The sequence below is a fragment of the Triplophysa dalaica genome, chromosome 2 (genome assembly GCF_015846415.1).
Source record: "Triplophysa dalaica isolate WHDGS20190420 chromosome 2, ASM1584641v1, whole genome shotgun sequence".
Lineage (NCBI taxonomy): Eukaryota > Metazoa > Chordata > Actinopteri > Cypriniformes > Nemacheilidae > Triplophysa > Triplophysa dalaica.
In genome coordinates, this window is record NC_079543.1 from 12,518,875 (window position 1) to 12,590,963 (window position 72,089).

The following is a 72,089-nucleotide window of genomic DNA, read 5'->3' on the forward strand; positions in this document are numbered from 1 at the left end:
ACTGAAGATTCACCAGTTGATAAAAAGGTGCAAGTACTATGACCTAAAACATGTCTCTATTAAGTGCACTGATATACTGTGATATTTTCCACATCCCTGAGCTGAAAACAACGTACAGGCAACATCAAACATTTGCTCATATATTTAGGAGCCAGGAAATTACAGGTAACTGCATTAACATGAACGTCGAGCCGAGGTTCCATGCATGTCTACGTCTGGAGGATGTCGCCTTCGAGGAGATTTCAGTCCTCTGGAAGACAGCCGCCATGCTGGTGCTTTGTGCCGCTAGATTGGCTCTGGCTTTAATGAATCCTCTCCATGTTCTGTCGCATCTTAATTAACATCAAAGCAGGGCTGGAGGCAGGGCGGCGAGAGCCTCTGCTCAGCTTGACCTCTGCTGGAAAGGGAAAGTTGATTAAGTGGATCTCCTGGGTGATGAGGTCACCCACTGTATCGCTCTGCCAGATACTGGCTAATTTAGTCATATAGACGCTCTCATACAGCAATCACTTTATTTTAAGGCTGTATCCATGTCTCTTGATGCGCCGAGTTGGTAAAATGCAGCACGCGAACAAATGTAAGCAAAATTGTATAATCCTCTCGAATAACTGCGTAATAGGGTCAAGGATTAATATCTTTCAAATGTACCGTTGGAACTGCAGATGTATCTAGTTTGGAACACTAGAGGGTTTTTTCAACTCTTTTTCGCTTGGAGCCTGTCTATGCTGAGGCGACCTCTCGACACAGGCGTGTGAAAGTTGGCGGCAGGCAATCAATAGGCTGTTGGCTTTTTTGTTTGTAGGTTCAAGCCAGCCTTGGCTTTATTACAGCCGGGTTCGAGTCACAGGGGAGTCGCAGACTTTGGATGCTGCAAAAGTCGGAGTGAGAGGAGCTCCCGCCTGTTTGCCAAAAGTGTAATCCCACTGTGACCTCACACAACCCTGCCTCCAGAGGAAAAGCTGCTTAGAGGAGTGCCTGTCTACAGGAAGACCCCCCCTTCCACCGCCTCTTTTTTTCTTCCTCGATTCCACTGCCTCACTCTTTCTCTCTCACCTCTTCTACCTTCTCTCCCAGAGTTGTTTCAGCTTCAATATTTCCCAGGCTCCCTCTCTTCACCTCTGTCAAATGACTGGATCCTAAGGCGTTAGGGAGCCTGCAGGAAGCGAAGTGGGATTCCTGTGCAACCCGGGGATGAGAAAACGAACAGTGAAAGCATAGGGTGTGGAAAGACATGACTGTGCTAAGGCAAAACTGGTCAAAGGAAAAAATCTCCAGCTCTGAATTTCATTAACATGACTTTGATTTTGCAGATATGGGAAGATTGATCCAAGATTGAACGTGAAGATGAAAAATGTTGCAGCTGATATCAATTATAGAAAACAGGCTTCATTCCAGGGACAGTGCTTTGTACCCAGTTTATTTATGAAACGCAAAAGGTTACAATGTTTTATTACTTGTTCTCTATTGGTGACCACAGAGACCGAAGTATGATCCCACTCCTCAGATAAGACCGGGAGCCACACGAGAGCTCAGCAGGAAGCCTGACAATCTGGAGCTGCGACAGGGGACGCTCACTAGGATGAGGGATTACACAAGAGTCATTGGCAAGCCGGCCTCTCCAGACGAGGGTGGTTTACCAGAGGGGAGTGTTTGTCTAGTGACTGGAAAACGATTAAACTTCATCTGGCTGATAGTGTAAAGTTTTTTTTTAAATAATGCTTCTGTTAGATGGTTGGTTACCATGGCAGCAGATAAGCATACAAATACAGGATCTCTAAAGGTTTGTCAAAATGTGTATGCAACATGAAAACTTATATCAAACAATGAAAATGAATGTGGCATTTTTCACACAACCCATACAGACTGTAAACTCAATTAATTGTACTGATTTAAATGAATATTTTGAAGATAAGTGGTGTAAACATTTCAAGAACAATAGGTGGCAGCACTTAAACACTAAAAACATACTCTAAAATTACTTGGTTATTTTAAACCCAGCGTTGGGTCAAAATGGGATGAACCCAACCTACGGGGTTTAAATTATCTACATTGTAAAAAACTTACGTTAAACAGCTTCATTAAATTTTTAAGGTTAATCAAAATTAGCTTTATGAGACAATTAAACTTAAATATATTGAACTGTGTAATTCACAACTTTAAGGCAGCTGAAATTGGTGAATTGTTTCAACCCAAAACGCTGGTTTGTTTTAACCCATTGTTGTGTCAAATACTCATATTTTCTGGGTTAATTTAAAGTCTGAGTAAACCAATATTTAATATGTGATCTGAGTGTTTCATACCATTAAACATGTGTTAACCAAATGTGAATGTGAAAAAACCTGCCATGTAAATAAAGTTACCAAAATCTTGAAAAACTATGTAGTACTCTCTGCTCTCAAACGCTGGGTTCGTCTCTTTTTGACCCAGCGCTGGGCAGAAAATAACCCAGCATTATTCAGAGAGATGTCACTTCATTAGAATAACAGGAATTGACTACTTCCGCTCTTTAAACTGCACATTACAATTACACTTACATCTTACTGTAAGATATGAACGTAGGTAGAGTACACACAATTTAAAGTTTCTACAGATATGAGAAACTATACAACCGTGCTCCAAAATATGTTGGATTGATGCCTGAAGACCATTTTTATCACACATTTGTCCATATAGCAGATAATACCAGGCCAGTAGTTTTAAGTGAGGCAATTAACTTTGTGACACTGGTTTATCTCACTCAGCAGGCTGCAAGCTAGCAGCTGGGTTTTGGAGAAAGCAAGAAATCTTTGAAATTGCTACTTTATTTTGCTTTACTATTGGTTTTGCTTTATTTTATGATCCTATGTGCTGGAAGTTAGCAGGATCTTGTCCACATTCCGTTTGAAATGTTTTCCTATATAAAGTCACACTGTCACCTAAAGTCACCTATCACACTGTCTGGAACACAAGAACATAACATTTTTCTCGCCACTTTCACAAGCTGCGTCATATGAATGGGGACTCATTTTATTGATTCAAAGCTTATTAACCTAAAGATGAGTTTTCGAGGAATGCAACATAGTTTAGAACCGATTTTTTTTTCTTGAGCTATTCAATTAGCCCATCTGAATTCCTGTATTCAGTCAATTTGCATGTTTTCACTTGGCCATTTGTCTTAAAATTAAGACACTGGGTGCAAAGTCATTCATTTTGTTTGGAAGGAAGACCTGGTCAAGCAAACTACAAGATAAATCTTAATGTCTACTCTCTCTAAATTCCAGTCATATTTTAAATCCACCAGGATTCGTACTGTAATTTTGGTTATAAGTTGAAATAAAAAAGAATCCGTCACAGCATTATTGCATTGATTGCACATCGTACAAAATTTTCTTTAAACGAACCATCAATCTGCACGCAAACAGATTTTCCTACATTACCGGCTGGAACGACGTAGCATCTGGTTCCTTTCTCTATGTGCCAAGAGCAGTGTGTTCATCTGGCTGATGGTACAGTAGTCCAATGCTGACGCTCAGGCATTCCCATCAGCCAGTTGGGCCCCGCACACACAACTTGTACAGCACAAGCCCAAACGGGCAGAACCAGCAGCGCCCTGGCACTGGTCCCGGGCATGTCAGCCCACTGTTTCACCAGCCCTCACACTGGCTTTTCACTGCGGCCTTGGCCTTCAAACACCTGTCAAAAGAGAGCAGAATCAGACAGCAGGTGGAGCTCCACCAGGAGCCATTTAAAAGTCAATTCAGAGCAATTGTTCTCAAATCGGTTGCAAGATTCATTATCATCTGATGGAATTATGGGATTGTGATTTTGAGTCAGAATCTGAGGATTCTTTGTTCTAAGGTCAGGTCTGTAAATTCATCACGTATTAAAGAAAATGACTGCTATTGCCGTTATAAATTAGGTTATTAGGCTACTTAAGGGTACAAAGACAAGCTGAAATATTACAAATGATAATGATATATTTTTTGTAAAGCAATTCATTATGCAGTTCAATGAACTCAATCTGGTTAGAATACTCTCATCCCTTTCATCAGAGAAATCCCCTAAAATATTCAGCACCGTTTGAGTTCCATGGTCCTGATTCATGTATTCCAATCCAACCCTGACCAAAATATCTTTATTCACATTATAATAATTTAATATTTTTTCAGTTGAAGGTTATTGTTCATAACAAAATTATAAAATCACAATACACAATTTCAAAGCATCCTTACAAAAAGTTATATATTTTATTTCAAATATTTTGTTTTAACTCTAATTGAGACACCTGTAAATGCAATCATTTCATTTGTACATTAGCCTAAACAATTATGTACTCAAATTCATTTAAAGCTTTCGTTTTAATGGATTCCTGAAATTGTAAAGTCACTTTTCACCAGCTAACAAATGAGTTTATGAGATTCATGTGTTACAGATAAGCATCATAATCTTATAGGCTAAACTAAGAATACAAATTACCCATCTAATTACACATCCCCCTGGATTATTAGCCAATCAGCACTTCAGAAATTAAAGTCACATGATGCAGGTGTCTTAATGCATTTATTTTCATTTCTTTCCAGAATCCAAAAGGTGTATTTAACCCCACAGAACATTATAAGCCCAATAAATGTATTTAAATTCCCCACAAATCATTAATTTAAGGAAAACTAAACTATGGAAAAAGAGAATATGCTTTATGCTCAAAAGCAAACTATTTAAATAATTCTAATATCAACAAATACGTACAAAACAAAGCTTTCAATGCAAGCAAATAGATTAAACACTGGACACCCCATTCCCTGAGAAATTGAAGAAACAGTAACAAATTTTATTAAGCTTCACCATCTTTTCACTTTAGAATCTTCCTTCACCCTCCAAAGCATGAGCTCCATACAAGCCATGGCATCCTCACGTGTGTCATGACCCTCCACTGTGGCAAATGAGAGACGTTTGTGGGATTGTGTTGCATGTACTTTGTGTAAAACAAAATAAATTACTTCTGCCTTTTAATATTAAGTTGTGTGATGATGCACTGAAACAAACCACACAGTTGTCCAGTTAAATCTTTCAGCAGCTGCTGTTTCAGGAGAACTTGATGCAAGTCATTTTTTACAAATACATTTAATAGGACAGGACACGTACCACTCTCCTGGATAATTCTCCGGAGGTAGTCCCCGGTCAGACTATTTAGTTCCCTTTTATGTGGCGGACCCAGGCGATGGGGAAACACCATAGAGGTGTCAATCACAGAGCTGTGTATAATCTAAAGATAGCAGAACAGCCAAATGACTATTCAATTCGAAGGCAATACTCAAAGAGATAATTTAGAATTCACATTTTGGGCTAAAATTTTGATCATTTTTAAGGTTAACGATTTCATTAGATCATCTTAATTCAGTAACAAAAAGCTGTCATTGATTTCTTTACAACTCACTTTAAGTGCAGCTAAATCATTCTCCAAGCCATGGCCAATCAGAAACGTGTCCGCTTTAATAAAGTTCAAAAGCACTTTCTGAACATCATGCAACGATGAGCTGGTACCCGTCACATCATCTTTACTGATGCCTGAGAACCTGAGCGGGAGCAGCAGTTGTGTTTTTTTACCATTTTCATTAGATTACATCTAATTGATGCTAATCTTCAATTGACGGCAACATCTCACCTGGTATTATAGTCAGTGACATCATTATCAGGCTTGACAAAGGTGTCAAAGACAACTTGCAAACTGCTGTTGACTAAAGTCACTCTCACTACTTCCAAACCTTCAGTTGTGTAGCACTGGAGAAACAGGTTATGGATTGTATTATTAATAATAGAATGTTATAATAATACTCGACAATGTCACTTTGCTTATTTCCTATGCAGTTTTATCCAAAGAGATGTCAAGACGTAATCTTACTGTTTCAGTATCAACAGCAAAGACCCCCGGACATGTTTTTCCCACTGGGGATTGAGGGAGACTGCTCACAAAGCCCTGAAGGCTAACTGCATCATGGACATGGAGCTGTAAACATGTACATTTCAGAATCTGCAACAAAAAGGATTTAACCCTTCTACTCAAGCACGAGTAAAAACCTGAATACATTGAAAACTTGGCATCCAGGTGAGCCGACCACACTCTCGCAACAGCTGTATCGTGTCTCAACACCTCCTGGTACTGTAAAAGAGAGTGATAGTTAACAAGACACAAGAGCAACGTAAAACATAATTGGTTTGCTATGAATGATTGACGAAAACGCTATATGCTACCCCTAAGCAATTCCTACCTCTGTTTTCTATAACTTTTCCATAATGATAATTGCACTCCTCTCTGCGGGTGTGCTTTCCACTTCTGTCGACCGAGAAAGTAGCTCCACATCGGCAGCAGATCCTCTTTAAAGCTGTAAAGGTTTAATCTCTTAGTCACTTTAAAAATGTCAAATACTAATAGCTTTATCTATTATAAATTAACTCTTGACACTAAAATGACTTTAACACTAAAACGGCACCTTAAATTGACTACAATTTGGCAGACACTTCCATTCCAAGTGATTGCAGTGCTTTCCGATTTTGCATTTCATCTCAATGTGCCTTAGCTAGAAATCAAACTTGTGACCCTGGCATTGCTAATGCCATGCTCGACCAGATGAACTACGGGAATGTTGCAACAGTGAAGTCTAATTAAATGTCTAGGTGTGAATATCTAATTGGACTCACGATCGTTTATTCCTTTCTTGAGATCTCCGTACTGGATGGCAAAGTCAGCTTTATCTGGGTGTTTACGAGGGTAGTTGTTTACCCGCAGCATTTCCTCGGATAGAACGTGCTCCTTCAATTGCTTATAAAGCGTCCAATCATCTGCATCAAAAAACAGCGATTGAATACTCATTCCAACCAGTAACTTAATACTTAATGATCTATTAGTTTGAACAAAAAAAGATGTTTGCATAAATACCATGCTAGTAGAGCCTACTGAGATTTTTTAGGTAGTGAATCTTAAAAAGAACTTGTTTACCTCTATGACTATCATTTTAGTTTGACCCTGAAATGAGAGCCAGCGCTTACCAGGTCCCTGAAGTGCTTGAGTATTTAGTGGTACCTTGCCTCTAGACACATTCTGATCTCTCTCACTGGAAGCTGTAAGCACATATATATAGAGTGACCTAATATGACTGTACACTGCAGTAAACAAATGTAGCCGCAGCAATATGAACAATACCACATCATCCATACACAGTACAATACTTACCTTTGGCAGGCAAGACGCTTTGGTTCTTAAGCCTCTTGAGTGCGTTGACAGCTACGCTTAGATACTTGAGCTTATTGATACTGCGGTCATAAACGCTTTTCTCCTCCACCAGGGCCTAGAGCATTTGAATAAACGTAAATTTTAAAACAAACAGGGTATAAAATTATGCACATACATTTCAAATATTTCAAAGACAGACCTTCTCAAAGGCATCTTGCACCGTCACCGATGTTTTTAGGAACTCTTCCACAAAGAGGTTGACATAACGCTGGCGAACATCATGTGGAACCTTCGTTCCAACCTCATGCCGTATTTTTGCTTTTCGTTTCACCCCCATTGACTACACAATGCAATAAATGATACATCACAAGGTAGACCACAAAACCATTTTTTAACAAGCGGAACTATAAAAGCAACTTGTTTATTGATAGCTGAATTCTTTATTAAGGGTCATATGTTTTAGGGCGTACAGCTAACCTTCGCTGGTGTATAGTTGGGCGGTTGTGGATGATGTGAAGTTTGTGGAGGATGTGAAGTTTGTGGAAGCTGTGTAGGCGGGGAAGTCTGAGGCAGTCGCTGGACAGACATGGCGGTTGGAATCAGCATTAGAGGCAAGCCACAATTCCCCTCAGGCACAATGAGCTGTAGGTTTGCACCCAGCTGCAGAGTAGCACCGACTGGAAGGCCGTCTTAAAAACAAAAACAGTTTCAAGTAAAGCAACGTTCAATGCCCTGTTTTAACGAAGCAATTGTAAACAAGTAACTGAAAATGGTGCTTACGGTTTTGCACAACATTTGAATGAATGACACTATGCATGTACACTTTCTTTGGAGGATTGCTCATGACCTGAGTCTGGCATCCTTTCACTGCTGCAGTCAGTACAGCTGCTCTCCTTTGGCATGCCTGAGCTCTGTTAGGAATGACCAACTGGGAGACGCCGTCTCGAAGAGGCACGATAATCTGTCCTTTGCTTTTATTGGCCTGCTGTTGTAAAAAAAAGTCATGAGTAACAATACATAAAATAAACTATTCCAAACAGATCATAAGGTTTCATATTAAGTCGACAGAGAATGAAACACCTCAAACTTCACTGCGTGGGCAACTCTTTTTTTCAACAGAGGAGGTGGATTGGACTTCATTCCAGTTTCAGGAGTAACTAGCAAATCATTCTAAAAATTAAAATTAAGCACTTATTTGGTTATTTAGAATAACAAATGTAAAGCTAGTTGCATACTCAAGAACACTCTTAAAAAAAAGGTGCTTAAAAGGTTCTACACAACGATGCCATAGAGGAACCATTTTGGTTCCACAAAGAAGCATTGTCAAAAGTTCTTTTAAGAACCATCTCTTTCTTACCCTTTCATAATCTGAAGAACCTTTTTTGCCACAAAACACCTTTTGTGAAACAGAAAGGTTATTCAGATGTTAAAGGTTCTTTATCGACTCATTTAGGCAAAAACAGGTTCTTCTCCCCCCATAAAAAATGGGTTTCAAAAGGTTCTTTGATGCCTTAGAAGAACCTTTCGGTTGCATAAAGAACATTTAACATATGAAGGCATCACTGTGAAGAACCTTTTAAGCGTGTTTATTTTTAAGAGTGAAGCTTTAAAAAAAACACTTGCTCTTAATAATGTACTTACAGGTACATCACTTAGCATCATAGGAGCTTCAATTTGGACCACCGGAGCTTTATTTTGAACCACAGCAGCTTCAAGTTGGTTGGCTTCCATAAAGATTCTGTAGCACTCTTCCATTGGGTCAGTTTCTGAGAGATCTAGGTCGGAGTATCTAAGCTCGCTCTCAGAACTAGAGGCAATTTCTATGATTTCATTATTAGCCCCTTCAATAGCAGCAGATGCAAGTCCCTGCGAAGAAACCGTTGCTTCTCCGGGAACAAATGTTGCATCTGATGTAGATATTTTATCATCATATTCCACAGTTGTTCCTGGGTTAAGATGACTAGTGGACGGTTCGGATAGAACAATTCTGTCATCAATCCCTGAAACAGATGGGATTGTATGAATAAAAGGTTCGCTTTTTGAACTCTCTTGATCATTTGGACAAGGTGTCTCAACTAGGTTTTGAGAGCTTGGATTACATGTATGCTCTTCATCCTTATGCAAGGATGACGCAAAGGTCTGTGATGAAACCATGTTGAAGTAAGGCTCAAATAAAGAACCCTGGTCTTGTGAGATCTTTTTAATAGATATGGATTTTGGACTATATTCTGATATGTTGTTTATTTGTGGTTTGGTTCCAAAATTACAATGACCTGTCGCAGAAATAAACTTATCCTGAGGAAGATAACAAACAGGAAGCATCGTAACATCTTGAATGGATTTGATCTTCTCACTCTCACTTCTTAAATTGTCTAGACATGTGGAGATATCATCCAGGACATTCTCAATATTTTGCGATTTCTCTTCTCCTTGCATATCTAAAGTTTCCATATTGAGATTATTGGATTGTGGAGAGGCATTCAGTTCTGCAATAGGTTCAGTCGCAGGTTCCTCTGTGGTTTGTTTTTTTAAGTGCTTTACATTTGTTATCTGTTTATTTGTAGGTCCTTCCTTGGTCTCTTTGCCCTCCTCAGCAGGGGAATCAGTGATGGAGGATAATATGGGTGATTCAAGTACGTCTTTGGCTACAGTTCCATGCTGGTTTGAAAGCTTTTGCTCATCTTCTAAAGGAGATACGTCAATGATAAGTTCCCCCTCAGAGGACTCTTGTTCCTGTGTAACTGTCAGAGGATGTATTAAGGCTCCCTCTTTCTCCTGGACATCCGTATTATGAATCGGAGACCCTTTGGAACACAACTTTTTATTTTCTGCCCTTACTTTCCCTACAGGTGAATGTTGTGGTTCAATGACAGTCTTCTTTTTTGGTTTTGGCCTATGTCTTCCCTGAAGTTTCTTTGAGAGAGGGATATCAATGACTAAGGTGCCCTCATCAGAGTCATCCAAATGAAAAAGCGGAACGTTTCTTTCCGTTCCATTATTGTGCACTTTACTGGTCGACTTCAGTTTACAATCTACTGTGCTACCAGATAGCAAGTCTGCCGAGAAATTGGAACAAGGGTCATATTCCAAATCAGTCCTGGGTCTGGCACGATCGACCACATACTTGCGATCAACAGTTGAGGCAGCAACAGGTTTTGTTTGTCTCAAATGGTTACCATTCTGGTCTTTAACAGGACTGTCAGTGTTCCTCAGATATTTCTCTGAGCCATCACCAGCAGACTCCGTCTGCGTGAGGGACTGTGATGACTGATATTGAGACAACCTTTTTCGTTCTTTCTCCACCTCACTTTTCACTGCCTCTATTTCTTTGTTGATTCTCTCCAACTCCTCAAGACAATTGTCCTCTGTGGTGTGGGAGGCTCCATTGGAAGCAGAGACGTTATGTTCGCCAAGATCTAAATGCGAAGATGAAAAATATTAAGGAAACACCTTTCACTTCTGGCATATTGCTTTAAAGTGATAGTTCACCCCAAAATGAAAGTTCTATCATCATTTACTCACACTCTAGTCTTTTCGAAGACTTTCTTTCTTTTGTGGAACACAAAAGATGATATTTTGAAGAATGTTGGCAACCAAACAACGACTGTACGCATTGACATGCATTGTTTTTTTGTCCATGCTACAAAAGTGAATGGGCACCACCATTGTTTGGTTTTCCATCATTTGTCAAAATACCTTGTTTTGTGTTCTGCAGAAGAAGGGTGTATAAGTGATGATAGGATATTCATTTTGGGGTGAACACTCACTTAAAAGTTTTGCACATTTGATTATTTGCCTGCTATGCATATTCAATGACTGACTCTACAGAATCTCACGTTCAAAGGTTTGATTAAAAAAACAATTCACATAGTTACAAGATAATCATGACCATTTAAACTGTACTAACAGTTATGCAGATTTGTATAACAACATTTGTTACTGCAAGTAAAATCACGGTGTATAATTATTTCATAAGAAATTAAAACATTTAAGTGAAAAGAAAAAATAATGCAAATTCAGTCTTCATTTAATCTTAAATGCACAATAAAAAATTTTATTGTAAATCAGTGCAAATTATTTTTTATTATTAGTAGTAGTAAATAAACTGCGTAACTTAACGAATCTAGCGTAAAAACCATTGTCAAGAGTAAATATTAGTTTTCGCGTGCCGGTAGAAGAGCGTCATAACATAGATCAGAATTTCATTACCTGTTGTCACGATAGATGTTTTGTCTTCGCCATGGCTGTACAAACAGTAAGGCCGCTTGCATCGTCCCCATCGGAGAAAGGGGCAAACTATTCCACTGAAGAGAAGTGTGGAAGGGAACATGTGCAGCGCGGACCAAACACAAGTGAGTTACTCAGTGAACGGCTGCTTGGCAGTATAAAGCATTTCTGCTGACTGCGATCGTAAACTTTTACAGTGTTTAGTTCAGTGTCTGTAAGACGACAGGATTTAACGAAAGGGTCCTCTTAGAAGATGGTTAAAAGGAGGATATGATTTTCATAAGAAAGTAGTAAAGTTCTCTTGATGGCCGCTACATACAAGAATTTGCATCTGTGGAACTGGAGAGACTTTTGTTTTTGGCTACTGGTGTGGGGAGTTAATTAATGTCGCAGGTGAGACTGATGTATCTGCTTTTAATGGGTTTGCCCAACTTCCTGCGACGGTGTGCATTGCGATCGGAGTATGAATGACGTCAAAGTAACACGAGAGTGATCCGAGATGACAGGTTCTCGCGGTGCTTCGATGCCATCCATGGGTCCATCGTTCTGCGCACCGTCTTTTTTATTTTTTATACGTAGAATATGTACAGAATTCGTTCAAACTTATATAGTTTACGATTAGCAAAAAGCGATTCCAAAAAGGTAACCCATCAACTCTTTGTACCCCGTATTTCAATAATTTATTGCAGCAAATTGATTTGACAACATGCCGGTTAAAGACACAATATGTTATAATTTTGTTATGAAATATCCAAAAATCATTTGCACAGCGTAATATATTTCGTGTCCGGTTGTAGACACTACGGCAACACGCAAATTTTAACTATTATATTACTATTGTTATAGGTGTTGTTCGAGTCGCAGTATGCAGTCGTGTAATGTTAAAATGTTCTGCACATGCAGGTATTTTGCACTTCATTTGTACTGCAGTACTCTTTTTATCAAGTTTTTGAACAAGTCTATGGCAGTGAAATTATATACAGTACGTGTTGCAAAAAAATATGTAATCAGTAACGTTACTTGTTAATACTGTGGGTTCATTCAAATTTACTTTTTAAACAACGACTGTATGACTGTTTTAAACAAATCATTTGACAAAGTCAAATATCAGTGACTGGCTAAAGTAGCATTATATTCCACGTTTCTTGGAGCTAATTCATAACAATGACTTAAAATAATGTTATCAAACGTAAAAAATTATTACGCAATTATTGGCAATCTCCATATGCCACTGGGTGGTGGAAACGACATCTCCCATCCTTCCACTTTCCTGCATTACGTCATTAAAGTGATTGTTCACCCAAAAACAAAACTCCTGTTATTATTTGCTCACTCTCATGTCATTTCATACCTGTATGAATTAATAAAGATGTTTTGAAGAATGCAATTTTCAATTCTGTGACATCCTTGACTGCCATAGTTGTCAAATTCTTCAAAATATATCACTTTGTGTTCAACAGAACAAAAAAATATAATTTTCCTACTATGGTAGTGGATGATGTCACAGAACAAAAAATTGCTAACTTTCTTACAAATATCTTTCTTTGTGTTTAAAAGAACAAAGAAATTACATAGGTTTGAAACAACCTGAGGGTGAGTGAATGATGACAGAATTTTCATTTTTGAGTGAACTATCCCTTTTACGCTTCTCCTTTGATGTTGTTATTTCGAAAGTGGTCTAAATTTACAAGTGTTACAACTACCGATTTTTGTATTCTATATTGTGGTAAGTCCTTTGTGAACAAATACATTCTTTCTTCCGGAAAAAAAAACTGGAAGATTGCTCCTCCTTTTTACCAGAAGTTTATGTCGAGACCTGTTTTAGGCAAGTGCACATCAAATAAAATACATATAGGATTTCATCTAATCAACATAAACAAACGTTACTGTGAGTGTGCCCTTTTGTAACCGAAACTTAACTTCCGGATGAAGGGACAGGTGCCGTGGCTTCACCTTATTTCAAATATAAATTATTTTATGTGGTTTTGGCAAATATGAATCAATTATTATTCAGCATTATCTTATTTTATATTGATGATTTAAGCATGATTAACACCAACCTTTTTTGATACAGAGAGTAGAGAATAATTCATGGTTAAGGTCTCTAATGAATGCTTAGGCTCTCGCTTCCTGCTAGTTCAGTGTTACTGTGAAAAGGGACTTCTTATCATCATGTACGAAAAACATCTTCTGTTAGCACACACTCTACCCTTAAGGAGTTTGTGTATGTGATTGTATTGTTTCAGGAAAGTGAGAAAGAGTGAAATTCACAAGACAGACATAATGTCATGCTTTCGTATCATATAGTACATGCCTGTCATCTTTGATAATTGACTATATGTCCTTTCTCATGACTCTAGAAGTATTTGAGAGCTTTGTGTTCTTGTTTATCTATTGATAACCAATCATGTGAGCTTGATTTACCCAAGTAATGCCATAGTAAGTTGACTCTTTTAGCTTAAATACCACTGCATTTTGGATGTAAGGCGTCTTCATAATCTTTAATCAAAATCTGAAAATGCACTTCCGGCCTATAGTGGATATTCGTCTCAGATGATGTCAGTTAGACGGCTTGGGCAGGGCAGATCCATTAACTCCTTCCCTTCAACTTTTACACCGTGTCTACACCGGACAAAGAACATTAGAAACCCATTAGAACCCACTATAACTTTAAATTTTGTCCAGACTGGATACGGCGTGACGTGTCAGACACATTAAGAACAAGCCGGTTGTGCCTGTCACGTCCGATGTAGACACGGTGTCAGTCTGCTGCTTTAGTTTTAAAAATGCAATGCCTCTTCTAACACATCCAATCAGATCGCAATGAAAAACACAAGCCCTGCCAACAATTTTTCTCAGTCGATATTCCGTTGCATTTGGAAATGGATCAGAATATAGAAGTAAAAACGATTGCAACTTCCGGTTCACAGGGACTTTAAATGCGATCAAACTACAAGGACCCATTCAACAAATTTTTTATTTATAAAAATGAACATACAACAAAAAGTTTATTTAGTACATTTATTATAAAGTAAAATAGTAATACAAACTAATATTAAGATAAATAAATAATATGTAAAACGACACTAGCCTAACACAAACCAGAACTGGGGGTCAGGCGACCTCACGCCCTATGTTGCATGTTGCGCCGCCATCTTGGAAGTATCATAATCCTCTGCTATGATTGTTTTGATATGTACCATTATTTGTTTTATTTGATATATGGATAAATCGAAAGTGAAAGAACCAGGGGCTTTTCCTGATCGACTATGCGTAATGCTATTGCAGTTTTTAACAGCACGACCCACCTACCATAGTTATATTTGCTAATCAAACAAGAAAAAAAGTGAACGCACTATCAGCGATCCTCCCAAGATGGCGCAACATTCAACACAGCATGAAGTTGCTTCACATTCTCTATATTATAACACACACCCTTTTCTGATAAAAATATGCTTTAAAAACGATTTCCCACAGTGTCCAAGGCATTCTTCTTCATATCATCTACATGTCATCTTGATGGGTCTTTCTCTCATTTTAGGTTTGCAGAATCTCACTTGCCAGGTTTAAATCCTTCTTGGAAAAATAATAGCATACCTTTTCTCAATAAGCCACATGAGAAGTATAATTTGTCCATAGTACAAATGTGTGGGACGAGTGAACCACTAAAAAGTAGGGGGTGTAAAATTCAAGCTGAAATATTCAAGCTCCTCGTTCAGTCTCTCATCAAAAGGAGCAGTAACACTATTTCCAGTCTGACCTCTATAGCAAATAGTAAAAACTGCCTCCTCTAGTGGTTACAATACAGTGTACAGTACAGTCTGAAGGGACCCTTTAAGTTCATATGTACAGTGTATAAGAGAAGGAGTTTATAAATAGGGTGGGTAGGCGAGTACAGTGAAAGAGAGAACAAGACTGGGAGTTTGATCCTTTTTTTTTAAGTATACCTTTGAAGGGCTGAGGAGGAGTATGCTCGTTCACGTCCTTACACGATTCTGAAGACCCCTGGCCTCTTTGGTCACATTCTTGTCCTTTGTTTACATTATACATTTCTGTAAATTTTATATTGAATTTTATAACCAGATGCTCTAAAGGTTTAATGGTCTCATAGACAGCCAACATCTGAATTCACTTTGGCTGGCAAAGCAAGCAATTAGACCCGAGATTAAAAAGGATTGAGTTTAAAGGCCTGAGGAAAGTTTGCCTGCCATCTCAAGACACTCCATTACCATCAAGAACACAACCCATGCTGAATTACTGCTCGAGGGGAAGAAGAAAAAAGCTACACAGTGCTGCCAGGAAATATACTTGTATCTGAAGAGGGTTATTTTTGCATATACATTGCGGAGGCAAAAGTATCAGCAGTGGGACCATGGACTGATTTTGGGACAGAGACCAGATGGAATTCATTGAGTCAACACTGGCGTCAGCCTGCCTCGTGCCAATCAGAAGAATGAATCTCCATCGATCAAGTTCATATCAAAAGTCCTTTCATTTATAAAGTTAACTTAATATTGCTTAGCTTTGATTTTCATTTTTAAATGGCAGCCTAAGGGTGGGCTGTAAAATCACATGAGAGTTTGTTTTTCTATTATGGTAATACATTTACATTGACATCTATTTTTTTTTCTACACCCTACCCCTACACTGAACCATCACAGAAACCCTCCGTTTAATATAAATGCTTATGAAGTCATTTGCCCCCAAACCTGACCCACACTCACAAAACAATACCTGTAGTATATATCACCATTCACATTCAGTAAACTACCAATACCCCCAACAGAAATGCCTGCCTTTGCATAAAGGTAAACTGTAAATACAACACTTATTCTGTCACCGAAGCGAATGCCATAAGGAATGATACTGTAATTTGCAGATGTGGCCGCCGGGATTACAAAAAGGCTTTTCGCGACAGGGCTGAAATCCCTTCTGTTGCAGTTGAATGGACTGCTGCTCTTGTCTAAGTATGCCAACATGAGTTTATATTACTCCCTCCCACACTTCCAGTCTATTCCCATTACGTTGTCACTCACAGGACCGTTTTGCAGAAGCCCAGCCCTGAAAGCAAGCTTACAGCACTGAAGGAAATACCGTATGCACTCATCAGTTACCGGAGAGACCCGTGAGGCAGCCAGCTGAGCTGTCACAGACGTGCATGGACGGGCATTTAAAAAGCAAACATCAAAAACACAGCATGGAGAAACCAGTGAAACCACAAAAGAACTAGAATTGATGATAGGTTGGGGTTGCGTTTCTTTTAAACTGGCTCTCAAAGCAAAGAAATCGATATTTTTATATAAATGCTATTATCTTAGTTTAATCAGAGACGTAAGGTGGTTGTATGATCAGCCCAGAAGGGAAAACGTCCTTTGCAAGAGCTTTTCGAAAACATCTAAAACCTTTTAAGAGGCTTTGGGTCCTGTGCTTTCACACAACCAATCCCTCAAAATGTTAAACATGTGAAGGCCCTACCCAAAGCACTGTTTAGGCTACAAGGGTTTTAAATGAGATCAAGAATAGAAGAATGTTTTCTCCAGACAAACCAGTTTTGGACTCTGCGGTTAGAGTCCAGACATTCAGATCCAACGTTTCTCTGCTTATCGAGGAGGGCCAAAAGCTACTATTCGTGATTGATGGAGAGGGCGGCCCTCAGGTCTTGGGAGTTCATCAGTATTCATGAAGCATTCCAGTCTGAGTCATAAGACAGAAGCGCAAGGCATAATGACTAGAAAGCATGTCCGCAGGAGACAGAACGTGTCTGTCTGCAAACACGCACAGCTTGCGGGACACTAATGATGAGATTAGGTCATATGAATTTGGGATGTATTGAACCGGAACAATGCTAGGTTAGCGCAATATGGCACATACTCAGAGTTTGCTAATCTCGGTTGCGGTGGAACATCAGGACAGGAGTCAACAGGGCTAAAATCTCGTTCAGGGCATACAGGGAAGGCAGATGACACACTAGTGCAGGCTGAGACAAACAGCCATGGTATGCAGAGGTGCTCATTTACATAATGGACAAAGATCTTCTCAGGCCTACAGGCCCACCTAGTGTCAGCCTGAGAGAACATCACCTCTCAATATCAGATTGTGAATCAAGAAGCTGTGGATGTAAAATGAAAATTTACTTTGCATTAAATTTCATTTACAAACCAAATCTGTAAGAGACATGTTACCATACAGGACAATACATTAAAAGTAAAAGCTCATTAACAGTAAATCTTTAATTTCTTAAAATATCAAATTACACAAATATTTGCTTGTACAGACAGTATTTGTGCCAAGCGTTGTGTGAATAACTTTATTTTACAAAAGGTCCACAGACAATGTTGGTCGTTAGTTTGTTTCCCATTTACTTTAATACAGTTTTATTCACTTTGGAAAATAAAGTAACAATAAACAACAATTATATCAAAAACTGTATGGCCAAACATCTTTCACTATTAAAAACCTTTAAAACCAGGTGAGATATAATATATCAACAGTGGGATGACACTGTTTTCCTTATATTTAAATCCTAGATTGCAGTCTTATTGGATGGCTTTACATCATGGTGTGCTTGTGAAGGCTTTCAGGAGGAGGTCGGCAGCAAGGCCGGGTGAAATATCTCCACGCGTGACCCTTCGCTCCAGCTCGGGTAGCTCAGCACACACAGCTGGGTGCTGCTCGAAGTGACGGAGTGCATTCTCCTGTATGAGATTCCACAGCCACACTTTCTGCTGAGTTTGCCGTCGGACTCGGAGCTCGCCACTGCTCAGCATTGCATCCCGGAACTGGAGCACTGTATCCCACAGCTCAGAAACACCTTGCCCCGTCTGAGATGACACACTGACCACCTGACCAGGTATGAGCATGACAAAGATAAAGGATGAAGCATATCAAATAATTATAAAGGAAGATCGATTATAGAAGTTTGTAGAACCATTAAGTATATATAATATAGTCTGTAGTGGTTGTTAGATATAAACATGTTTCAGGGGATGGCTGTGAACTATATATTTTTTTCCAAAAGCTTCTTCCTACCATAGTTTTATAGCCATAGGCTAAATAAAAATACACTGCTATATACAGCTTTTCACTGTGCTCAAAATATGATGTGAAATCTAGGCTACAACATGACCTGGACACACTGGTGAAATCAATATATCCACTTCAGTGTCACAAAGAACCCCAAAAGTCCTGATAACATCAGCACATATTTGCATCAACAACAAAACGTGAAAATGAAGAATTTTCCAGATGTGTTACTTTTGTTAACAATAATATTTAACCTTTACATGTTTAATATTGAAGAAAATTCTGTAAATAAATAAATGTAAACCTTGTAAAGATTGGGGGTGGGGTTTGCGGAATGGCAAGAATTTTGTAAACAAAAATAGGTTGCAGACAAAAACGGTTGAAACCTGTGATACAGAAAAACATGAACAGACACGGTGCAGTCGCTTAACATAAGCAGCCCGAATGTTGTAATGTAAAGGCTGAATGATTCGCCCACACATCTCACTGCATCCTCAGTTTCACTAAAAGATCTACACACTGAGGAGTCTTTAGGGACGAGGAAAAATAAATCAATATGACCGTCGCATCCTCCAGTCAAAGGGATAGAGCTCGGAAACCATGCTGCTGAGAGGAGACAAAGGCTTCAGCCTTTCTCATCCACGTGGGTGGCCTCTAATCACTGAAATGCATAAGGCAGCGTTTTGCCATTCAAAGGGCCTATGTTGGATCTGTGCCCTGTGGGCAGGAGTAATACCGGGAGAGAGGGGATAAAGAGGCAAGAGTTGACAACGCAGAGCAAGATGGGAAATTTTATGATGACTAAACAATTCTCCAACAGAGAGGACATCTGTTTTATCATGAAAATGCATGTATAATATGCATTTTCTGATAGAAAGTTTAAAAAACTGCAGAATTATTTTATAGACATAAACATTAGCAAGTTGCTAATATTGGCTGGCAAAAGCAATAAATGATTCTTGATTTAATGAAAACCAAATGACGTTATTCTCCAAGACATGACCTCATTTAGGTAAATAACAAAAAACGGCATTTAATCCAACCAATTTTGACATGCTTTGTGTTAGAAGAGTTGTCTCACTCTAGTCTAAAACATTCGCAAAATTAAAATTACAGAAATTAGATTTATATTAAATTTGAAAAAGGAATTTGTTTTTTTCTCAATATGACACCCTCATGTATGTCAGCTCTTAATCTCTGAAGTCTTAATTTTCAAACTGTTAATTTTGTTCTCAGTGTTAATAAGCAAGGGATAATTTAAAAGGTTAAGTGAGTGTAAACTTAGTCAAAATATACATCTAAAAGTCTGGTAGACCCTTAAAACAATCAAGTTTTTTTAAGGAGATATTGTAAATACTACAATGGGTTCACATTAAAATGGTTAAAAGTGACTAAGTTATAATGCATGTGAAATATGGCAGTGTATAGCGTAATACCTTTGGTTTCCAGATTTTAGACTTTTTTCGAAGCAACTTGAGGGCACTTGTGTATTCTGCTTGAATTCTCCGTGCTGGAACAATCAAATCGCCATCTGATTTTGTAACTACCACAAAGTCAGCCATCTCAATGATTCCTCTTTTGATTCCCTGTTTGAAAATACAATTCAAGCAATTCAGAGTAAGATTGTGTACAAAGTACAAATGTTTATGATACAGGGTAATCCAAGGGTTTTCATTTTCATGTTGTGTTAAATGATAAATGTTTCAATATACAATATTGTTTCAAAATATTCAGCTTTTATACAAAAGATGAATAACAAAAAAATATAAAAATAAAAGTTATTTTTTCTTATTAATATTTGCGAAGCAATTTTTACAATGAATATTGTTCCATAGTCCTTTTAAAATACACCACATAACAAAATCAGAATACTAGTAACACTTAAAAAGAACCTCTAAAATCTTATGTCGACCCTTTAAAACCTTCGTGCTGACTCCCGGAAGCCCTCATAACCCAGTCTAAAAGCCCCTTGAGTATCCTTATCATAAATCCTTCTTTCCCAAAACAAGATGTCAAAAGAACTGGCTGTTTACCTGTAGTTCATCGCCCCCTGCTGGTGGGATCAGCAGCACAAACATATCCACCATATCAGCCACAGCAAACTCAGACTGCCCAACACCTTGTGCAGAGATTTTACTTTAGTGCTTTGCTTATGAATAAATTAAAAACTTAAACTTAAAAGTCTGATGTAAATTCATTTTCAAAGAATATCAACCCACTGACTACTCAATAACACTTACCTACGGTTTCAACTAACACAATGTCATAGCCTGCACCCTCACAGAGGACAATAGCTTCATTGGTGGTCCTTGTCACTCCACCGAGAGTTCCTGAGGTGGGAGATGGTCGGATGTAAGCGTTCATGTCCCTGGACAGCTCAGTCATTCGGGTTTTGTCTCCCATCAGTGATCCTGCATACAAAGTTATTTTGTTTTGTTTTGTACAAAATTATTAGGAGATATTAAGTTTCATACCTGCAAACTCGGAAAATGTGAATAACGTGGCGTCGGTTGGGGGGGCTGTTTGGAGGGGTATAAGGGGGTTGTATTTTAATTTTCTTCAGACTTTTGGCCAGCTCAAGTTATTCAAGGGGCAAAACTTGACAACAATGGAGCAGCAGCTAATCATATGACAACAATTTTTTGAGCTAAAGGAAAAATATGGATTTTGTTAGAATTTGAGATTTTCATGAAATATAAATATGTTGCCCTCGTCTTACAATCCCAATGCTCAAAGTCATGATTAACCATCTAAAATAATCTTCATTTGTTTAAATTTTCTGAGAGGTGCACCTTCCTAATACAAACCTGCTGGTGTCCATCAGAAACCAAAGCCTATGCGACTCTGGGGTTTTGGTTTTAAACATTCAGGATTGAGAAATTAAAGTGCGGGACTGATGAAGAGAGTTATTAACAGATATAAAGTGCAGGACCTGATTAATTAATAGAGTTATAAGAGCTTTGATAAAAAAGAAAGGTCAAAAAGCAGATACAACCAATCCAAAAAAAGAAATCCCAGCGGCCCTGCAAACATGTCGTTAAGAACGCGATTCTGGTTGGCCAGAGGACCAAAAAAGACGATGCGGTTAACTGTTATCTTGATTCTGGGTGGCCAAATGATTCCAGGTGCTGGACCAAAGACATTTCAGACACTCGAGAGTAAGTGCCTTAAGTCTTTTTGGAATACAAAAAATACGAAATCCTGCGTACTATCAGGTATCAGTGAATAAAGGTTGTTCTTGACATATTTGCTAGTATTCATAGTGTGAGGGATTTCTTTCATATTTTCGATTTTATGTTTGGTCTTTTATTCTGTGTCCACTTACCTCCAGTCGTACAGGAGGAAGGATCCACAGCTAATACCGACACCTTATGCCCTCTTCCTGTCAACATCTTCCCAATAACCTCAATGAAAGTAGACTTCCCGGCACCAGGCGGACCAGACAATCCTGAAGTCAAAATGTAAACAGAGAGGGATTTCAGATGTCAGACACAGCATGATATAAATTATATGAGGCTCTTTAATTTCCACCTCTAAAGGTATTTTCAGAGCAACCAGTATATTTATACTCTGAAGGTTGAGGGCATGCAAACATCTAGGGTTCACCTTCACTCTTTTTGGTCACGTCACCTTACTGACCCACTCTGAAGGCCACTGGTTTCCCTTCATTAAGTCTCTCCTGCTCCTGACGGTATGCAAGCACTCTCTGAAGAAGAACTTGGGCTAACTCCTTCTTCCTTGGATGCTGGGTCTCCACTAGCGTTATAGACTCAGCGAGAGCTGCCCTTTGGCCCCCAATAAGTCCATGGTAGAGTCTGGTCAGTAGTCTGTTTTCCTTGTCAGTCAGGTCTGCAATATGCGGACTTACGGTGGTCTCCAAAGAAACACATCTCTTCTGTTGGAGGATGAAAGCTGAAGTATAGCACAGTTTACCGGTTGCATGTTTACAAAGACAGTCTCTTAATGTTGTTCTAGTGTGCACTTGAAAGGGACCAGCAGCACGAAGAAAATGTGGAAGAACCCGAGTCACTGCCATTTTGCTTGTTCAGTTCTGCAAATATGGCGAAGAGTATTTATTTGACAAGACATCACATAACAAGTTTAATTGATAAATACGACATTTATTTGGTTTATTGACTTACTTAAATACCCACTTAATTTCAACTTCAAACAAAGAAAGGAAACCAGTCAGCATAACGTTACATGTCACTGAATCAGACAAGTCAACTTACTCTTGAATATAAGCGGCAAAACTCAAAAAATAACTGTTACCCGGTCTTGTGACAGCGTCCGTCTATGACTGTAGTTCAGGTTCTCTCTTTATTAAGACAAGAGAGTTTAATGAGACAAATATTAGATCTCACGGGTTCGTAATACTTGCTAAACATCGATACTCTGAGGTCGGAGATTCAGTAGAGGACTCCAGAGGTTTTTAAAATAAAAGTCCGCTGTTTTCAAAATTAAAGTCCCCATACAGCAAACTGTCAGCTACGAAACGTTACAAAAATGTAAATATGTCACAGCTAAAATGCATTTTAAAATCCTTAAGAAAATAATAAAAATGTATATCGTTTTTAGACTTTTCTTTTAAGTCTATATTAGGATAATTTAAATTTTGTAAAATGAAATAAATAATTACATGCATAGATATATGGACTACAGTACAATAACATAATTTAAATATTGTAAAAATACAGTATATACATTGTTGTTCAACGGTTTTGGTTCAAGGTTCAAAGTACTGCAATAACCATCGTGTCATGTGATTTAAATGTCTGTTTTTTTCATTCGAGAGAAATTGACACTAGGGGGAGCTGTTCGAACAGTTTAAAAATGACCCCTTTAACAGGAGAGTTTCAACCCACACATTTTAGAATAAAAGAAAACTCATCAAATCCATCAATACCATAAATATGGGAATTATGTTGCGACTAAAAACAAAACCCAAAATAGATAATCAAAACTTATAATTTAGTATCTTCAGTCACCCCTTTGCTTATTTTGCTGACACATTTGACAAAACAACCTCCTGATGTCTCACCATGAGATGCATTTTATTGATGAAGTTCCCAATTATGCTGGACTTTTATCTCTTTAAAACAATATTTATTAAATGAAAATACAGTTTGCACAATTTTTGTCTAACAAACTAATTTCACACATGTAAGCATCCCTTCCGATCAAAATGTACATCCACGTATTTAAGAACAGAATGATGTATCTACTTAATGACCGGTTGCATATTAAACAATATTATTAACATCATGTCATTTATCTTAATCATTGATCTTAATAACAAATGAAAAACTAAACACACTTAATCTTACACACCAAGAGACAGTGGTAATGAAACAACTTTATTGAATCTTCCAGTAGAGACTTGATATTCATGGAATAAAACGGCTTTCTGAGAGTACAAGCATGAACAGCACAAAAAGGGACAAACAGACAAGAAGCCACCTACGAAAGTGCAGATATGAAGGAACAACAACATATTTTCTTCAACAAAAAAAATACAAAAATGTTTACAACAGTTGAGGGGATTTCGATATTAATAAAAAAACGAGAGCAAGTTAATAAAAAAATCTACTTTTTACAAAACAATATCACTAGTGCCATTTCATTGCATTATTTTTCGAAGGGTATTTTTTATGAAAATTCATAGTTTTTCAAGGAAAAAATAACAGAAATGAGGACCTTCTTTCGTGCAGCACAGTGCACAACACATTGACAAAGTAAACAATGCCTGCCTCTTCTGGCATAGACTTACAATTATGCAGATCAAACCACACTTGCAAAAAAAAAACATTCTACAAATAGGTACATTTACACACTACTTTTTTAATCAGTCGGACACAACTGCCATAAAAGTAACGTTTGCATGAGTTTGCTCATGCACCCCTTCCCGCTAATATCATGCCCTAATTGTCATACGTTTTCCCATTCAAAAGTGTTGCATTTTCAAATATATGTATTTTCTTTCTAAGCTGTTATCCATTCATCCATTTTATACATTTTCATCTTCTTTCCAAGATCAATATATCATAGAAAGAGAGCTTTGAGAATTTTTGCAATATTGACCTTGTTGCATTCACAAAGCCGCATGCCATTCAGTTCATATAAAGCATAACTCTGCATGAACTTATCTAAAACCACCCACTACTCTGTATACATGTACAACTATGTACTTGCCTTTATTCTGCAATGCAGATCTTTGTTCCTCAATGGAAGACTGAGACGTAAACTGGAAAAAGGAGAAGAAATGAAAAATACAAAGAAAAACAGTTAAAAACCCAAATTCTTTCACAAGAACAAAGGTGGATACTTGCCACAAGTACGAGGGCCTCATCGTTTAACGCTTGGTCACACAAAGTTGTCAAGTATCTTCCAGATTCTCTCGAGCAGAGAACTCAAGAGTCTTCAGCCAAATTTTATGCCCTCAATAAAACTGCCTCCAAGTAGAAAACAAACCCACCCAAGCTCATTAAACCAATCAACTGCTCCATGTGAACCTAGTTTGACAGGGTTCGGTAAACCATTGCCTTATGGTAAACCCTGTCTAGGACACAGAGGAAATGGGGTTGTGAGGAGAGCCCATCTGGGTGAGGACTTTATCCAGCCATTGCAGGGGACCGTGAAGATGAATCTCAATCCAGCATGGAGTGCTTGTCACATCCTGTCGATGGTACTCCGCACCCCAACCCTGAAAAACAAGATGACAACACTTTCACATTAAAACATGTTTCTTCAGAAATCTGAATATTCAGACACTGCTGTTAATCTGGTCTAGCATACCTTTACAAAGCTCATGCGGATGGTGCACATCTTTGTGAGTTCATAAACAGCCTCAAAGCCGTGATTGACAGACTGCGCCAGGAGCTCCGCGAACTCCTGGTTGTTGAAGATCTTGAGGCTGCATCCACTGGGGATCTTGCAGACAGTGGTGGGGTGGAAACCGTGGTGATAATTGCAGTTGCGACTTTGGACAAAGATGCTGCTATCACTTAAACATTCAGCATACACCTCTCCTCCTACATAGTACAGATGGACTCCTGCAAAGTGAAGGAAAAGATGATTTTAAAGGGGCAGATCGCTCAAAAAGAAATACTCTTTCATCATTTACTCACCCTCAATTTGTTCCAAATCTTTTTAAATGTCTGTGTTCTGATGAACAGTTCTTGGCCACCATTGACTACCATAGTAGGAAAAATTACAATGGTAGTCAAAAGTGCCCAAGAACTGTTCGCTTTTCTACATTCTTCAAAATATATGTTTGTGTTCAACAGGACAAAGAAATTTATACAGAGGGTGAGTCAATCATTAGAGAATTAAAATTTGGGTGGACTGTTATTGATATTAACCTCATTACTATTTTTGCAACAAACACTATGTTTATAATAACAATATATCAGTTATTGTGTCACATATTTGATATTTTAAGCATCAAGCAGTTCAGTTTGATCATACCTTTTCCAATATGGCGTCGGGTGTTCTCAATGGTGGAGTTGCGGTTTACATTGGACAACAGACCCAGGCAGAAGCGGTTGCGGTTGTTTGAAGGGTCGGTAAAGCCGTCCACTAGCACACTGGTGGAGGAGGCCTGGAAAGCTTCTCCCACCCTATTATTCAGCTCATAGTACACAATGGAGCACCAGTGCTTGGGTTCCTGATAGGCCACAGGCTGAACATCTGCACAGAAGATGGTGGAGAATTTAATCAATGAATGCAAACAGCTCACACACACAATGGTTTGTTTTACTGTATAAAGCAGGATATAGTCTTACAGTTGTTTATATAACTCGAAATTGTCTTACCCCTAACCCCATACACATAACTGTTGACTTTAGGAATTCTTATAACACTTAGTTTTGCTTAATAACTTTTGTTTATTTTAACTAAAAAAGTTATGGATTGCATCTTTAAATAGAGAAAAACTTTTTATTGTGACTTTAAAACAGCACATAGGAATTTAGTGTAAAATTTAAATATCATTAAGTTGATTGATTTGAACAGGTTTCAAAGGGTTGGTCATATACTTATATATGTCTTATATAAGCGCTTATTTTAACACAAACAGCTTGTTCGTCACTTCAGAGAAAAGACTTGCATTTGTACGTGTCTCATCACTTACAGCAGAGGGCATATCGATTTTAGTAGCGTATTATATGAGGTCACTGTTGCTAGGCTATTAATGGTAACACTCTAGTAATAGACTGCAGTGGTTGGTCATAACACTGCACCAATCAAGGGCTGACAAAATACCGCCAAATCAGCATAATACAAGTGACCAGCTAAACAGATATCAAATCCCAGCAGAGCATGTAGAAACAAACCAGTAAAATAGCTCTGGTTCCAGCAGAGGACCTCGTTTGTGTCAACCGGGCCAATCCCAAAGAGAGTAAAATGTGTTTATCTAAGGCATATGTCTTCTCAGCTTCCTCCGACAGTGTGCCACTGGTCTGCAGGTGTTTTGTCTAGTTGTTTACCATCGCCCATGACAATGGAAGTGTGGCAACAGTTTTGCACAGGATGCAGCTTGTACTTGCTGTACACTGACATCTACAAATGCTTCATCAGCTTACCTTCTCTATGTACATTCCCCCACCTCCTGTGGGACTATGAGGGTCAATTTTCCACAGTGTTCAGTTTTTTTGTGTGTATTTAATGTGCTATGCATGGAGACAACTTGTGTTTTGTTTATTCGGGCTTGGAAAGGTTTGCAGTTTTATTATAAACTTTTTTTGGAGGATCTATTGACAGAAATGCAACGTAATATACAAAACTTTGTATTCAGAGGTGTATAAAGGCCTTACATAATGATGTTTTTATTACCATAGAATGAGCTATTTCTATCTATTCTACATACATCGCAGTTCTGCTTGCATGGAATTTGCCATGTTGTTTCTACAGAAGCCCTAAAAGGACAAACTGCCCTACAGAGCGTGTTTTATAAATACGTTATCTCCTTCGGCAAAGAAGCAAAGACGCAACAACATCTTTGTTCTGTGTCAGCCACTGTAGTGCTTTTAATGGGGGGGAGTGAGCTTAGATTCCGCTAAATTCAGCTAATAATGATTTTACAACGATTAAGAATGGAATTTGAATTTGTTGAGGCCGGCTGCTCCTAAATGCGCCCCTCCACGGACAGGGCTGCAGGTACAGCGTTGTTTTAAAGGTTGCTAAGCGATCAAGTTTATTAAAACGCTTTGTATTTTTGTGATGACTATTTTGAGTAAAGTAATTTTCAACTATAGAACTTTAGAGGCATAGATGCCGCTTTATTTTATCTTTATTTGATCTTTTTTGGGGTGTAGTTTGGGACTTATGCATACTGCATTATGTAGGTAAATGCTATCTTTTTTTTACTTTCACAAATTATAAATCACTCTCTTAACTCTTGTTTTCATTAACTTACCTAACGTATTTATCCTTTACTAAAAAAAAAGGCATAACTTTATTGGAAAAAGAAACATGTGAACATCGTGGTTGCTTCACACTGCGGTTTTATTACTAACAAAACGTAATATAATGCTGAGCTTTCTCATATATATCAGTTTATAGATCAATAGATTTTATGCTTCGGCAGAATGTCCAGTCGTGACTCAAGAGTTGTTAAATGTGTGGTGAAGTGGTCTGATGCATTCGTTAGATGTGTGCTCTTTTCTGTCTTTCAAAGACTACAATCGGTTCCAGTCACATGAAAAACTCTTTAAGTGTGTTGTGTCCAGTCTTAGTATGTTTCAGCTAGTCGTTAAGTGTGTTCCCGGCTTTAATGCTATTAACGAGACATTTTTTATTGTCACATTGAATCTATTTTTCATATGTTATTAATAAAGAGCTGCCATAAGCTAATAATTGAGTATAACATTGAAATATTTTAGTTTAAAAGGCATTATGGGTTGTTTGGTCAGTTAATTTCAAGCTTTTGCTACTCCCAACTGACTGAGATGATAATGCAAAGAACTGCAATCTGTAACTTTTGACTCGCTATCGCCATCTATTTGAAAAAAAATGCTTCTTTTACACACTTATCTTTATGTGGGTTGAAGTCAAACTGAAATGATGTCAAACTGACATTTTCCCAGCTCAAACTATAATGTATTACTATTATTAAAGTTACAAGTAATTATTAGGCTGTTGTGATTTAGGTTAAGGTATCATTTTGAACACTTATTTTAAATGTACTTTTTACAAACTCATTTCTTTTACTTAAAACTGAAAGAGTAATAAAATATTGCAGCTTTAAAGAGCTTGTAAATAATGAGTCAGGGTTGACACTAACTCTTTTATGAGACGGTAAAGATTAACTGTTTACAAATACAAAAAACATATATGCTTACAGTATATACCCTATAGATCACTTTTTATGTAATTTACATCATTCTGTGTATAATCACACCCCATTCTCGGCCGGAAGATAAACTAAATAGGCAGACTGTTTGTGACTGTATGTGTGTGTGACTGTGTGAGTATGTTTGTGTGTGGACTTCCTGCACCTGCAGTGTGGGCAGGCAGCTGCTGACAGCCCAAGTGCGGCTGTTAGGGTGGGTGATATGTTTGCTAATGCTTATGCTCAGCGTGATTGTCTGTGTTCATGTGGTCATGTGAAGCATACCTGTCCGGTTGTTAACCTCCAAAAGCAGGTTTGGAGGTATAAGATTGGTATCCATTGGTTGGGGACATTCCTGTGTCATCGGCTCCTCCGGGGGCATATAAGCAGGTGGTGGGGTTTCTGTGTGGACAATACCCAAAAAGTAACAATATTGAATAAATGCCTCTTAAAAAGCTATAAAAATCTTATTCATTTAGTACTCACAAAAGCCTATAGCCTAATTGCTTGTTAGACAACAGTCTCACCTGGCATCTGAAATGGGCTGCCTGGGTCCGAGCTGGATGGTGACTGGGGGAAGGTGGCTGTACTGCCTGTGCCGCTGTTGGGCGAGCTGGGGTAGCTGTTGGTTGGTGAGTTTGGGGTGAAGGGAAGGGGGTTTGCTGGCTGTTGGGGGAAGGAGTCAGGGTAGGTGGCATTTTGAGGCATGTGGGGCTCCGACTGGTGCAGTGCGTTGTGGAAACGTGGTAGCATGGAGAGTTTAGCATTGAACTCACTGTTTCGTGGCACCAGGACGGGCGGCAACACTGTAGAGGAGAAATATGTCAATCGTGGGTAACATAAGATTCCGCTGAACGTTACATAATGGCATTTACAATTACACAATTTGTTTAGCATCTCTAACTTTAATTTAGGATAAAACTAAACCCAATACTAAACTTCAATAACACAGTCATTTTTCACGATTTTGTATCACTGTAAAACACACAAATCTCATCCAAGGTTCTATTCATAGTTGTTGCACGCCTGCACTATCTAAAATAGCAGAGCAATAAAATGTGCTAACTGCTGTGTTTTGAAGTGGATTTTAAGCTTTAAACATCTTTCCGCTTCAACTGCCCACATGCTGTTCAATTTAGACAAGCTAACGGTTTACATTGTGACGTTTGCATTGACGCAAGCGCTAACATAAAAAATTTAGTGGGAACTTATATTTTTATGCTCTACTATTGCTAAACAATTGCTGTGGAGAATAAGCGTCCTGCCTTTCTGGAAAGGAGGGGAGATGCAGGTGTCCAGACATCCAACAATCCCACACAAAACAAGTGTCTGCGAGGCGGGCAACCACTCTTTCCTGCTATTGTCTGTGTGGGTGACAGTAGTTCCTGTAAAAAGTCTTCCTCTATACAGCCACATATTCGCCTGTTACAGCCGTCACACACACACACACACAAGCGTGCACACAGGCCCTGAACAAAGCACTTATTCTGCCCCCGCCTGGAATTTCCTGCTCTCATAATGCATCCACACACACATACTGCGGACAGCTGTTTCTGTGTTGTCAGCTGACCCTCATCTTCTGCTTAGCCAACAAAAAGGGGGCTGTGCGTTTGAAGTCCATTCTTTCACCATAAGCAGTAGTAAGGAAATGTTCTGGTTTCCTATTAAAACACACACATACATGCAAAGCGCAGAATGTTTTGGACTTGGCAGTTTCTGATGCAACCATATTGTCTCATGCCGTATCAAGATCAAACAACAAAGAAAGGCACCTGGGAGAGGCCAGAGTGAGATATGGAAAGGGAAGGACAGAAAAAGAAAGACCATCTGCAGGAACCATGGGAAACGGAAAACTCAGGAACATGCATGGAATATGGTACATATGGGCGATATATTTCATATGACACTTTGCTAACTTGTTCTCTCTTATTTTTAAAGAAACTAACAAAGTGAAAGAGAAAACAGATATGGTAATTTCCAGTAATTCTCAAGGATACAAATCACATTCAACCTCACAACACCTGCACAGCATTTCCACGTCAGGGCAATTCCATGCAGATGTCAACCCAAGTTTTTTAAGGTTTTAACCAAACAGAAGTCAACATTTGGTAGCTTAGACATCTATGTGAGGTCTCTCTAAAAGCATTTTTCATCTTAAAGTTTGATTTTCCATAGTCAGGTAGGTATGGCTTTCAGAATTGTCGAATCCATAATGGTATATATTCCTCATGAATGAGTAAATGAAAAGAATAGTATAGAAACTATATTTGTTCTATAAAGAGTCATCCATTCTCTATTTGTTGGGTACTACTGCTGCTGGTTTATGCATTTTAAATTGATAGAAATCCTACAAAGTGTTATCTTAAAAAAAACGGGGGGCTTTTTGTCACATCCATAATGCATGTTTATTTCACTTGTACATTACTTATTTAATGATAAAGTCCCCGAAATCACTACATCAATCCCATCATGTACTAGCCTTTGCTGCTTGTGAACAAAATATAATTGGCCAATAAACCCACTCACCTGGACTGTCGACCCTCTTGTAGTGGTAGGGATTGATGCAAACATCCTTCTGCTTAGATCCGAAGGGGAACTCGCAACACTCCAGGGCCTTGAGCTCATGGTGCGACTGCAGGTCAGGCCAGCGCCACACACGGCAATAAATGACGTGAGGCAGCCCCTTCCGGTGTGACACCTGGAGCCTCCCGTCCAGAGATCGAGGGATAGTGACGCAGTTGCTGGGCTGACCCGGACAGCTGAGGGCCCTCTCGAGTTCTTCCATGGCCCCCTTCTTCTTCTTTAGCTTTTTGACAAGTGCGTCCACTGCCTTCTCCGCCCACTTCTCCTCTTCGTCGCCTTGTTTCCATCCCAGCAATCGCTTGACTGCTGGGCTGGTGAAGGAGAAAAGTGAGGTGACGTTCATTGTGGCGCCACTTGCGCCCCAGTTAACTCTGTCAGTCTGTAGCCACACGAATTCAACAGTGTAAAAGAGGTAAGAACAAGGAAGAAGGGGACGCCTGCTTTGCCTCCTCCAAGAGTATTAAAACTCAAGCAGGGTGGTATGGGAACAGATTTTGAAAGGTGTGTTGTTCAAAGCGAGCCCAGATTATCCAGTGTACCTGTAGAGAGACAGACAACTCAGTCAGTGATAACCTTTGGATCCAAGCTCTGACACTAGCTCCACGAAACTAGAACAAAACAGACAACACGTCTTCTGCCCTGAGAACATTGTGGTGACATCATCTCGTTATGGCTTCTCGGAATGGCTGCCTACAGAGTCACAGAGCAGCACTTCCAATTACATCTGCTCTACCTAAGTTCTCAAAATGGGTTTCAGCATTTGGGAAGTGTAATGTGTTCAAACGGCAAATGCTTCAGCATCACTAGCGTGACACACCGCTGAGTGATGCTTTATAGCAACGAACAATGCCGTGACTCATTTCAACATATATGCTGCACACAGAGGAACATATAGAAATCTTTTTGTATGCTTCAGCTGATTGTTCACTTGGTCAGATGGCCGGAGAGAAACTAAAACAAATTAAAGAACAGCAGCCACAGAATAGAGAGGAAATGTATTTGGGATAAGGATAAAAGTGCCCATTCAGAGATCCCAAGGCAGCTATTCAGAAACAGGCATTTATGGTAATGGGAGGGGAAATAAGAGCACTTAATGTGGGAGTTCACACTTCTTTGAAGTTAGAAGATGGTGTAGCATAGCATCCTTTTTTTATGAAAAAAAAAGGTTGAAATGGTACAGTTCTTAAGGTGGGTCAGTTCTATATCTGGTGGGCGAATCTCACAAAAACAAATACAAATATTATACTAGGCACTTTTTAGACAATTATATATATAGTGTATATTTTTGGTTTCATAATAGTACCACTTACACTTAATATTTAGACCATAATGTAAAAATATATAGTTTAGTTTATATAGTATTGTTTACTATAGTATATTCTTTTGTATATAGTTTATATAGTATTGCTGTTGACTATTGTCATTGAAATCATATCAAATGTAAGCAAAATCTACATTTTATTGCTAACACAGACTAGGACCTGTATATTATCAAAACGAATGAATCCACTTTTAAAAAGACACTCTTGTTTTGGTTTTGTATCAGTGTCTGAGTGGCAGGTAAGTGTCATTCACTTACTCTGTTCTAGAGCAACAAAATGAGATTAGCACAGTGACATCATAGAGCTGCTATTTCAGCTATGCTGAGTCCTAAGAATAATGTTGTCTTCAGTGAGTGTGACTGCCCTTAGCTACTGTTTCACTTTAGAAAATTTGTCTAGTATAGATTACCGCTTGTTAAGCCTGACATCATGCACCACCATATATGGAAGGTCATATACTGTTTCCGGGTCCAAACGCTCAAACAACAAATAGTACTAATATATGCTCATGGCGAGCCATAAAACTATCGGAAAACTGCGATCCTAACCTTTATCTTCATAACGAAATCCCACATGGTCAGTCAGCAGTTTATTTTTCATAATTTATTCAAATTGATGTCGGAGATTCAGTGGGCCAGGTGACTTTAGTTTTTTTTTTTGAGTTAATACATGTTTCGCTTAAATATGCAATATGAATTAACAGTGCTCATAAAGAGCTTTTTAATCTGTAGCCCCGCTTGAAATGAATAGATGCTTGGACCTGAAAAATGTATTCCTTACGTCACCACTTAACAACCGAATAGGATAAAGACATTTTTGATCTGTAGCAACACAAAATGTTTTTCCCAAAATTTTTAATATTGCCATCATTTATTCACCCTCATGTTGTTACAATACCATAGCTTATTCTTCTATGTATTTCCTTAAAAAACAAGTCAAATTAGAAAAAAACGTGCTGGGAGCTCCTTTCTATAAATGAAAGTGAAGAAAACTAAGGGATGAGAAACTACCTTTTAGGTATGCTTCACACACAAAGCTAGCTGTCCAAAATGTTGAAAGCGGTGCACTAATATAATTTTATGACGCTTTTTGTCTAATAATAAAGTTTGACAGTTCACCCGAAAAATCTGTAATTATTTACTGACCCTCTTGTCATTTTAAACCTATATTTCTTTCTTCTGCAGAACACAAAAGAAGATATTTTGAAAAATGTTAATTGGCTCCCATTCACTTGGTTTTGACAATACAATAGAAGTGAATGGGTTCCAGTGCTGTTCGGTGACCAATTTTCTTGAAATATATTTTATGTTACATCAAAAGTCTCTTGGTAAAATACTTTATAAAAATGTCTTGAGCCTTCAGTTCTATGAACTAGCATGAGTTTGACTGAATGTTGTTTCTATAGTGGCTGTGAAAGGATACATAGGAGCCATTCAATGAAAACAGGTGCTATTTACAACTGGGAACACGAGAGTAGTAGCTGTTATCATGGACCACAGTGACAGCGAGGCTAAAAAGTTTCTCCTATATTTAGCACTTCCTCGCAGCCAAAAGCTAATATAAAAAACTGGGACTGTTGTTAGGGAGATGAGCGAGAGGAAAAAATCACATCACCAACCGACCTGCAACAAAGTGAAAAATAAAGTAATCTTCCATTCAGGCTCTAGAGTTATATGGAGCATTTATTGATCTTTGGGTTCTTTGTTCATAATAGAAGGTAAAGTTTTCATAATGCTTTAAAGAAATTTGTGACAGACTCTTTCCTCAGAGCCGTATTTTGTTAAGACTGTTACAAGTGTAGGAAGATAAATAATGGGTTAAAGAAGAATATGTGGGGAATTTCAATCTGTTTTTAAGAATATGGCACAAGCTGAGTTTGCAAAGACTTTGCAAAGATCTGTCAGTGAATCAATATAATGTGTGTATCTTAAACATGAGTGATACACCTTACTTGCCTCTATCTCAATTTATCAGTATCATAAAACAGTCATATAAAAATAGTCTACCATTTACTCCCCCTCAAGTTGTTCCAAATCTGAATAAATAACTTTGTTCTGCTGATAACAAAGGAATACATTTAGAAGAATGTTAGCAATTTTTAGTTACGGGACATCATCCACTACCATAGCAGGAAAAGTAAAATGTTAGTCAAAGGTGCCCCAGAATTGTTTCTTTTCTAAATTCGTCAAAATATCTCATTTGTGTTCAACAGAACTATGTAACATCTACTATGTAACAGAACAAAGACATTTAAACGGGTTTGGAAGAACTCGAAGGTGAGTAATTGGTGACAGAATTTATTTAAATTTTAGACATTTTAAACATAATTTTAACATGGCCCTTCCCTGCATGCAATCTAACATACTGCATGGTGTATTTCACATAAAAAATACCTGACATCATTTTGACATAGAAAAAAATACACACTGCAAACAGAATATGTGGGTCTAGGGCCTAGGCATAGCTGGGTGTGGGGCGGGTGGTAAAGTCACACCTGTGTGTGACTGTTACAAGTATCTCCTTGACACATCAAGAGCCTCTTTATCTTTGTGTATCAGAGGCAGTCTGAGCCTTTCTTTGTGAAAGGCTACAAGGCACTTCAAACTCAAATGCACATGCAGCTGTTCCCCGGGGGAATCTGTCATCCATGTTGAAAGCACCCCTTCCTAACCCAAACACAGCACAGATCGGGTATTCCCATAGCAGGTGGGCTGTTAAAATATCTGTACGTCTTGTTTGCACACCCACAACTTGGATTTGGAAAATGTTTTCATGTCTGTCTGGGTTTTAACCGTTCGATTTTTTAATAGCCACTACTGTTCTCCAAATTGTTATTCAGCAGCTTTCAGTTAAATTCCTCGATCCAAATATCCCAAAGACTGTTGATGTCATGGGAATTGATACAAATTATTGAGGATTCACTTAATCTGACCACCAGTCTGACCACACACTTGCATAAAAGGTCAATATGCCATTGTATTGATGCCTCGGACAATGATAGTTGGGTCTGTCTGGAGGCCAGTCAAAACAACAGTTCCCCACTTTGCTTAAAGGCACGAACAGATCAGTTCACTCTGTGGTCCACTAGTCACCAGACTTGGCCTAGTGCAGTGGTTTTCAAACTGTGGTACGCGTACCACTAGTGGTACTTGAAGAAACCCCGGTGGTACGTGACAAGACAAGAAAACTCTATAGGCTATATTAATTTACATTTTGTGTTTTAAATACAATTTCAAATGTTTACATCCCAGCCTATGTGGAATTTTTAAATAGTTGTATGAATTATTTTTCATTTTTCATTTGTCGATGTTACTCAGGCATGTGCAGGGCACCTCAAACACAAAGCTGGAACAGACAGGCGATTTTGAGTAAAGATAAAGAATCACAGCTCTACTATTAATTTGAGTGTTTATTTAGGTGATTTTCTCTGGCGGTCATTATGTGGTACTTGGAATGACAAATTTTATAAAAGGTGCTACTTGATCGAAAAAGTCTGAGAACCACTAGCTTAGTGCATCGCATGTTGAAGATTACACAGTCAAATTTGTGAGGCAATGCTGCCTAAAGACAGATGAGTGTAAAAGGGTCATGTCAGTTAACTCAGAGAGCCTGACATAGCACTCGCTGTTTGAAAAATTGCACCAACAGACCAAAACGTCGGCTTCGGTTCCACATTTGCGATAAAGGGCGGCCATTAAAACGCAATCATTGCGCTTTTTAGCTGGTGCTCTACAGGCCTGAGTGCATGTAAATATTAGCATTAGCTCGAGCGCTGGTGCAGCGGGCAGAGCTAATGTGGCTCTCATCACGCAACTTTGACAGCCCTGACCCCCCGCATCATCTCCATGTATCATTTTGCGCTGCTTCAGTGCCGTTAATCAATTTAGGAGGCAGTAATGATGCTCTCTCGGCTCTCCCAAGGGACTCTGCGTTATAAAGAACTTACATTATTTATCAAGGGCTGGAACTGAGGCCCTCCATTAAGCACCAGCTCAATTGCGATGTTCTTTAATAAAAAAAGGGTTGGGGGTTGGACAAATGGAAAGGGAGGGATAAAAAGGAAGAGGAGTGATGGAGACAACTACGCTTCGAGTGAGCACAAGTGCGCTTCAAACTCCTTCAAAGTGATGCTATGTTTAAATCAAACTGCCCAGAGGTTTGCGCACAGCAGTTAATGCTCTCTAAATTGATGTCTAATCGTGTGTTGCGAGTCATTGTGAAGCCTCATTGATACCAGCACTTTGAGCCAGGAAAACCAACTGGAATATTTCAAAAAGGTTATACTGGCTGCTACAGATATGGAAAACAATGCCATAGAAAGGCATTTGGGTCTTTACATTTAGAAACACAGATTTATGGCTACGTTCATACTGTCACTTTTTAGGACTGACAAGCGTATTCTGGTGCTGTATGAACGTAGCCCAAGAATGCTGAATTCTTTGTCTTTGCTCACAAGCATAATGCATAACACTTTGTCTATAAACAAAATGTTTGTCAGATGTCTTATAACAAGGTCTATTACATATACTTTTTATATACTAGCAATTGTTGTGATGTGCTAAAAATTGTCTTGTTTACTATGCACAATCTGAATAGTTGAAATGACAATAAAGCTATTCTCTGACTAGTATACGTGTATAATGTTTCATTTTTATTGCTTAAAAAGTTCTCTCATGTTGTTTAGTTTTATTTTATTTTTTTGTTAAAAACAAAACAAACTAAAAAATATTACATGAAACAAGTCCCATCCCCAGTAGTCAGATAAAAGGTAAGCCAGAATGTTTTGTTGTAATTATTCAATTTCCAATATTTCATATTTGGTTACATTCTTGGTTAGGATGTTAAGTATAATCATTTCTGTTGACATTTATTTATGTCTTAGGGCATTTGAACATACGTGTCCTCATAGACCCATCCACATGACAGTTAGCTCACATAATATATAAGATAAGTAAATGTTTTTCATAAACCAAGACAAAATCATTAAAACTTTTGTCTTCACATTAGAGCTAAATCTGGCTAATATAATACATTAAACCCATATATAAATCACACACTTACACTGTCGCATACACTGTGAAAATTAAACAATTCAAGTAAATCATGGACAAGGACAAATTCTTGTCCTTTGAGTAATCTGATATGTCATCTTCAATGATGTCAGGAAATCTGGCTGGTGTCTCTTAGGCTCTGCATGCATCATGTACTGGAGCAAATATTCACTGTCCTAACAAGTGTCGTCAATCACTTATTGTCAATTTGAGCAATCATCTCTCACAGCATATAATCCCATACATAAACATAAACCAAAATAGGTGGAATAATAGGTGGCATAGCATTAAAGGTACAATGAATGAATTATGTGGAGAATCATGTATGACCAGATTTTAAACCATTTATGGATGCAAAAAATCACACCTGGAATTAAATTGAATGCTTGTATGATAAAGTGTTTTAATAAAGACTAAAAAGAAAGACTTAGTGAATCTGAATGTTCTTATACTGGAAAACAGAAATCAGCAGAAGCAGCAAAGGATCTGCAGCATGTGACAGTCAAACAAAATTCAAATTAATCCAAAACAAACAACATAAACCATGAAACAGCAAGCTGATAAGAAGATCAACAAAGCAACGCGTAAGAAATGCTGTAGGATTTACTATCTCGTTTACTATCTCAAGTTCCATGCCTTATTACGCAAGATAAAGACTGAATAAGAACTTTCAATTTGTGTATTGGTGTAAAGATCAATCACCACGGCGCAGATATGAGATTTCACAGTTTGTTAACGCTTTTAAATATTAAAGTAAAGTTTACTGTACCTTGTGCGCTACCTCGAAGCGCTCCTTCAAAGCATTCATACAGCACGACTCGCTCTGCTCTCGCCTGGCGTCAGTGTGTCGCGAACCGCCGCACCCTCCGCACTGAACGCGTATCACACCGCAGTCTATAGTGAGGGGCGGTGCGCGCGGTAGTCCTACTTTATTTACACATTCAAAGTTTTCAAAGTACTGTAGAATGAATTATGTAACAACGTAGCCTAAACTTTCATGGGCACGAGGAGGCCAGTATGTGGCCCATCATGGCATTTGCCTGTAGGAAAACAATTTAGATCATTTTAACTATATATGTGATAGAACTTTATGATAAAATGATGTAAATTATTTATCTTTAATACAATGTGCGCTGTTTAATTGGGTATTGACAGTTGATGCATACATTTAAGTTGCCTTATTATTGCCATGACATAAGCAAATAAAACAATTTCCTGAAATTAATTTATACTTTTCCATATTTCAAAGAATAAGATAAAGGCATAAACAACTAAATAGCATACTTTTCCTGACTTTTAAAATGTGAGGGAAAATACGATCTTCTGGTATATTTTTTATCTTGTTAATATTATATTTAATCTTATTATTATATTATATTGTGTGACACATTTGTAAGTCAATGATGAACATACATTTTAATATAAAACATATTTCAGTAAATGTCTGACTGTATAACACAGACTGTCTAAATCACAAAGATGTATGTTAAGACCACATGAAGAAATGCATCATCAGCAGAAACTGCAGACATCCTGCTGATCATCACACATGATTTATTTAATTTCTCTATTATGCTGATGTTGAAATTAAATTGCTGCATTGAATGTTTTTTTAAGACATCTCTGTCCGGCAATACCATGAAAGAACATGCTGGTCAGTTCTGGATGTTTCGTATCTTTCCTCCCCACGTTATCTATATGAACACCTCGATTACATTCAATAAATTGGATTTTTGGTTGATTGGAATAACGTTTATTTGAAAGTTTAGCTTAACTTTAAAATATTATATGAAACGCATTATTTTCCTGTAAATCATTTGCACAATCCGGCTATTGTTGATTGTGTTGAAAAGTACGAGTGATGATGGAACTATTATCCTTTGGCGCGGCGGCGGAAGGAGACCATCGACAGCAGAACTGGAGTGCTGCTAGCGCGGATGACGTCACGCGTTTGGCGACAGAATGTCTGAGTGAAGCGAGTAAGCTGCACGTGAATGTGAAATCTGGGAAAACACTGCGAGCTCAGAGGCTATACAGAATTAAAGACCCTTTGAATTAAGCAATTAGTCGATTTTTATGAAGATCAATATATTTATCATGAGGTTATTTTGCTTAAATACAGCAGTGCCAGCTCTGAACATAATCATTACTAGGCATAGTCTATAGAATATTATTTATATTTGTTTTAATATAATTATTTTATCAATAGATTTGTAACTAGAAAGACATTTCCATCTCTGTTACGTGTTTTAACTTTATATGAATAGCTTTTAATCATTCGATTTTGTCCGATTAAGGACATCCCAGTGCATATCGGTAATAATATTTTTTGTAAGCCTAACCTATCGTATCTATAGAATGAGAGTCAAACACAAATGTGTGTTTCAATGACTGATTAAAAAAGAAGACTGCAAACTGAGAGTAGGCCTTACCAAAGACTAATGAGAATTTAAGAACACAATTTTACACTTAATGACATGCACCTATGTTTACAGATAAAGTCACCACCTAATGAGCAAGCAGACCAGGATGACTCCTGCTGGGCTGCTGTCAGGTGCACTTTCATTTGGAGTTCTTTTGTCTTAGTATCGCCCACTGCTGAGGAGGGAGGAGAGGTCGTATGAGGCCCTCTCACCTCTGCCATTGAGACTTCAGTCACCCTCACCACAATGGAATCGAGAGGTTGTGCCAATGGAATGTAAGGTACACTCTAAAAAAATCCGTAAAAATAGGGCACAATATACTGTATTACAGTCTTTTTCAATTGCTAACAAGCATTTACAGATACATAAAGTAATTTTTCTAAACTCTTAACGCAGTAACACACAATTAGCTAAATAGTTCATTTTCTTGCCAAAACCACACTTAGTTCAATAAATACAAACTCTTTTTTGCAAAATGCTGAATGCCTTTTTCAACTTCTGCTAAGTTGAGTCATTCTGTCAAAACATTAGCACTAGTTTTCTATCCAACAGGAACATATGGTCAATCATAGCGCATAGACTGTCAAAATGCTAAAAAATTATGAAGTAACAGAAAGGCATTACTTGTCATGTTTAAGTTTGACGTATATAGAACATACAATATGAAAATATTTTTTTATAATTCAGTCAGCTGTAGAAAAAAATCTATTATGCTATAAAATAGTCATGCCTTTTTCTTTTCTGTATCACAATTACTCTGTGTTGGTTCATAGGGAGATTGAGGGCACAATGTAACACTTTTTGGTTTTAGCTCAATCACTCAAAGAATATTTTAGCTTGATTACGTAATTTTATTTTTACACAAATAACATACACATCTCTGCTACGAATGAACACTTTAAGTTTCTTTCTAGAACCTTCGGTTACCATACAATTACAGCAAAAGTGGGTGGGCTTCATTGATACATTTTCTTTCATTAAACTTAAGGTGGATATTGTTTGTACATTTGTCTATATTAGATAGATATCCACACATCTTTCATCCAGCCATCCCTCATTTTACCATCCTTCTATTATAGTTCAATACATATGGATAGATATATGAGAAAATTATGCACAATTATAAAAAAATAACATCATAATTGTCAATTACTCTCGCTGACATTGTATTTTCTGTTTCAATATGGTGCTATTTTTTAGATGATATAAGGTTGGATTTGGTGGCTTACACACTTACAGTTACTTAGAAATTGAAAAGAAAAAAACATGATTACTGTAAGATTGGACTTTCAATTATCAGGTAGAAAATGATATTCAGGTGTTTGACTGTTAGCTGCTGTTGTTGCGGAAGGTTGCGGAAGGTTTTTTACTATATTTAGGGTTTGGAGCATTAGGTGCTGTATCATGCTGTATTTAAGCATTTGAAAAAAAGCTAAGAAAGATCTATAATTTTGGTATGGGTTAAGCTTATGTGAAAACAAAATTTGAGCATTTTAGAAACGTGTTAATCGACTGAGTATTGTGTGAAAACAACATGAATTGTGTTAATGTATCATCACAACAAAAGTATGTTGTGCTTATTGTGTTTAGAGTTTTGAAAATGTGACTAGAGATTGGTCAAAGGGATGTTAGCAATTGAAAAGAACTGTAATATGAAGGAATTTTCCGTATTAAATTTTTACAGTTGTTTTACCTGTATTTTACACTTTGCACTGCATTAAATTACATTTTAGCATTAACAGAAATGTCCGTAAAATAAAGGAAAATGTACTGTTTATTTTCTGTCAGTACTTTAACCGTATTTTCACTGAGTTTTTAAAAAAAGTGTAGCACTAAAAATTCTGCCAACATTCTGCTGATTAAAGAACCGTTTTGTAAAGCATTTGAAACTAGGCCTGAAGAAAGTCTTCTGTGTTTTTTTTTCCACATTCTTTTTTTTTTGAAGAGCCAACCTTTTTACATGTATGACTTATTTGTGCTTTGGTGCCATCAGCGGTCTTTGGCAGATCACTAGTGTTTTCAGTAATGCTAAGCATGATGGCAAAGAATCAAGCAGCTCCCATTTCAAACAGGCGCCTCTATTGACACCGCACTTTAGCTCTCCTAGAAATAATGTCTGGAGTGGTAATATTTAAATACTGTCTCCAAGGGTTTTTTAATTGATCCAGAATACCCTCATAGTCTACCACAGACAGGTAAGTCACCTGCGTGGTTCAGAAGCATTGCCAAATTTATTGCTTGACTTCTGAAGAATTGTGGATTCTTCTTGATTTGTATTTGAGTGTTTTAATCCGACTTTGGTGTTGCAAGCACCATTTGTACTACAGGAAAACTAAGTGAATCCCTGCCATTTGGAGTTTTCTAATGGATATACCGTTTAAGTTCTTTAGTCTGTCAATATTTCTAATAATGACACAGCAATAGGGTTTAGCTTAATGGTGTTCTCCTGCTCTGACTGAAGTTGTGAGTTCTTAGAGAACAGCAGTAGTTTCTGGATGTATGTGGGCTAAGAAACAATGAGTCAGAGAGATGAGAGGGCACAGTGGCCTTGACAGCTGACTGTGCCTCCTTTTTCCTCCCTGATAGGATAACAACTTGGTGACGGCATTTGTTCAAATGGACAATATGTTATTTGTAAATTGGCACACAGTCACACAAATGCACGCATGCGAACACACACCAGACTGATCAGAGTTAACTCCCCTCCCTGCCATCAGCAATCCACATGGCTGCTAGGAGGGTGGTCTCCCTTACCCCATAGTGGAGAGAGGAATAAGGGGACAATTGTGGGGCTTTGCATAGGGCTCAAGGGGCTGGAACAGCTGCTGTGGTCACTTTAGTGAAGGACTTGTATACTGAAGAACACGTTAGTGGGAAAAGCATTTGGCAGGGTCTTCCAAATAAGTCATGTATAAAAAATACCTGAAATTAGTTTTTAGGTAAGAGAAAGCATTCGTGGGGTGACAATTGCAAGTTCTATTAAATGGTAAATTGTTATGGGAAAAGTTAAATTATTTATATTTTCTGTAACAAATAAAACTATGACGTTTACATTACATTACATGTAGTCATTTAGTAGACAGATGAGGGAAACATTGGAAGCAATTGGAACAACATACTGAAAGGACAACAAAAAGCATAAGTGCAATAAAAAAACTGGTCTCATATAGCCTAAACAAAACTACTGTACAATTTATCAGATATAATATAAAGAATTTGTTTATCTCATACTGTATTAAATATTCAATTATGTTACATTGCATTATATTAGAACCAATCCTTTTTTTAGGACTTGACAGTAAACATTCAGAAGGTTTGAGAGACGATCTTATATGATCACACTGATTAATCCAAAATTTTTCAAAGATTTCCTTCAGATGTAAATTTACCATTTGCTGGTGGTAACAACCACATATGGTGTATCGATGTTTATTTTAACCTGGACATTTTTGCAGGAATAATTTTATAAAAACCAAACGTTATCAGGCACCTATATGCTGCTTTCACAGTGGGCCATGATTAAATTCTACATTTAGTCAAAATGTCAGATAATAGAGAGGTCACCATGACAAAGTATCATTAGACTGGACATGTAATGTCAACATGTCACCCCTATCTGGTGATTCGGTTTAAAATAAAACGAAGCTTTTAATGTGCCATTTAAAAGAACGGTCTTCTTAATATTTATTTTATTATGTTATTATATTATGTGTACTGATTAATTAATTAATTAATATTTTTTTCTAATGTGAACACATTCACCTTTAACTCACACCTGAAAAAATAATACACATTTGACAGGTGTTGCTGGTGCATTGCTCCCAGCCTGCATTTCATTGTAATTTAGGGTAAAAAAGACTATAGCAATCATATTTTCATTCCCATTCCACAGATGTTCCTTTAATTGACCACTGTAAGATCATTTCTTATGTGACATGAGCTCTGGTGTTGCATCCATCTGGAGATATTGTAAGCGATAGTCCTCTGACATCATCCTTTCCTGTGGTATATTCTAAACAGAGGTCTGTAAGGGGGGAAAATAGCTCAGGCTGTAAACAAAGCTTCCCATGTCTCATTTATGTCTCATTTGCATTTCTCAATAAGGATTAACTGTACATGCACCATAATGCCAAAGAAAGCAGGAGAATTTGAGAATGAAGATAATTATAATTTTTCATCGGCAAACGTTGTTAAGCACGTCAATAAAGCAAATTAGGTCAGTGTCAGCTAATGCTTAAAATAACACCAGTCTATTTATAACAAGTGGACACACCCATCCTTTTAAAGCTAAATAAAATAATACAGAAACCACTCAAATAGGGCAATTCACAACCATGTATTGGTACTGTAATTTACTATGGGGTCTTTTTTGATTCATTAACTAAGTGGGTAGGATAGCGTTTACAATGATGTCACCCCCATCGCATCATTGATCGTAGCCGCCATGGCTACCACATTGCTGTAACTGCAGCAGTGGTAGGTCAAAGTGCAGGAAGATAACCCACCTCAATTGAATTGCTTTATGGGAGGGCTTGTGGATATCAGGTTTTGCTAGACTGTTTCATCAGACACGCGCGAGCCTGACCTTCATTTTACTTCCGGTTTGTGTTTGGCTTTTTTCTAATAATATAACTATTTATATTTTATTTTATTTATGTTGATATTAATTTATATTATTATTTTATTGTATAATAATTGCATTAAATAAACGATTTGTTGAATTTTGTTGTATATTCATTTTATTAAATAAACTATTTGTTGAATGGGTCCTGTAGTTTTTGATGCATTTAAAGAAACCGTTTGGTACATAAATATTGGAGAGACAAGTTTAGGCATGTTTTTAGCAGTAATATTTGTATATGTTGTTAAGATGAAACGGTCTACACTCACCCCCATATGCTGCTGGAGCTGCCTTTCCTGTCCAATCCGAGACCCTCACCCTCCATCACGCTAATCAGTGCTAATTAGCTACAACACACTGGAAAAAAACACACAGAGACACACGCTCTCTTCAGCCCCTATCATTACAAGGCTAAAACAATGTTTAAAGCAGATCTTGTATCCCAATTACTGCCATAGTAGGGAAATAAATACTATGGGAGTCAATGGGGGACGAGATCTGCTCGGATACTGACATTCTTCCAAATATCTTCCTCTGTGTTTAGCAGAACAATACATTTATACAGGTTTGGAACAATCTGACCATGAGTTAACAGTTACAGAATTTGCCTTTTTGGGTGAACTATCCCTTTAAGTTTGGCATAGCAACTTAAATAAACCATTCAACCCAAAATTCCCTATCATGCCATCACAGATGTATGACTAAAAACACAAAGAATGTTATATAACAATGCAGTAATTTTATGTTATTATACAATAACCTACTTAATGTATTGAAAATAAATGTTGTCTGAAACAATATGGGTGTGTGGGAAACAAATATTTAATTTTTTAGATGGCAAAAACTTAGAGACCTGATCCCCCAGGCCATCAGGCTCCTAAACTCAAACTTAAACTCGGTCTCATATCATCAACATGACTCCATTAAATAATCAGTAAGACATTCACTATTCACCTGTATATACCCTGTACAACCTGTTTACACATTCTTCTTGCACATCGCCTATATTATATTATTATTTATTTATTATTTAAGTCAGTATAATGTCCTGCACTATTTATTCTGCACTATTTATTTACCATATTTATGTATATTCTCCTGTGTTGTTTACATATCATTGCACTGTCCATTTAGCGGACCTGACCTGACTCACATTTCACTGATGATTATATTCTGTATAATTGTGTATGTGACAAGTAAAACATTGAATCCTTGAAATGCTTGAATCATTGTTGATAACTTCAAATCTGTTACAATGTTACAATGTACCACTGTACAATCTGTTACAGTGGTTACAATGACATTTCATCACACATTAGTTACGCTGTATATTGCTATTTAAAAAGGTTTAGCATTGTGGAAACATATTAACCTTTATATAGTTATCTAAGATTTTTGTATTTTAAGTTAATCGTAATTCTAACCAGACGCTGAAAATGACAAAATTTGCACAAATTCTCAATGTTCCCTTCATCTGTCCAGACACAACACAATCCCTCTTGTGGCCACATACTGATATGGCAGTCACATAAGGCAAACTTCATGATGACAAGTATGACCAAATATGATTAACCCTTCTGTGAGGGCCCCCCCTCCCAAAATATAATAACGGCAGCTATAGTTGTATTATTTCTGTATAAATGGTTAGTGTGTTATAAGATTACATATTGTTTCCAATATTTTTTTTACTTTTCAATGTCAATATACTATAACACATCTTATCCTAAGCATGTTAATCTGTGTACTTCTTGATGATGCTGCTAAAGAAGATCAGGCAAGAATGGAATTTTTGTTCGGACACAAATGACGATTTAACACATAACAACGTGTAACAAGCTATGTTACAGGCACAACAACAGTTTCCTCTTCTACATTCTACATTAAAATACAATGTTTGAAAAAGGTTGATTGATACGTTTTTTGTCTACTACCATTTTATAGTGTGCATATTTGTAAATCTTACTCACATGAGCAGTGGTACATTAAATCAACTATTACACTAATGAAGACATTTTTATACATTTGCTTAGAGGCCTCATAACCCATAGGCCAATATGATAGAGTGGTAGAGGTACGCCTCAAATGTATACAGCACATGGCAGTGGTGTGTGTGTGTTAAATGTCACTGTTCAGTTAAGACTTTGCAATTCGCGAATGGCGGCACGTTTTCTCCGCATCATCTTGTGTCTGGTCCTAATTTTGTTTTTCTCACTGTCTGTTGAATGTTATATGGGTGAGTTAAAATTATTTAATTTTTTACAGGATGATACAAGCCATATATACAAGTATATATGGCATATACAAGTAATTTATGTTATTTGGTACATTAACTTTTCTTTAAACCAGGAGCTAAACTGCAGCCTGTAAGATACACAAAAATGGTCAGGTCATTCCTGGAGTGTGTTATAGCTCCTATTATCAATGAAGATAAACTGTATGGTACTTATACACAAATATAAAGAAGATTTATGTTTATACAAGTTTATACAGATGTAATGCCAAATTTACACTGAATGAATGAATGAGGCATTTATATAGCATTTATTGTGTATTGCTGTACACCCAATGTGCTTTTACAATCATATGAGGGGGGTCTGTCCCCACCAACATATTTCTGTTAATAAATCAAATTATCAGTCTGAAAAACAGTATTACAATTATATCATTTTACTTTGCTAAAGGTATTTTTTGAAGTGAATTTAATATTAATATTATTTAATATTAATATTATCTTGTCACATTATCTTGATGTGATCATATCTTACTGCCAAAACTTACAAACAGTCATTGCAATATTTTAAACCTCTTTACACTTTACTAATGAAAAGATTAGTAGGAATTTATTATTATGGCTCTAATTATTACACTGACAAAACTGTCACAGTTGTTATTTTTATACTTTTTGAGTAACATTTAACCTTTTATTAACGCAGAAATACAGAAGTAATAGCTCTTATTTTAAATATATAATCTGTTTTGTTTTGTCTAGATGCAATGGAGTTTTGGGATTATGTTTATATTTGCAGATGGACTGTAGGACTGACTATCATATTTACGGGTATAACTTTAATCATCATTATCAAAAGGTGTGTGGCACAGTTTTCATATAATGGGCTGAACTAATTACTAAATTATGCACAAATCACATTATAACATAATATGACAATTTAATTGATAAATAAAAGATTATTTGATTGTTCAATTGTATGTATAGTTGTAAAGAATGTGTGTTGGTATATATTTATATATATAATGGTTGTATTTGTTAACAATTCTTCTACAACATAGCAGCATTAAGATCATGTTAATTGCAGCATTTACTAATGATTTTTTAATCAAACTTTCTAACTGTCAACATTAGTTAATGCACTTCGAACTAACACAAAAATTGTTTTGACATAAACTAACATTAACAAGGACAAATACATGTTGAAAAATATTCTTTGCTTTTCTGCATTATAAATATATACACTTTTATAATCCAATATTCTCCAACGGGTATGTAAATGTATGACCCCAACTGATAATTGATAAACTGTCAATAATTTATACTTTCAATTTGGCAAAAAATAAATAACAAGGAATAAAACAAGGTCAATCTCTTCCTTTAGGCTTGTGAAATACCGAATAGCGTATACACAACTAGATATATAAACTAAATCTTTTCTGCATGTTGTATTTTTATCTCAATAGGACAGGATAACCGAAGCTATCACCATCTTATTTCAAATCTTCCCTTTCCAGCACCACCTCCATAATGCTGCATAATATTGTATAATGCATAATAATGCTACATAATATTGTTGCACAACATAATAATTCAGCTTTAAGACATGCTATACATTTCAACTGCAGTCATCAGGAGATCATCAGGAGACATTCTTAGCTGTTTTACTTTTCCCCATTCACAGTTCAAAGTTTTTTTATTGTCATTTTACAATAAATTCTCTTTTATGTATAAACCCATTTATCTGAATATTTACGCATTGGAATTTTAAATATGTATTGAGTGCACACAGATTATTTCTGGAAATAAACCAAAAGCCAAATATGATTATATTTTCGTTTTAAATAAAGATCATTTATTAAAAAAGTATATATATGGAACATGTCTGTGTGAAGCTTATTTCCAACAATATATAAATATACATATATTTAAATAAGTATATTTAAAATGTTATGGCTAAACTCACAAGCACTTGAAAAAATAGGCCAACAGATGTTTCCTGTATGTTGAGACAGGAAACCACGGTAGAACCCACAGCAAATATTCCGATTATTGGTCAATCAAAGCAGATTTAAAATCATCATAACTTTTACATTTACATTTGCAAAGTAGATGGACAAATAACACCTCATACAAATCACAACTCATAAGCAACAGCATCAGTGCATTTCTCCCCCAACTGTAACCTATATGGGAACGATAACGTATATGCGCTAAAATCTTTACCAGCTCTGTAACTTCCGGCACACGCATGGGCGTAAGTCTCATTTAACAGTAGGGGGGGACAATACATATAAATTTTCTCGAGAGCAATTTTGGGAGGGGACACAAATAATACAGTCAAAATTGTACTTACTACGACACTAAGCGTTAGGTTTATAGGTTTATCATGCAGACTTGCAGTCATATTATAACTGAACTGAACTGTGAACAATAAAGGTTTTTCCATTTATATATATTTTTTGTCTTTGTTGTGAAGACAGGAACTACCCATGATACTACATGTTGACATTGAGTCACTTTTTAAAACAGTTTTAAAATGTTATCCTGATTTATACTGCAACATTGTTTGACAAAGTAACCGTACATCGACATTATTGAGTGGTTGTTATTTTATATTAATGTTATATTTTATTTTAAATATAACAATGAATGCGAAACGGCTTCGGCGTGTTAGTTGCAGTGTGTGAAGTCCTATGTAACAAGCTAACGTTAACTAGCTAAGTAACGTATTAATCGCTAACATAGCAGATTCATGGAAAAATACATCGGTAATCAGCATTTTTTAAACAAGTAATTTATTAATGAATCAGCATGAACTACATTAAAGAGAATCACTTCATTTAAAGTGAATAAAATATCCTTCTTACTGGAGTTAAACAACCACGGATGAACTGAGCCGCATACCTGACTTGAATGTGTTGCGCAATGCGCAGGTGAGATTAACGTGGATAGCAGGCATTGGGCCAAACCATTGTGAGAGGCAGGGGGAACTCAACAGTTTCTAAATTTAAAACACAATCTTTGCTTTTGTATTTTCTACCAATTACACAATTAGATTAGATAAACATAAATATATTTATGGAGGGGACATGTCCCCTCCGTCCCCCCCGGGATTTACGCCCATAGGCACACGTAGCATCCATTGGGAACAATGGGGTTTTTCATTTGGTCGCAACAAGATGCACATATATTACTGTCAACGACGTGAGTTTCCAAACACTTTGTCATACATCGACAACCAAAAAGGAGAAGCGATTCAGACTATCCGTTTCAAGCTACGTTCACAAATCCAAAAAGTAAACTTTTCCATGTACTCGAGTTTGATCACAGAGGCACACAGCAATATCTGCACAGTCGGTTCTGCAAAATTTGAACGTTTTCTTACAAAACACATTATTATTACCTGGTGACAAATCCAGTCCCCTAGAGATGACGTATTTTAAGCTATTTAGGCTAACTCGGAAGAAAGCACCGCGGTGGTTCCTTCAACACGAAGCCAATGCATTTCTCCCAAAGACTTTTGGAAGATCGCAAAAAATAGGCTTAGGGATTTAGAAAGGTTTATGATGTTTACACGTTTTGTCAATCAAGATAATCTTAACAAATTAACAGTACATTTGTTACTCTTGAAGCCGAAATACAATCGGCATAAGTAAAAAGATAACACCATGCTGTAAACATACTACACTTAAGGTCACTAGATATCAACGTCAACTTTTTCAAACTTTATTAAAAATGTGTTCCCTGGTAAGTAATTACTCCATGAATGAATCCACATCTTGAGATTTGTGCCATGTTGCATTATTTGTGAGCTTTATATGCGCGAGGAAGTCTTAACATCTCCGCAAAAGGAAGTAATCACTTTTTGTAACTTGTTGGCAACCGCCGTTTTAAAGACAGAGTAAGGCTTTAAAAAAACGTAAGTGGGTTATAAATGGTGTGTTTTTATGTGATAGAATAAAACGTGAAAATATTTAGAGGTTTTGTTTTCCGACCTTATTTCAGGCGATTTACCAAAAATCCATAAAAAATACCTGTGCCTTGCGTTCCAATTCACCTATTTACACAAAGCCTAATAGGTACTGTTTTTGTATTGGAATAGTAGTTACTTTTGAGTGCATGGCAAAAGAGATTGCACACACTGACACATACTAACAGGAAACGGAAGTGGCCGTTGTTGCCTAACCAATATTGTGGCCAATAACTCTCACAAATGAAGCTCTTCTTTCCTTTACAGTTTTTTTCGCTTTGGCTAATTTCTCGAATGAGACTAAACATTCTCTAAACTGTAAGTTCAATGGTCACAACTGTTTGCTGGAACATCAAAACTCTACTGCATGTCTGCAAAATGCAAAATGTTTTTGCTTCAAAAGTTTACAATTTTTTTTAAGACAGTGGCAAGTCCCACAATAGAAAGTGTTTTTATTATCGTGTGAGCCGTACTAACCAAAATGTTTCGATTCTTTTTCACAATGGCAATCTGGGAAAGTAAATGTTTTATACATGTTACAGTAAACAACTTGCTACGCAAAATGACATCCATGAAAATCTCCGTGAGTGGCGTAAGCATCCTGGGAATCTTTGGAATACTATTTTTAACATACTACGATTTGAGGGTATAGACGTGTCGTAATTTTTGCCCCAGAGGGTGGACTACTAACATTTACATTTATGCATTTGGCAGACACTTTTATCCAAAGCGACGTAAATTGCATCGTATTATACATTTGTTTCTGACTATACGCAAGCCCCTAGGATCTTACCCTTGACCTTGGCATTGCTAGTGCAATGCTCTAACCACTGAGCCACAGGAAAGCTTTATCAGGAGAATCAGTCTACCTAATCCATAGAGTATGGAGTAATTAGGGTTCGAGCCCGTAGGGCTAGAAACCTATTGTATTTGTTGGTTTTATTATTATTTTTCTCCGGTAAAACTGATACTGCAGCCCAAACCGTAAGGCCGACAGAGCTGAGACTCAGTCAGATGGTAGTAGTCCTTGTCGCTACTCAGATACACGGACCCAGCCATATCGGCCTATAGGGGGCGCTACAGCGATGAAAACAGCCTTTTTGTTCGTAGCCCCTAAACCGTTTGTCGCACACCCAAGTGTCTTATATCAGTGTAATCATTGGGTCAAAACTTAAAAAACGTATGACTCAGATTTCATTTCCGGTATGCAAATTTTTTCGCTAATTAGCATTTTATGAAAAAAAAAAAAAATGAACTAGTCCCTGGATTTTTGCCCTATTGGAACCAAACCAACGCTGATGTGTTCTGTGGAGTGTGAATATGAATAATTATTAAAAAAAAGTTGAAATTTCGATTCAGGGTCGCTAGGGGGCTCTAAAACGTCCGTACCGGAAGTAGCAAATTTAACTAAAATGGCCATAACTCGTGAACCATTTGAGCTATCTTCACAGGGCTTAGACCATATGTGTAGACCCTCGGTCCGGGGTCACAATAAAAAAAAATCGGTGTTTGGCCACTAGGTGGCGCTATAATTGCAAATAACTCAAAAATGGCTATAATTAGGCAACAGTTTGCTCGATTGACTTATTATTTGGTATGGTGTGTCTTTGTGTCATGTCCCATGACAATCATGAAGGACATTGACGTATCTCAAAAAACATGGCCGCCATTGGCCGATGAAGTTTGAGCCCTCATTAGACCAGGTTAACAAAGGCTGATCGAAACGACACTCACTGGGCTTATTCGGCTCATGGTCCTGAAGGTCTGTAAGAAACATGAACTTATTCGGCCACCAGGGGAAGAAATAACGCTTTTGGAGTGCATAAACAACTGTGTATCACGTGACATTTGACATATACCCAAACTGTTTATATCATACAATAGCTCACTTCATTCTGAGCAACTTTGCCTCTTAAACCACTTCTGTCGATCGAATGGTTCGTGAGTTATCGCTGATGATGTCAAAAACCTACTTTTGCGAACTAGTCGTTGGTTTTTCGACCGATCGGAACCAAAACAATGCAGATGACTTCTGTGGAAAGTGATTGTAAATAATTATTGAAAAAAATTCGAAATTTCCTTTCACGGTCGCTTAGGGGCGCCAAAATAAAAAAATGGGCGGAGCCTATCACATTTAAATGGCCATAAATCCAGAACGGCTGAACAAATCATCATGGGGCTCGGGAAATATGTGAAGACCATCACTCCGAGGTAACATGCAAAAGAACGTGGAATTTAGACACTAGGTGGCGCTATAACAGTAAAAATGGCTAAATGTACATGTATTTTGGTGGCCTGGACAACTTTGTGTCATGTGACATTTGACTAATACACAAACTATTGATATCAAACGATAGATCTCCTCATTCATAACAACTTTGCCTCTTGAACCATTGATGTCTATCAAATGGTTTGTGAGTTATTGGTGATGATGTATAAAACCTACTTTTGCAAACTTGTTCAAGGATTTTCAAGCAATTACAAAATTTCCACCACAGTACATTTCTCTGGACTCTCTAGGTCAATAATCATCAAAAACATGTTGAGTTTTTTTTTTGTGACCATAACAGGGTCCTTTATTATATTAGCGTGAAACGAGTGTGGTGAAGGTCACCACTCCTTAATAATTAATCCAACTGACTTGCCATTAAGTACTATTATACATATTATGACACAAAACAAGCATGCAACATGTGATTCTTATCGGAAGAGGCATGCCTTCACAACAGTCAAAAAGGTGAAATATCATACATTTAAAATTACTATTTTAAACTTGTCTTTAATAAATACATCATTTGCTAGTCAAATTGCTAATCAGCCAGTCACATAGCATAAACTCAATCCATTTTGGCTTCTAGACGTGGTAAACACACTTGCTGAAGTTCAAACCGAGCATCAAAATGGAGAAACAATTGGATATATGGTATGGGATATATTAGATAACACATACCACCTGAGGATTGTTGCCAACCATGTCCATGTTTTGATGGCTACTTCCAGCAGTAAAAAAAATCGACCATGTCAGACAGCTCAAATGATCTCAAACTGGTTTCTTGAACATGACAATGAGCTCACTGTACTCCAATGGCCTTCAGAGTCACCAGACTCAACCAAATAAGCATCACTTAAATGGCAAGGTCTTCTGGAATATTGTTGCAGACCATGAATGTGAATCAATTATCTATTTAAATTGGTCATATTTTTTTTATCAATTCTTCAGAACACAAAATAAGCTATTTTGAAGAATGTGCATTGTATTAAAAAAAAGACCTATATATGTGCAATAGAATGTTTTAGAGACACAGGAGTTGCTTTGTTTTGCTAATGGCTTCATTCTTTATCAATTGACAGCTGCCAAGCCACGCCCTTAGCAACCAAACAGATTATTTTTTGCAATCGTCTAGCCAGACCTACATCTCTGCAGTAGAATATTATAAAGACACGGGGCTTGGTTCGTTTGACTTGTGGTTTGATGTGTTATTAATTGACAGGTATTAATTGACACCCATGGCAACCGAACAGGTTAGCTTAGCAACCGTTTAGCAAGATCTCTATCTCTGCAACAAATCATCATAGAGACATGAGAATTGGTTTATTGCACTCGTCCCTTAGGTATTATCGGTTTACGCCCGTTTTTGCATACGAGTGTACGCATGCATGGTCTGTATTAAAAGTTACCAACCATTTCTGTCATATTTCTTGGTGTGGAAGAGTGTCATTCATTGTGGATTTGTTACGGTGCCATTCCTGAGCCTAGTTGACAATGGCAAGGCCAATAGAGGCCTTAGACTGCTCGAACCCGCTAAATGCTGCTTGCAGCTTTAATTCTAAAAGCTATTTATAAATCAAACATTTACAACAGTCCAAATTTACTTTACCAATGCAAGTCACTAGTTGTGGAATTCATGTTTTAATCTCTGTACTAGTCTATAGACCCCTTTACGGCCGACGTCACATTTACGTCACGGCATGAGCTGGAGGCAAAACAAAGGGAAAACTGGAGGCGGCCAATACAAACCAGCACAGTTTCGGCTACATTAAGAGTTTAAAATATCATCTTGTTGTGTTGTTTAGTGCCACAATCGACAGAATACAGTCTCCAATTTGATATTTTAACACATAGCTGCTGTAATTGCCAAACAAAAACACTGATGACAGCTGTAGTTAAACACAATACTTAACAGAAACGATCATCGAAAATGTTCTTTTGTTGGTGTGGATTATGATTTGGGTATGTGTCTAAAAATATCTCAAGTATGCCCAAATCAGAAACTGGGGAACAAGATTATTTTTCACGCGCTTTTGAATAGGGTATGCTAGCTAACTTTTTATAGTTATACAGTTAGCAGTTAACTATTGGCCAGAAACTAAACATAATGGAAACTGTTTGTCATTTATTTTTCTTTAGTTGATACAAGTGCATTAGTATAAAGGGAGATGCAAGTGAGAAGCCTCATGTTATGCATCATGTTTGTGTTCAAGTAAATGGATTTGCTAACGGTTGCCACTGTTAGTACACGCAGGCATGTATTGATGCATACACTCTCAGATGCATACGCTCGGTTTCTCTGTCACATAGGTGTAGATGTCAGGCCACTTAAGCTATTGTGTAATGATAAAGCTAAAGTTACTGGCTACATATTTTTGAGCGACATATACTGTATTTTATAGTATTTCATGCATTCATGACTATTCAAATAATATGTGCATGAGTATTTGATTTACAATACAAACTTTTTTGCTTACCTGTCTATTAAAACACATGCGAGAGCGGAGTCTCTGTCAAGTCCAAGTTGGTCGCGAAGCTCTCTCCATTTAGGAAATGGAAAATTGGGTTTACTTTACTCGCCAAAGAGTAATCATGATCCATAATAACAGAACAACAGATGCTGCATCCCAGATGCTGTATAACCACCTCTGCATTTGCGTGTTGCTATAGTTTCTACAACCAGAAACTGAGGGTAGTGGGAACCAGCGGATATTAAGTCACTTATATGTGACAAATTCAAGGTAGACAAGGACAAGCCATTATTTTAAATAGAAATTTCTCTGGATTTACACATTCTTGGGAACATTTGAGATAATGTATGTACACAACCGCATGAACTATATCACACTGTGCAAGTGATTTTTGGATATTTCATAACAAATGTATTCCATATTGTGGCTTTAAATTGAGGTAATCCTGTCAGTTCGTTCCTGGATCCGTTTAGTGACATGTACAGGTCGCCCAGATTCCTTGTGTTAAAGTTAACTTTTTCAAAAACAATCGCGGCCCTAGACGGTCCTTTATGGCAAACAACAATTAAAATTGCTGCTGTTAGTTTGGCTGCAGTGCATAAATTCAGTCCGGCTGCTGTTTTGATCAAATAAAAATATTTTCACTAAATTGAAGTTCTAATTTTGTTATATTGTTATTTTAAGATGTAGATTTCCACATGGGGCTAATTATTCTACTCTAAGTAGAAACCAAAATACTCATCGCAAAATAAAAAACCAACTGAATATAAATAAATCACTTTTTATATTTGATTGATGACTCGACATGAAATCTATTTTTACAGATAAATAAACATAATTAGAAATGCAATATAAACATCAGTTTGTAAGTTTTAGGATAAACATATTTTCAAAACATGTTTTCAAAATATATTTTAATATATTCAGAAGTGTTCCACATATGTGTGATTATAGTACATTTCCGTATAGGTTATTACAAGTCCATAGATTATGGTCAAACCACAGACATAAATAGGCTAAAAATAGTAGTTTACACCATGAGAAAGGTCTCACTTCCAGACCCATGTGGAAATGTGTCAATTAATACTTGCAAACAGTGACACAGGCCAGCTCCTGGCAACACCTTTCAGCGTGCACATCACCATTCACCTGTCCTGAGCTACAGCTTCACCCATATAGGACATTTGCTTCAATATACCATATTCCGTCTAATAAATGTGACATCCATAAATACTCAAGTAGTTGCGACCATGACATATTGTAATACATTATAGTAATTACAGTACTCTTCGCTGTACACTTCCCTTGCTATGGTATATTTAAAAAACACTATACATCAACACTATAGCATCTAAGAATACTGCAGTTTACTTCAGTAAGTAATAAAATATAGGCTACCACAGTATTCATGTGGGCTGGCAGTTTATTACCACAATTAATTCACAATAAATTAAAATTCACTTATTAATGCTACAAGTTCAGTACATGCTTTGTTGGTTAAATGTTTCATTTTAAGCTAAGAGGTAAGGATAAATGGTTATATCAGCAGTCAAATGCCTATTTAACAATTACATTTAGTCCTACATTATTGATGGTGTCATTTTGCTCCCCTAAATCTTTTTTGTATCAGCCGGTACTGCATGTACATACAGTGTTTATGAAACCCAAAAGACAGGCTTGTTGCTATTATTTTGCTCCAAACTTCCCCCACTAGGGAGCGGTATTTAAAACGGAGCTATCATGTTATAGCATGCATTCTGTTTCTGACTTCTTTTCAGTGATGAACGTGCTGGCTTCTCATGCTTAACATGATCAACTTGTTAAAAAGTTAAAAATTTGTCTACTTCTGGATCCTGGTGTCGTCAAAAGGATCCTATTCCTTTTATTGGCCAAAAGCACAGCAAGGCGAAAGAGCCAGACCACGAGCCAACCGACGAGTGAGACCCGCTTACCATCAAGGTTATCTGCGCTGCGTCAACATAGGTTGCGCTGCAGCTCATTACGCTTGTGATAGTGAAGTTTAGGTGCGTCTGTTTGTTCACAGCATTTCAGCAATGGATGTTATATAAACGATGGATATAATGCTGGATTTGGAGATCGTTTGAAACTGATAGATGGTGGAGTCCCAGTGCTAAAAGATGGCGGATATGAACTTCACGCGGTAAGTCAAACTAAGTAATATGTCTGTGTTTTGTTTGGAGTTGGAGCGAACGTGCATAATGTACAAAACACAAGGGGATTAATATGATGATTCGTTGCTTCCTGTTCCATCCCACTCTCCCCACTAGTCCACCCTTAGTAGCTCGTGCTTTTCCAGAAATCGTACAGCTGTTTCTAGGGATGTAATGATGCACTCAGCTCATGATGCGACACGATACGATTCACGATAAAGATCTCACGATGCAATTTATTCACGATTTAGTAGCGATTTATTTTTACAAAATGAGTTGAAACAAATTAGAAATTAACAACTTTCCTTGCATTATTTCTTAAATTCTTCATGTTTCTTTGTATTGTAAAATTATGTTTTATTTAAAATAACAAAACTAAACTGCAATTTTAAAACAAAATAATAATAGAAAAATTGTCGTTAATATAAACAAACTAAGGGGGGCACGGTGGCTTAGTGGTTAGCACGTTCGCCTCACACCTCCAGGGTTGGGGGTTCGATTCCCGCTTCCGACTTGCGTGTGTGTGGAGTTGCATGTTCTCCGGTTTCCTCCGGGTACTCCGGCTTCCTCCCCTGGTCCAAAGACATGCATGGTAGGTTGATTGGCATCTCTGGAAAAATTGTCCGTAGGGTGTGAGTGCGTGAGTGAATGAGTGAGTGTGTGTGCCCTGCGATGGGTTGGCACTCCATCCAGGGTGTATCCTGCCATGATGCCCGATGACTCCCGAGATAGGCACAGGATCCCCGTGACCCGAGGTAGCTCGGATAAGCTGAGTGGTGTAGTCTACGTGATACGCAGGTATACGCCGTATACCCAGTAGGAAAGTCAAAGTATTTCCGTATACCCTCTTAAAAAGGGGAATACGTAACAACATCGTTTTGTGACAGAACTTTCATTCATAAATTCACCCCGTCTGTGTTGCGATTGCAAATCACTAACGTTTTTGGACCATTGGGGCTTCCGTGGCCTGTGACCTGGATCTGACGTCACCTACCAAGGAAAAGCAGTTGCTTGGCGGTCTTTTTCGGCGCAAGTTTTAAATTCATCTCGAGTGTCTTTACATCGCAAGATTAACGTTATTCTGAATCTTAATTAGAAGATATGAAACGAAAGCAGACTCAAAGTACACTCTTTGAGTGTTTTCGGATGCCTGCCCCTAAAGCTACAGCAGCTTCGGGTGACATTTCATCTGCAGCAGATGACACGATCGTTATAGAAACTCCAGAAAATGAGGCTGATGCTATCGTAAAGTTACCTGTTAAGTAAAGCTAGCATACAGTACATGTTATCATTAAACGTAACTGTAATAGCAGGGGATTGTTGGTATATTGAATTTTATCCAGAACTTGCTAACTTCACTACAGTTAGTGTGGTGGATCAATTAATACGGCAGAAGAGGGGAGATTGTGTGTGTGTGTGTGTGTGGTAAACAGAATAAAAATTGCAATAATTGAAATAATCTCCTTATTTCAGATGATGAGAGAAATGAGAACCCCTGGCCAGCCTTGTGGACTGAAAGTCAGGCTAGGGAATTTAAAAACAGGCATCCTTGGTTAGAGTGGAGGGACAGTAAGTTAGGTAGATATCAGCTGCTCAGCACACACGAAAATGTTCGGCCGAAAATGGCATTATTGGTTTCGGGCCGAAATAAAAAAAAACAGGCGAAAATGTAAACCGAAAATGAGTGTCACCCGCCCCTCCCTACCGTGCGCAAGCGCTTAGGTTTCACTCACGGTCGAGCTGTTGTCACGCGTCTACCTATCAAAGATTGTCATGTCAGCGCAGGACCGGCGATCTCCTGCCCCCCTTGTAGTGATCTGAATGATGATGTGACTGAGTGTTCGTGCTGTGTTATCAACATTCCAATTTATTATAAACAACAAAAGACAGTCAACTGATAAAACCTGTGCTCCAGGTACCATATTCATATAGTATCATCATTCTTAAAGGTATAGTTCACCCAAAAATGAAAATTGTTATAATTTCCTCACCCTCAAGTTGTCCCAAAACTGTATGAGTTTCTTTCTTCTGTTTAACACAAAAGAAGATATTTTGAAAAATGTTGGTAATCAGACAGTTGACAGCACCCATTGACTTCCACAGCAGGAAAAAATATAGACTGAAAGTCAATGGGTGCTGCCAACTGTCTGATTACCAACATTTTTCAAAATATCTTCTTTTGTGTTAAATTGAAACAGCTGACTGTCTTTTGTTGTTTATAATAAATTGGAATGTTGATAACACATAAGCAGTCTTTAATAATGCTCTCAATTACGTGAGTTTGGTGGTGCCATGGGGTGTCGCTCTGGGATGGGTGCGTATGAGGCTGGGAGGGGAAAAAAGCACAGTATACTCACTACAAAAAGCTAGACTACACCACTGGATAAGCGGTAGAAAATGGAATGGAATGGAATAAACAAACTAATACTGTCTGTGCTTTTCTTGGATTTCTTTCTATTTCAGAAATATCAGCATGTCCACGTATAGGTTTGCAGAGAACATGGCGGCCCCTGCTGCTCAAAAATGTATTGCGATTCAGTTCACACCTCAGCCGATTTGAATCGTCACACATTATAATCGATTTCAACCGGCTCACGGTGAATCGTTACATCCCTAGCTGTATCTCTCTTTTATAAAATTTATCAAACTTAATACTCTTCGAAGGTACGACGTATGCAATACTACTGTATAGATACTCAAAATGTATATGAGAATGGCAGAAACTGACTGTGATATGCGATCTTTAACCATTTCACTACAATGCTAGTAACTTCGTTTTATTTTAAACTACTACCATACAGATTAAGAAACCAACCGATATTAGATCACTAGTAGTCAGTGGGCACCCAGTTGTTCTTGGTGACAACTCCATAGACTTCTTCATGCTTTGTAAGTAGCCTAACATCTTTTTCAACAGGTATAATTTTGTTTACCTATCATATAAGGACAAGAGATGTAAATGTTCTGTATGCAAACATTTCTATTATTAATGGCCATCTTCTCTCATGTCTGTAAAGAAAAGAAACAGCTTTTACATGCCAACAGATTTCTTTGAAACTGGGATTACTAGTCAGTTTATGAGACTTCATCGTAGGCCCGGACCCTATAAAAATGATTTTGAAGTTAAAGCCCAGACATTATACAGTGTTTTTAGATTATATAGATTTTAGATTTATGGCGATATATAACGCGATTCACACTAATAATACTTGTCTAAATCGTTTTATGCACAGCTCTTCAATGAACTACGGCTCTTGGATCAGTAGGAAGTACTGCTCGATCTAAAATCACTCTGCTGTTACCCAATTCGCCTACCTAAATTAGGAACTAAAAGTCTGTACTGTTTTTGTTAAGGAAAGTATATACATTATAGTGTGTAGCAAAACAATATGCACGCAATAGGACATACTAACAGGAAACGGAAGTTGCCTAGACAACACTGTGGCCATTAACTGTCACACACATCAAAATTCAACTCTTCTTTCCATTTAAGTATTTATTCATTTATTGTTTCACATGTAATGTTAACTCTATATTTATATATATTAATTTAGTGATACATACGTTATTTAATTGTATTAATGCAGTGGAACGTCAGTAAACTCCGGCTATTCGCGTTGAGGAATATCAGCTTTTCAATATCATTCTGCACTGTCGCAACCCGATCCGTGCCGGAAACACGATTTGTTCCGCGCATGCGCTAAACGGATGCCACTTCCGGTTCATCGAATTTATATTACAGTGGACCTCTAGTCATTTGTATTTATTGCAGAGGTTGTCTGTGATCTTAAGCCCGTGCGAATTGGGATCTCTGTGATTTGGTGGGCTCATATATAATTTTATTTTATCAGGTTTATCCACCGTTTCGAATAATGGAGGCTGTTTTGAAGTGTTTTGGTATTATTTTGAGTGCTGGGTAATATCCATAAGTTACAGGAGTCTTCCGTTTGTTTATTTATCATGGAAACTCTCGTAATATTTGAGACCCGCGATCCCGGTGATCTTTTGTCCGGTTCGGGATCACTGGTCTCAAATGCTGACAGGTACAGTCATATATTGTGGCGAGTCAGGCAGCACCCAATCAGCGTTGCCATGGTTACAGGTGAAAATCAGCGGATCGCCAACACCTGCAGCCAATCTTCATGGGAGATAAAAAGGAGAGAGCCAAGTGGAAGGGTGAGCTACCACTCCATATTTCGCAAGACATTGATGCTCTGTCTCTTTCTCTTTTATTTAAAGAGTCAAGCCCCTGAAGATTGGCAGGATCCTCGTCCGACGGACCATTCCCTCACAAGCACCTATTTATTTGGATTGCCTGAGCGGGAACGGACACTTTTCACGGGACACTTCGAGGAGAATCAATGCACCAAGAATTCACTGTCACTTACACGTGTGCTTTTGTAATAAATCACCCTCCGGGGATTGTTTTCACCAGCAAACGTGTCCGTCTTGTGTCTTATACCCCACAATATCATTAAATGCAATACAAGTATAGGCTATACAAACTATATGCAAAGCCTTGCCATCACATCTGGGAAATAAGTCAGTAAATTTGAGTAAAATCATCCTGTGCGAATGTGTCACATGAAATACTGATCATATATAAATCACAGGAGGTCTCCAGATAATACTAATGCCGTGCGAAAACTGAATGGTGCTTATGTGTAATCTAACGTTACGTCTCTAACCAAATTCACAGAAGGCTCCAACTACGCAAACTGATTTCCAATCAAAGCGGTGGGCGTTTACCTCCAAGTGTCTTCAATGCCATAAAAACTGAGTGTTTGCAGAGCTGGCCTCAGAACCGGGGTAGAAAATAGCCTATTACTAATTTATTTTGATGTTTTTGGATGTAAAAACCATGCAAACATCATAAGTAGACCTTATATAACAGTATAAATCAATAAACAAGTCCAGTTCATCAGACCTTTAAAGAAAATCACAACAAAAACATTGTGTGTAAATCTTTCTTCTTCTGTTACCAATATTAAGAATTTATTCACCAGAGCACTCTCTGGCTTTCGGATGTGGCGGCATTTAACTGTAATTCATTGAGAAACTGAGAGCATAAGAATCGCGCAATATATCCTCCCAGCACTTCATTAAAATAATCCTAACTTTATCCCCATGAAACAGAAGTTTTTGTGTGTGTTTTTAAATCTACCTTTAGTCCTTCTTAGCTCAGAAATCAAAAAGGTAAGTAACCACTTGCACATCAATCTTGAAGGTGAATTGTAAGGTCTGTTTATTGATCTACCTCATTGTGTTTACTGCAGAATAATTACACCTCATTTTAGATGTTGTGTATTTAGAACAATAACATCTTTTTACAAGGTCCTCTTCTGTGGGGTATTCCAGAGAGCTGGCTATGTGACATTACCGGGTAAGTTTAAGGGTAGTTTAGCTGATTACCTCAATTTTCGGTTTCAAAAAACGTAGGTAACTTTCTGGGAATTGTGATGGCCGGGATTTGGGCCACACAATTCTGATACCATTATCTTTGCATTGATTGATAAATAAAAGGACGTTACTATATTGGTTTGGTTTAAGATCTTTTATTTTGTCATTGTACGGAGTCAGTGCACGGGCTTAGTTATGCGGCTTAAGATAAAAACATTAAAACCAGTTAAAATTTCTCTGTGGCTAGAATGTGATTTATAAAAACTTAGCTCAAATTGTTAAAGTTCATTTTATAGTTAAGATGACTTGAAATGTTTAATACCTGGTGCGTTGTTGGAATGGACCAGCCTAGTGACAAAGAGATTCAAACAAGAAGTTGATCTGTTTTATGGGAATTCTGAGGAAATGAGACTGCACCAAATTTCAAGTATTAGAGGGGACATTGGAAAATGTGATGTCTTGATCAATGTGAGATTGTTTAATATTTTTTTTTGCATTGACTAAAGTTATCCATGGCTCTAAGTTTAGTTAAATGTATTGTGTACATTTCAGGGTTTGTGTTGTTACTGTTGCGAAAATTTGTATTATTTTGTCTCCCCTTTTTGTTTTCATGGTGCTGGCCACCTCTTATAAATTCAGTCTATGTTTTGTCTTTCGAGTGTTACTTGTTTTACCCTGAGAAAGGCGATGCTGGATTTTTGTCCTCTGTCAGTGAGAGGCTAAAGCATAATGAGTCCTTTTTTATGTACCAGATCTTTCCTATGATCCTATTTGAATGGAATACAATTTTTTCATCTTTTTCCTCTCTGATGAGGCTTGATCACCTTTTATCTTGCGTAAGCAGGATTTAATAAAAACTGTCACACTTGAAGACTACTTTGCTTCCTGTTTTTGTGGCAATGGAATCAATATTTTGGTTGTGATTTGCTAAGTCATGGCGGATCCATCACAGGAATGTAAGTAACCATAGCAACTCACTTTCTGAAGATGACCTGCTCTTTTCATTTCAAGAAAATGTTACTAAGCTTCAGGGGTTGTCTGCGCATGCGTGCACTTTTGATGAGCTTCAAGTGGGCCTGGAAGCACATTACGTAGCTTATAATATATAATTTTTCCAGTCACACCCATTGCGATTGTTCATTCACAACTGCTTGTATGTAAATTTTATGATTTGTAACATTTTAAAAATAAAATAATCTTTAAATAAAATAATCTGAGCTGTTCTTAATAGATTTAAGGCTTTATGTGTTTACATAAAATACTGTACATACTTTAAATTATGTTTATTGTTAAATCTCCAAATATGATTGGATGCATAAATAGTATGCAAACCTTACAATTCTTGTAAATTGAGGACAATTTATAAAAAAATCGCATCTCATTACTCTTCCCCATTTACCATACTAACTGTATAATATTTAATCTGATTTAATCTAAACCTTACAACCCAAAGGTTGCACGTTTGATTCCCAATCTGGCAGACCGGATTCCCAGGATAAATTAAATTATAAATTCACCTATAGTGTTTACAGATTTAATGTCCCTTTAATGTCCACTTTAATTCAGATACATAATAATTAACATTAGAATACTTCTAAGTGTTCTCATACTATCTGTATTTCTTAATCATGTCTTTATGATCCTCAGCCTCCTTTACGGTTGTGAAAGGCCTTTCTCCAAATTACAATTTGTTATTAGTCTTTGAAGATAGGCCTTTTATACATCAAGTCCAGAGAAAAAAAAGAAAATGTATATGTAGTTAAAATGGATCTTTAGCCTCTACTCCAAATTAATTATCATACATAGTTTAGTGTACTGATAAAAATCACAGAAGTTTTTTCCAAATTATGTATTTTGCTAACACTTTACATATAGGTTCCCTTTCTAAAGCATTTGTAAATGTGTTCATTAACCATTAATAAGTCATTTACAAATGCATTATAAAGCAGTAATTACTTTAAATAAAAAGGAATTCTAACCAAATACCTGCCAAATAGTGAGCCATTTTTAACTCACATGTTATAAATGCTTAATAAATGTATTCATTCATTATTATTATTATTATTATCATCATTATTATCATTATTATTCATGTCAGTTAAAAATGGCTCACTCTTTGGCAGGTATTTAGTTATAATTCCACTTTTTATTAATGCAGTTATAAACTGCTTCATAATGCATTTATAAATTACTTATTAATAATTAATGAACACATTTATAAATGCTGTATGAAGGGAACCTTAATGTAAAGTGTTACTATAATTTAAACATTTTATGACTACATCAACAGTTGAATATAAAGTTGATACAATACAAAATCTTTTCTCAGCAAACCAAATAAAGGTGGATATTTTTAAGGAACGTAAAGGAAAGGAACAAAAAAGTGGTTTGATATGGCCTATAAAATTAGCAATGTAATTGCTAAATATACATACATTCACAACACAATTTTGGTAAAGTACAATAGACACATTAAAACAACAGTTTTATAACAGATAAACATCTCAACAAATCTACACTTTATGTAACACGGATCGTCATGATGAGTATATATTTTAAATATTTCAGTATAAAAATAGAATATATATTTAAACTATTTATATATTTAGTTAAATAATCAATTTAAGGCATTTAACATACAGTCCAGCCCGAAATTATTCATACCCCTGGCAAATTCTGACTTAAAGTTACTTTTATTCAACCAGCAAGTTTTTTTTGGACCGGAAATAACACAGGCTTCTCCCAAAAGATAATAAGACGATGTACAAGAAGCATCATTGTGGAAAAAATATTTCTCAGCTTTTATTTACATTTGAACAAAAAGTGGCATGTCCAAAATTATTCATACCCTTTGCAAACTGTCGCAGTATATGGGATAGTCCAAAGTTCTATACCATTCCAAATAGTCAAAGCTGTTCTAAAGCATCCTAATTACCCTGATTCATCTGGAACAGCTGTTTTAATCAACTCAACTGGTGAAAAACAGAAGCTCTCTGCTGTTGGTTTGTGGACAGTCATGGCTAAGACAAAGGAGCTCACTGAGGACCTGCGGCTGTGCATTGTGGCTGCTCACAAATCAGGAAAGGGCTATAAGACCATATCAAAATGTTTTCAAGTTCCAGTGGCTACAGTGCAAAGTATTATTAAAAAATACAAGACTTTCCGCACTGTGAAAAATCTCGGAGTACGTGGTCGGAAGCCAAAAGTGACACCTGTGCTGGCCAGGAGGATAGAGAGGTAAAAAAGAATCCAAGGATCACCACTAAGGCCATCCTGATGAATCTGGGCTCTGCTGGTGGCAACATCTCAAGGCAGACAGTCCAACGGACACTGCACACCGCTGGGTTCTACGGACGCAGACCAAGGAGGACACCACTTCTCCAGATAAGGCACACAAAAGCCCGCTTGGCCTATGCAAATGCTCATGTGGACAAAGAAGAAGACTTCTGGTCTTCTGTTTTATGGTCCGATGAAACAAAGATTGAATTGTTTGGCCACAATGATGTAGCCTTTATTTGGCGTAAAAAAGGAGAAGCCTACAACCCTAAGAACACCATCCCCACTGTCAAACATGGTCGTGGGAATCTAATGTTTTGGGGGTGTTTTTCAGCCGGTGGACCAGGGAACCTAATCACAGTAAAAGGCACCATGAAAAAGGAGCAATACATCAGAATTCTCAACAACAACATCAGGCAGTCTGCAGAGAAACTTGGCCTTGGGCACCAGTGGACATTTCAGCACGTCAACGACCCAAAACATACGGCAAAAGTGGTGAAGAAATGGTTAGTAGACAAAGACATCAACGTTTTGCAGTGGCCCAGCCAGAGTCCTGACTTAAATCCAATAGAGAATCTATGGAGGGAGCTAAAGATCAGGGTGATGGCAAGGAGACCCTCCAACCTGAAAGAGTTGGAGCTCATCGCTAAAGATGAATGGGCAAAAATACCAGTGGAGACATGCAAAAAGCTGGTCAGCAATTATAGGAAGCGTTTGATTGCTGTAATAGTCAATAAAGGCTTTTCTATTGATTATTGAGAAGGGTATGAATAATTTTGGACATGACACTTTTTGTTAAAATGTAAATAAAAGCTGAGAATTTTTTTTTCCCACAATGATGATTCTTGTACATTGTCTTATTATCTTTTGGGAGAAGCCTGTGTTATTTCCGGTCCAAAAAAACTTGCTGGTTGAATAAAAGTAACTTTAAATCAGAATTAGCCAGGGGTATGAATAATTTTGGGCTGGACTGTATATGTTAAATTAAATGATTTTTATAGTTTTTTGTCGCGCACTTTATGTACTGTTAATATACTTTATATTAATGTTATATGTTTGTACTTGCTAAGTGTGTCCCATCGGGTCAGAATTCCTATGCTCACTTGGGATCTTCACGCCCAGTAGAACACTTGGGCCAAAAACAGGAAATATGTCATGAAAGTAGTCAAGTGGTCCAGTGCAAAGACCACAAGTGAGGGTATTTGGACACAGCCTGTGGATCGGATGGACTTTTCTCTGTAGAGCTGAGCAACTGTCAAATTTCAAAAGTAAATCAAATTAATATAGTGAAAAACTTTTATCCGGACGTCCGTTTTTAATGCAAGTGCCAATAATTGAATTTCTCGTGACTTAATTATGTTTTTTATCTACGCTGTTGTTAAAACGTTAAAGGTCAAAGGGCATATGGGTCACATGAAACATAAAAACACATAAAACATGGCGGACTCAGTAGGCCCTATGTCGAAAATGTATTCATACTTCAGGGTTTAGCTGACTGTAAGTTAACCCTGCTTTCAGGAACACACCCCTGGTTACCTAAATACTGGTACCACAATAAATGAGGATTTATCAATATCAATGATGCACACTGTGCGATGCACTGGTAAAATCAAATATTTAGGAGAGGGCTCCCTCTGGTGTTTGGATGAATAAGTCTATAACTATTGCAGTACATGAGCCTGGAGGCACCAATTGACCATATATTATTTGAAATGTCTATCATGGCACAATGTCTACTGTTTTACTTACCGTCGATAAAATATTATAAAAATATTAACTTGATGCCAGAGCATTTGGCCATATGGACAGCGCTCCAGACTCATAGCACAACTGTGAAAATAAGGAACAAACAAAAAAATTACTTTTAACTTCATGACAAATCATAGCTGCACTTAATATTGCAACTGTGTAGGCTATTCTTTATGCCAATTCTTGTGGTGGGTGTAATGATGGCTTTTGACCACAAGAGGATGATATTTACTTACTATATTGCATGAGTTTTGTTTTTGTGCTTCTGTAACAAAATTAAAAGATCAAGCAATATACAGACGATATGAACAGACAAAACAAGGAGGACAAAATATACACATGATATCATATATAACAACACTTTCTGTGTCTAAAAAAATTAAAGAAGATTAAACTCAATCGTGTTGTCCCCTGCCAAACTCTTGTTTAGTTATTTTCTTTATCTTATGTCTCCCTTTTGTTGCCTATTGTCATTTAGAATCCTGTTTATTTATGTATTTTTCCTGATACTCCTGTGATGTTTTTTGTATTCGTTTGTTATTCATGTTAATTGTTATATTGGTTAAATACTATGTTATTTATAGGCTATGATTGACTATTATTAACAATAAAGCAAAAATGACAGACGTTGACAGAGAAGACAATATACACAGACTATAAACTGATGACACTGTTGGTGCAAAACCACCTTCTTCCTATTTCTTATTTAATCCCAGCGTAGGCAAAGTAAATCAAATCTGTCCTAAATTATAAGCACTTATTTTAAATACTTACTATGAGTAACAAAGACTCCTCCGTCGACTGTCCATAGTCTACTTAAAGATGTCGTCTGACAGATTCTTTGTTGTTTTATAATTATATGTTTTATTAATTTCATTTGGCAGTGTAACAATTAATATACTTGAATAAAATAAAGTAAAATAAACTTCCATGAAGATATTTTGTAAAATTTCTACCCTAAATATAAAAACTTTCTTATGTGAGTGGATGGCCTGCTCCAGTGCCTCTGATTAAAAAAGGCGGTTTTCTGAATGGTTGTATCTCCGGCAGATTTTCTCAACGGTTTTATCTACGCCAGATATTGTCATATCCTAACTTAATTATTCAGCTTTCAGATGATGTAAAAATTTAAATTTAAAAAATTGACCCATAAGACTGGTTTTGCTGTCCAGGGTCAAATTTAATCTTGACGTGGTGATCCCTCTATTCTTTCTTCTTTACATATTCCACATATCTCTTTCTTTTATTTGCACAGTGACAAAAATGATTAATTTGATTAATTGGGATAATTCATCTGTCCATTGTTTATAACCGTGGCACTATTTTACAGCATGGCAGTTGTCAATAGTTTTTGGTCATTCCACACCAAAATGCAGTTTCAGTGAAAGTTTTTTGGCTTCCAGACAAAGCTTCTCTCTTGACCTCATACTTCACCCATTTACATCTCAGGACATAAAAGTCCATTGAACATCATAGAGGCATACCGTTTTAGATTAGTTTGATAATCTTTCCTGCTCCGGCCAAATAATCCCTGGGACAGAGCTTCTCTTTAAATATAATTTACAACCTTACAGCCTTCATATTCTGGTCAGTCTGGTCACTCAGTTTTATGAGTATTTACAATCTCATGAGAGTAGGTCTTTGCCTTGAAGGAGCAAAGCATCAGTTGCGGTCTGAAATATGGACTTATTCAGACTTAAAAACATGACCAGACCCAGTGGGGGAGTTTGTGGATTTCAAGCTGTCCTCTTGTGTTATTTAGATGGTTTTTAAAACGTCTCTTTTTCCTGTACCACCCACATCATAATTGATGTTTTTCTCAATAGAAAATAAATATGAAAGACCATTCAATCTTCCCTGAGGGTCTCACATATTTAATAGTAGGAGGTCTAACCTTACCAAAAAGCAGTCCAGCCCTGAACCATTAGGGATGATGTGAATCCATAATTAGAGGGATAGTTCACCCAAAATAAAATTCTGTCATTATTTATTCATCCTCATGTCGAGCAAAACCTGTATATGACTATTTTGAGAAATGCCTCGGTTTTGTGTACATTCAATGGAAGTCAATGGGGGCCAATGTTGTTTGGTCATCAACATTCTTCTATGTGTTCTTTTGTGTTCTGCTATAGAAAGAAAGTCATACTGGAACCCAAATCATATTTGCAATGACATTAGGGAGGGTAAACAATAACTGTGTTTCCATAACCCTTTAAAATGTGCAAATTGAAATAGCGCATTAAAAATACGCCCAATGGAAACACATCAATTTCCCCAAAACTCACATGTATCCTTAAAAAGTTTTCCCGCTCTAAAGAGGTGATTTTTTTCAGGCAATACGATAAAGGCATATTTCGCAAAACTGCAATGGATTTTTTTGTCGTATTTACAAGTCACGTGGTGTATAAAAAAAGTCACATGACCATTAGATAGATAGTATGTCAGGAATTTACATTAAGTAATATCTTATATGATGGCGCAAATGCAGGAAAACGATTGAGTGCAATATGGAGATTTATTAGGAACAGCGAGGTAATATGAAAATATATAAGGAAATAAAGACATTTCTCTTCACTCTTTCATCACGGTAGGTTGCACAATGCACTAAAGTTTGTTTGCAACCTGCCATAAACAAAGAAGAAGAATGGCCAGAATAACTTATCGTGAGAACCCATGACGCTGCCAGTTCGTCTTCATTTGGTCACTTTGACATATGGTACGTCCCAGGTATGTCTTCAGGAAGTAATCACCATGTCCCAACAACGTCCAATGTTACGTTGTCACGACGAATATGGGAATCACAAAGTTACGTCGCTGGATAGTTATTATGGTAGGCTAAGTGGTGGCAACAACTATGGTCCGTTCCAGGTACATCATTACAAATGATTACAAATCTGTAATGGAAACCTGGTTATTGACACAATTTTTTGGTAAACTCTCCCTTTAAGCATGGAAATAAGCCACCTTTGATGGCAAAATTTCTCATCTCGAGTAGGCTCGGTAGCATCTTTTTATTACGTAGAAGTTTAAAATTATACAGTAGATGCTCTAGTGTCACAGAGGATGTACTTTGAGGGTTTTAAGGAAATTATGGAACTGTCAAGGTGGTGGTTTCAATCACTGAAACTGCATGTTACGTCTTACAGAGTGGGTGCGTGCCAGACCAAGGTCCCCACCGGGAGTCTCGTAGTGTGACAATAATCATGAAAAAACTTGTGGAAGAAAAAGCCTGTTTGAAATCATCTTAAGTGAAAGGGACAGCACGAGTAAAACGAAGGTCCGTGTGGTTTTACAGATCAATGCCTGCGCTGTGAGGGTGTGCTACTTTCTGCAACGTGGGTGGCGAGTTACAATATCATCCCTCCACCCTCCAACTCCCCTCAGCTCTGTATTGTCATTGGCTCTTTGCAGTCTTTCTAGTTATCGCTCAGCTGCTTGGAAAATGGTAATATTGTTTCATAATGAAAGCCGAGCTGAGGGCTGAATCCCTAAATAGGCGGGCCTGGAGAGTTGTAGCTGCAGATGTCCAAATTAGATTTACATAATAATTGTTTTCATTTAGTAGTTTACGAGGCACCAAACGTGGCGCCAGTGTCTGTCCCCTCAGTGTTGTCCGCAGAGGCCCTAGAGAGTCACGCAAACAGCTGGGAAAATTAACTCAAAATTAACTAAACTAAAATAAATAAATAAAAATGTTCCACTGCTGTTTGAGTATCTTGTTCCTTTCCAAGCTTCCTGCACTTGTTTGCTTTTTATTTGTGGTGCC

The 72,089-nt window shown here is 37.3% G+C and overlaps 3 protein-coding genes across 9 annotated transcripts; all 3 read right to left on the reverse strand.

Moving 5' to 3' along the window:
• Positions 1-4,520: 4,520 nt before the first annotated feature.
• zgc:152968 (uncharacterized protein LOC564848 homolog) lies at positions 4,521-11,662 on the reverse strand. Of its 2 annotated transcripts, none has more exons than XM_056735101.1 (16): positions 11,417-11,662; positions 8,849-10,623; positions 8,288-8,377; positions 7,988-8,189; positions 7,685-7,896; positions 7,407-7,547; positions 7,208-7,322; positions 7,024-7,095; positions 6,676-6,816; positions 6,246-6,359; positions 6,063-6,136; positions 5,879-5,983; positions 5,642-5,757; positions 5,414-5,552; positions 5,122-5,242; positions 4,521-4,909 (listed from the first exon to the last, which is right to left on the reverse strand). In XM_056735101.1, the coding sequence occupies exons 1-16, from the start codon at positions 11,535-11,537 to the stop codon at positions 4,818-4,820; spliced, it is 3,630 nt and encodes a 1,209-aa protein (XP_056591079.1). In that variant the 5' UTR covers positions 11,538-11,662; the 3' UTR covers positions 4,521-4,817. The 2 variants fall into 2 exon arrangements, with proteins under 2 accessions (XP_056591079.1, XP_056591071.1); XM_056735093.1 differs by having other exon boundaries at positions 7,988-8,192.
• A 5,882-nt stretch (positions 11,663-17,544) lies between these two features.
• On the reverse strand, positions 17,545-22,894 carry mmaa (metabolism of cobalamin associated A). 6 transcript variants are annotated; one of them, XM_056739988.1, is made up of 7 exons: positions 22,690-22,894; positions 22,097-22,508; positions 21,783-21,905; positions 20,698-20,868; positions 20,491-20,576; positions 19,894-20,043; positions 17,545-18,276 (listed from the first exon to the last, which is right to left on the reverse strand). In XM_056739988.1, the coding sequence occupies exons 2-7, from the start codon at positions 22,491-22,493 to the stop codon at positions 17,989-17,991; spliced, it is 1,215 nt and encodes a 404-aa protein (XP_056595966.1). In that variant the 5' UTR covers positions 22,494-22,508; positions 22,690-22,894; the 3' UTR covers positions 17,545-17,988. The 6 variants fall into 6 exon arrangements, with proteins under 6 accessions (XP_056595966.1, XP_056595957.1, XP_056595946.1 ...); XM_056739979.1 differs by having other exon boundaries at positions 22,600-22,894; XM_056739968.1 differs by having other exon boundaries at positions 22,730-22,893.
• Positions 22,895-23,793: 899 nt separating this feature from the next.
• Positions 23,794-38,638, reverse strand: smad1 (SMAD family member 1). The gene is made up of 7 exons (XM_056735496.1): positions 38,513-38,638; positions 31,314-31,909; positions 29,315-29,593; positions 29,073-29,189; positions 25,925-26,146; positions 25,253-25,509; positions 23,794-25,160 (listed from the first exon to the last, which is right to left on the reverse strand). The coding sequence occupies exons 2-7, from the start codon at positions 31,711-31,713 to the stop codon at positions 25,017-25,019; spliced, it is 1,419 nt and encodes a 472-aa protein (XP_056591474.1). The 5' UTR covers positions 31,714-31,909; positions 38,513-38,638; the 3' UTR covers positions 23,794-25,016.
• Positions 38,639-72,089: the final 33,451 nt, after the last annotated feature.

Bases quoted from the DNA above. Each gene is read 5' to 3' on its own strand.
- smad1 (XM_056735496.1), bottom strand. From the start codon at position 31,713: ATGAACGTCACCTCACTTTTCTCCTTCACCAGCCCAGCAGTCAAGCGA. The intron at 29,190-29,314 runs GTGAGACTGTTG...TTGTCCACACAG, and splicing joins CAGCCCATTTCAGATGCCAG to AAACCCCACCACCTGCTTAT. The intron at 26,147-29,072 runs GTATGCTTCACA...TCTTCTGTGCAG, and splicing joins GGAGGTTAACAACCGGACAG to ATGTTCAGCCTGTGGCCTAT.
- mmaa (XM_056739988.1), bottom strand. From the start codon at position 22,493: ATGGCAGTGACTCGGGTTCTTCCACATTTTCTTCGTGCTGCTGGTCCC. The intron at 20,044-20,490 runs GTAAACAGCCAG...ATTTTCAAACAG, and splicing joins CAGGGGGCGATGAACTACAG to GGAATCAAAAGAGGAATCAT. The intron at 18,277-19,893 runs GTATTACGCTAT...ATACCTGGTCAG, and splicing joins CTAAAATCTGGAAACCAAAG to GTGGTCAGTGTGTCATCTCA.
- zgc:152968 (XM_056735093.1), bottom strand. From the start codon at position 11,537: ATGTTCCCTTCCACACTTCTCTTCAGTGGAATAGTTTGCCCCTTTCTC. The intron at 5,758-5,878 runs GTAAGATTACGT...CTGTTTCTCCAG, and splicing joins TTGCTGTTGATACTGAAACA to TGCTACACAACTGAAGGTTT. The intron at 4,910-5,121 runs GTACGTGTCCTG...CATTTGCCACAG, and splicing joins GAGAATTATCCAGGAGAGTG to TGGAGGGTCATGACACACGT.